The sequence below is a fragment of the Astatotilapia calliptera genome, chromosome 3 (assembly GCF_964374335.1).
Source record: "Astatotilapia calliptera chromosome 3, fAstCal68.1, whole genome shotgun sequence".
Lineage (NCBI taxonomy): Eukaryota > Metazoa > Chordata > Actinopteri > Cichliformes > Cichlidae > Astatotilapia > Astatotilapia calliptera.
In genome coordinates this window covers 76,283,221-76,355,309 of record NC_137424.1, presented here as the reverse complement: position 1 = coordinate 76,355,309, position 72,089 = coordinate 76,283,221, and the positions used below count along the sequence as shown (strand labels likewise).

At 41.9% G+C, this 72,089-nt stretch overlaps 1 protein-coding gene and 2 long non-coding RNA genes across 5 annotated transcripts; all 3 read left to right on the top strand.

The window, feature by feature from the left end:
* Window positions 1-16,733: 16,733 nt before the first annotated feature.
* On the top strand, window positions 16,734-25,799 carry LOC145422718 (uncharacterized). Its single transcript, XR_013904005.1, has 2 exons — window positions 16,734-16,901; window positions 24,983-25,799. It is a non-coding gene; the product is annotated as an uncharacterized LOC145422718 (long non-coding RNA).
* Window positions 25,800-35,256: 9,457 nt separating this feature from the next.
* On the top strand, window positions 35,257-37,330 carry LOC145422717 (uncharacterized). The gene is made up of 2 exons (XR_013904003.1): window positions 35,257-36,499; window positions 37,084-37,330. It is a non-coding gene; the product is annotated as an uncharacterized LOC145422717 (long non-coding RNA).
* A 3,695-nt stretch (window positions 37,331-41,025) lies between these two features.
* camta2 (calmodulin binding transcription activator 2) lies at window positions 41,026-68,008 on the top strand. Of its 3 annotated transcripts, none has more exons than XM_026163413.2 (26): window positions 41,026-41,079; window positions 42,066-42,157; window positions 45,003-45,106; window positions 46,036-46,103; window positions 46,196-46,331; window positions 46,641-46,712; window positions 47,847-47,994; window positions 48,092-48,220; window positions 48,307-48,517; window positions 48,927-49,959; window positions 50,082-50,753; window positions 52,635-52,761; window positions 52,851-52,985; window positions 57,170-57,336; window positions 60,247-60,428; window positions 60,502-60,580; window positions 61,015-61,282; window positions 61,365-61,580; window positions 61,658-61,860; window positions 61,963-62,144; window positions 62,229-62,433; window positions 62,893-62,964; window positions 63,068-63,088; window positions 63,871-64,064; window positions 65,416-65,490; window positions 65,567-68,008. In XM_026163413.2, exons 2-26 carry the CDS (start codon window positions 42,124-42,126, stop codon window positions 65,619-65,621), a joined length of 4,788 nt encoding a protein of 1,595 aa, XP_026019198.2. In that variant the 5' UTR covers window positions 41,026-41,079; window positions 42,066-42,123; the 3' UTR covers window positions 65,622-68,008. The 3 variants fall into 3 exon arrangements, with proteins under 3 accessions (XP_026019198.2, XP_080150518.1, XP_026019199.2); XM_026163414.2 differs by lacking the exon at window positions 41,026-41,079 and adding an exon at window positions 41,107-41,646; XM_080294392.1 differs by lacking the exon at window positions 63,068-63,088.
* The last annotated feature ends 4,081 nt before the right edge of the window (window positions 68,009-72,089 follow it).

Sequence of the window (72,089 nt, the reverse complement as noted above, 5' to 3'; positions counted from 1 at the left end):
TATTCCCATCACTGGTGTTAGGTGTCACAAAATAACAGATTACACAAAGTACATTACTTTTTTCAGTGTTGCTTTAATGTAACATGTGATTGTACTAAATTCAGTAGTTAGTTACAATTACGTCGTAACAAAGGTACAAAGGTTCTTGTTTTTATTCGACAAAAGGACAAGAGCACAACTCTGAAGTGTAAAATGCATAGAGGACAGGTGTTCTCCAGACAGAACATATGTTAGAATTTTATTTCTATTTTAGCAGAAACCCAAGACTTTCAATGGTCAGCTGGTGTTTAGAACAGAGTTGAATAAATAACCAAAATTAACCCCCCAGAAATCTGATCATTTCTGCAATAGTCATCAGGATCAATATGCTGGTCCAGATATGTCTGCTCCAAGTGAATACACACTTCAGTTTAGAAAAAGTGTTATAATACGTATATTACAATTTAACATCGAGAATAATGGTGGCTGAAAGAGTCTTTCTTACTGACAGCAGTGAGACGTCATAGTTAAATAAAACGGTCCAGTTATGAAGATTAACTTCAATCTCAGCCAAAAGGATTTACTCAGGAACAAGTAAAAGACTGAATGAAAGAAAAATAAAAACAAGTTAGAAATCATCTAGGTGAATTATGTCATGTTTCACTTCCACTGAGTGGTGAAGCCCAGAGGGGGTTTCTCACCTGGTCATGTCAAGCTCAGACATGTCCAAAAATGTCAGAGTACTTTTGTAAATACTGTCAATGTCTTACATAATTATGTTTTTATTGCAATTTAATAATTTCAATTTTAAGTGAATATTAATGTATTAATTACTTAACACTAGGAGTCCCAGGCTTCTACCTTTCTACCTATAAAACCCGCCACCAGCCAAATGGCTTTTAGCTAAGCTTTAGCTTCAGCCAAGTGGAAGCTAAATTGGCTAGTCATTCATATGTATATTAGGTTGTTAAAAAGGAATTCAGGAGGGAGGGGAGTGGGGGTGTGTGGATGAGGGGGTGCTGGAGCTGCTAAAAGCTGTGAACTTCCTTTTGTGTTTCATCTTGATGCATTCTCAATCATCCAGGGAAATAAATCTCCAAAAGTCACCAACTTGGAGTGTATTAGTTTGCCGTCTTAGGGAGAAATCAACACACATGGGTGTTTGTCCTTTGTTTGTTGCAAATGTACTTGGATTTTAGGTCGCAAGCCACCCAAAACATGATCCCAAACTTGTCAGGTTTACTTGCAATATACTGCAGGAAACAGCACCGAGTCTTTGATGGGAAAAGCTGTTCATCAACGGTGATATGTAGACCAGGGTTGTAGCACGTGATGCAGTTGGTGACCAATGATCCCCACACACTGGAAATTGCAGCGAACTTATCAGTCTTTGCTCGATTTGCTCCATTGTGGCATCAATCAGACCACTGGTATAATGTTGAAATGTACTCACTCACTTTTTATTATTATTTGTATATATGTGTACAAATGGTTGGTTTTTTGTACTGTTTTTATCAAAAAATCTCAGCAACAAAGGAAATACACCCATGTGTGTTGATTTCTCCCTAAGATGGCAAACTGAAACACTCCAAGTTGGTGACTTTTGGAGATTTATTTCCCTGGATGATTGAGAATGCATCAAGACGAACACAAAAGGAAGTTCACAGCTTTTAGCAGCTCCCCCACCCCCTCATCCACACACCCCCACTCCCCTCCCTCCTGAATTCCTTTTTAACAACCTAATCAGAATCAGAATCAGAATCAGAATACTTTATTGATCCCTGGGGGAAATTATTTTTTGTTACAGTGCTCCATTTTAAACCAACATTAAGACAAGACAGACAATACGCTAACTAAGAATAGTACAATATATACATATATATACATACATAAGTCACTTATAAATAAATATTTGGAAAAGAAACATGTGTAGTTGTAGCAGCAAACAGTGTGTTAAGTGGATGCGTTGTACAGGGAGATGGCCACAGGCAGGAATGATTTCCTGTGTCGTTCAGTGGTGCTTTTCGGTAATCTCAGTCTCTCACTGAACGAGCTCCTGTGACTGACCAACATGTCATGGAGTGGGTGGGAGGTGTTATCCAACATTGTCTTTATCTTGGACAGCATCCGCCTCTCCGACACCACCTTGAGGGAGTCCAGCTCCATCCCCACAACATTGCTGGCCTTACGGATCAGTTTATTAAGTCTGTTGGCATCTGCGACCCTCAGCCTGCTCCCCCAGCATGCAACAGCATAGAGGATCGCACTGGCCACCACAGACTAATATACATATGAATGACTAGCCAATTTAGCTTCCACTTGGCTGAAGCTAAAGCCTAGCTAAAAGCCATTTGGCTGCTCTCTGGGTTTTAAAGGTAGAAAAGCCAAATGGCTGCTCTCTGGGAGTAATAAATCATAAGAAAATAATAAGAGTATTATTATTATTGGTCCATGCAAAGCCTCACACTTTGAAGATCAAAGTTGATGGTGACAATAAATAAGATACTTAAGCTAGTGAACATGATGAAACACTACAGCTATGACAACTCTATAATTTTGAACATCTTTAACATTTTCTTCAAGCATGTTAACAATTTTGAAAAGTTGCTGCCATACTGCAGTTTACTGCCATCTTATGGCCACAGTACATTATTGATGTTGCTCTGCAGAGTGTGTACCCTGGACACCCCCTGCTTTTTAAAATAAGATAGCATTAACACTTTAAGTGTAGTTACAGTTAACAGTGAATATAAATGCTAAAACTGAATATATCCCCTCCACCATTTTCTTGTTTTCAGTAGCAAGCGATGCTTATGATTGTGCCAAAGCACATTTTGAACAACACCATGGGAATTTCGGATTTCACACAGGTTGTTACACTCTGGAAATGGAATGAAGGTGAGTGTTACTAACCCTCTGTGGTCCACGGACATGCTGCACTTCAAAATCACATGCCGAATTTAAGCTGACTTAGCAACAAGCTGCAGCCAGGCTGAGTGTCTATTTCAGCCCGTGTTGAAAGTTCGGACTTCAAAGAATACACCGATCTTTAACTTTTAATTACAGGCCAGTAGATCCAGAGTTATGATAAAAATCTAATTATATATAAGCCATGCTTTTTTCTAAATACTGTGGTCACAGTGTTTTTGTGTGTGTGTTTTTATAGCGTTTTCTAAAGACAGCGCAAAAACAGTAAAGAAAGAAAAAAAGCCACCTCTTTCCTGTCGGTGGAAAAATGTACCATGTCGACCAATTTTTTTAAAAAAAAGTCAACACGTGAGATTTGGTTGTTTTAAAAGAGCCAAAAGTTTTGGGGGTGACGGTAACGACTGCGAGATGAGAGTGAGAGAGAGAGAGTTTTTAGATGTGGGTGATTTGTGACGTTTAGCATGGAGAGTGTAGTTAGTCTGTTGTGTAGTCATTGTTTTGTGTGTCAGTGAGGGCACAAATGAATGTTGTCACCAGGTGGAAAACCAGCGGAGTGATACACCACCTGTTCTCAGGCCTGAAGGTGTATCCCTGTGTTGTTCTCCTCTGTCTGACTTTTTTTTTATTACTGGCACACATCATTTGTGGGGCGTCTTATTGTGACACCTGATTGTTCTCTCATTTTAGTTTTAGTAATATTTTTAAATGGTTGTAGAAAATGAAAAAAACGGCAGGTGTATTGGCTGCATTTTTAGATAAATAGATGTATATGTTTTAGGGCTGCCACGATTAGTCGACTAGTCACGATTACGTGATTTAATAGTCGACGCGTCGTTTGAAGCTTTGTAAGATCCCAAAAGACGCAGGAATAAGTAGCAGGATTTAAGAGTGTAATAACAAACAGAAGATGGCAGCACTGCATGTACAAGGATGCCAGCTGCCGAAGAAGAAGAAGCTCTGTCCCAGAATTCATAGCGCGGCCCAGCGCAGTTGCCAACAATGGCGGCAGCTGGTTGGTTTTAATATTACTCTTATTATTCTTTCTGGGTCACAAAATAAACGTTTAACATATTTTCAGGCGAGAATGTAGCTGTGTAAACCTCAAATATCTGCTCAGTTTATCAAGACACCGCATATTTTCAAAAGTGCTCCGACGTTTTCGGAGACGTCTGTTACCCACTAGCTCGATAGCTAGCCGGGGGCCATGACAGCACCGGACTCCCAGCTAATCGTTTTCAAACCCACCGCCGTCTTTCGCTACTCAGGTTAAATCTATATGAGTCACTTAGATAACTTAAAATGTTATTGTTTGGCTTTTTTTAGTATTTTATTTGTTCCTGAGTAAATCGGTTTGGCTGAGATTAAAGTTATGGTTTTTACACAGCTGAATAAACGTCAAGCAGAAAGTGTCATGGTCCTGCGGCCATGACTCAGTGACTTTGTGTTTGTGTTCCTTATTGTTATTATTCTTGGGATGGTTTGTGTTTTGGGATTTTAGATACTGGGTTTTGGGTTTGTGCTCTCTCTATTGGTCCCTGGTGTTAGTGTTCCCCTGTCTCGTCAGGTTAATCAGGTCCAGCTGTGTCTCCCACCTGTGTGTGATTTCCCAGTGTCTCTCTGTGTATTTATAGTGTGTGTTTGCCTCTGTTCCTCGTCGCGTCGTCTGTGTTCATACCTGGTGTAATCCCCTGCGTTCTCTCCCTGCTGTTCTCCCTTCATGTTCAGGTTTGCCACTCCTTTGTGTAGTTTCTCCCAGTTTAGTTCGTCCTAGTTCTGTTTTGCCATCTCCACTTTATGTTTGGTATTGTCAATAAATCACCCTCACGTTTGAATAAGTGCTGCGTTTGAGTCCTCCTTCCACTCTTCACACGGCCGCTGCCCCGGACCATGACAGAAAGCTGATTATCAGAAGTGTGAGATGCTCGAGAATATACTCCGGTGTCCTGTTATATTTTAGATAGCAAGGAGTTTATTAAACTTCACCGAAACAATCTGCAAATTTCATTAAAATTAATAAACTATCATCTTGTCTTTATTTTTTAGTTAGCACAGACCTTAAACACTTAAAGCTGTAAGCTAATGATAGTTATATAAGAGCAGATGCTGCTGGTGCAATGAGCTGTAGTTTTATGTCCAATGGATGATGATCTGATTAGTCGACTAATCGCAAAAATAATCGGTGACTAGTTGACTATCAAAATAATCGTTTGTGGCAGCCCTAATATGTTTACAAAATGTACAATTTATATTTGCATTTCAAGTTATAAAAATACTTTACTCAACATGTCTGTGGGGTTTTTTTACAGTAAAAAAAATACTACTACTAGGATTTTAAGGTTTTTGTGTGTGTCAATGAAAAAACAACTAAATTCAGACACGTGAGGTTGAGCTGAAAAAAAATGATACCAAACAAGGCAAGGGGAAAAAGTAAAATGAAACAATCTGAGGATGAAATACAAACGTTAACTCAAAAGGAGTCAAAAATGACCGGTTATATTTTGGAGGGTTAATCCAACAAATCACGAAAAATTAGGTTTAAATTTGTGTTCATGTCAGTGCAGATTTCTGACATTTCGTGTGATTTAAGCATGTAACAATTTTACTGTTTTTTTCTAACAAGAAACAGTGAAACTTAAGTTAGACTTGTGTTTGTAAATGAACCGCCCCATGTTGTGTACCTTTCTGGATTTTATATTTATTGGGCTACATATTTATTTATTATACAGTACATAAGATCAAAACTCACGTTTTATGTAACTAAAGTGTTTAATTATGTGGGCTACAGAAAATAATTAAGTTATAGACTATATTTATATGAAAAACATGTACGTACTGCATTTGATTCATTTTAACCATATGTAACCACCTGCATATGTGTTTGAAAAAAAGGCTTTGATTTGCCACCCCATTTGATTTTTTTGCCACCCTCATACCACCCTAAGAAAATTTCTCTAGATCCGCCCCTGCTTGAGGGCCTCGTCAAAGGTACATCAAACACATCCCTCCAAGATGGTCTTTGTTCACCTCCTAAATGATCAGTGCATGTTGATAGATTTATACACTCTCTCTCAAATGCATGCATGTATACCATCCAACACAACATAACACAGCACAATAAACACATAAAATTAACAATTTAATTATTGGTAAAAAAAAAAAGCAGACTGTTTTGATTACAGTATTATAAAGTCACATATGTCTATACATGTAATGTTTCATACTGATTATTTTTCCACATACAATTACAAAAAGAATCATGTTTTTCCTGTAATTCCTTTTTTTTTTTAGTAAAGTACAAGGACAAATGAACAGTGAATAATCAAAACTGATGTATATTTATAAGGTAAGATTGGGAAAATATCATGAAATCACTTCTTAAAATTACCTACACAACATTTTTTTCCCTTTTTTGGTAAAAAATACTCTAAAGTTGCTGACCACTTAAAAATACTAACTTATAATACAAATAGAGTAATTTGTTTGTTCATATCCATATAACCTCAAATTGAATATTTACATTTATAATAAAATGTCCCTTTTTTCCAAATGATAAAATAACAAATCGGAATAATTAATTACATATACATATACAAATACAATAAATTGTTCGGATTGGTTTTCTGTTCAAGCCAAATGTGTTACAAAGGGTTCAAAATGGGTCCACCAAACACTTTTATTATGTATCAACAAATTTGAAATTGAAAATTGAAATTTAATCCATATATGTATATATGTATGTATATATATATATATATATATATATATATATATATATATGTATGTATATATATATATATATATGTATATATATATATATATATATATATATATATATACCAGATATATAGTGTCATAAAATTCTTATTGTTTGTTACATATGCCTGCTATATATTTTTTTCAAATCATTTAATGTGGTAGGAGTTCCATTCGTTTACATTAACCAGTTTTAATTTGTTAGTCTGAGGTTTGTACTCACTGTCTGAGTTACAACACAAGCTGGTTTCTAACCATGTGCTGAGTTTTCACTTTCTAAATCATTCATAAATACATTCAAATCTGAACGTTCTTTTAGACTGGGTGTATTATTGCATTTTGTCAGTGAGAGTATAAGTACATGGGGAATTCACTGACAGGAAACAACGTTAGAAATACCATCATCCTCAGCTCATCTACTCTACTGACACTGACACTGTCAATGGCAACACTTTCACTTCTTCACGACTGCGAATGTATGGAAACATCTTCTCAGTAAAAGTGTTTCTGAAGGTGTGTATGTGTGTGTTAGTATCAGGATCAGAGAACGACAGCTTTCTTCTGTTCCAGTTCAGATTCACTCTGATCCTCTGGAGCTTCTTCTTTACTGAGAGAACAGTGAGAGGAGCTGATGGTGAACATGCTGAGTATTTACCTTCAAATAACTCTATTCTCCATAATCTACACCATAACTCTCCCTTCCTCTGCACAGACTCTGCCAACACACCCAGGTCCCAATATGTACTGTCTCCAACTTCAACATCCCAGCTGTGAGTCCCTGAGTTAAAGCCCTCAGAGCCCAGGACAGAGTAGAACCAATTAGTTCTCCCTGGATTATCAGGAAGTTGCTGCCTCTCTCCTCCTCTCACACTGGTCAGATCTTCAGACAGGATGAGGTTTGGATGAGCAGTGTTTGGGTCCAGAATGAGAGGAGTGTAGGAGACCATGTACTTCATGTTGTTCCAGATGTTGAAGGTCAGGTTGCCCAGGTGTTTGGCCTGGTCTATCAGAGCTCCTGAGGGCAGCTGTGGATCATCCAGCAGGGGGCAGCGCTGGACTCTTTCCACTGCAGCCTTGTAGTTGTGCAGGAATGAGACGTCTTCAGCTCTCAGCTCCTCCTCTGTGGCTCTGACTGTGTCTGAAAGAGCTGCTATCTCTCTGCTCAGAGCCTCCATCTTCTCCTTCATCATCCCACTCTTCTGCTCCTCTTCCTCCCTCAGTGCAGCCAGCCTGGCCTCCTCTTCCTCTGCTAGAAACTGCTGAAGCTTCTTAAACTGCTCCTTAATCTGCCTCTCTGTGTGTCGGGCCTGGACCTTAATGTGTTCTGCTGTTTGATCAAACTTCACTTGAACTTCTTCACAAACCTTTAACTTCTCCTTTAAGGGCTCCAGAGTTTCCTGAAGTTCCTTCTTGTGTTGTTGTGCAGCTTCATCGATGGGTCTGAATCTGTGATTGGTGTGTCTTTCTGAGACACAGCAGACGAGACACACTGGCTGCTGATGGTCCAGACAGAAGAGTTTGAGTTTCTCAGAGTGCAGACTGCAGAGAGCCTCTGAAGCTCTCTGATCTCTCTCCTGTAAGAACAAGGAACACATAGTAATATGAGTACATAATCTTTTTCCACTTTTTCTTTCTTTTTTTTGCTGAATTGCTTTATTCATATACATTGTAGGGTGTACCTTGAAAATGTTGAAATGTACTCACTCACTTTTTATTATTATTTGTAAATATGTGTACAAATGGTTGGTTTTTTGTACTGTTTTTATCAATAAATTTCAGCAACAAAGGACATACACCCATGTGTGTTGATTTCTCCCTAAGATGGCAAACTGAAACACTCCAAGTTGGTGACTTTTGGAGATTTATTTCCCTGGATGATTGAGAATGCATCAAGACGAACACAAAAGGAAGTTCACAGCTTTTAGCAGCTCCCCCACCCCCTCAATCACACACCCCCACTCCCCTCCCTCCAGAATTCCCAGGTAACAACCTAATTTACATATGAATGACTAGCCAATTTAGCTTCCACTTGGCTGAAGCTAAAGCTTAGCTAAAAGCCTACCAGCCATTTGGCTGGAAGGCGGGTTTTAACACTAGGAGTCCCAGGCTTCTACCTTTCTACCTTTAAAACCCGGAGAGCAGCCAAATGGCTGGTAGGCTTCATTATTCTTGGTTTAGTTAGGTTTTGTGTGTTTTACCCCTTTTTGTGGGCTGATCAGCCACTATTTAAGTTTCCTCTTTGTCTCATTAAGTTAGGTCAGTTTGTTTGAGTTATCAGTTGTGTTGTCAACTTTGAGTAGAGTTTTGTTATTTTGACCTCTTTTATGGGCCCAAGATTTTGACTCTTTTTGTATGAGTTAACCAATTATGTTTTTTGGGTTAAATAAAAAATCATTTTTTTGGACTTTAACCTGTGCCTAAGTTTCCTTCACTGCTCGGTCCATCACAAGTGGTGTCAGAAGTGGGATCAGCAGTTGAAGGCACAGGATTTTTTTTCTATTTTTTTCCCCTCTTCACTTATCAAGCCATGCACAGAATGGGAAGGAGTGGCAGAGGAGCAAAAGGAGATTGTCAAAACCAGCCAGTTGGAGTGGTAGAGCAAGTTGAAGGAGGAGAGGAAAATGGAGCCACTGGAGGGGTGGATATTACTGAGAGCCAAGGTAAGGAGCCGATAATGTCAGAACTGATTTCCATCCTTCATTCTCATATGGGTCAGCAGGAGGCCCAGGAAGCAAGAAGAAGGGAGGAGTTTACCCGCCAGGAACAGCTCTTTAGAGCACTACAACATCAGTTTCAGCTGTTGCAGGTAGAAGTGCAAGCTCGTACCTCCCCGGTCCCTGAGCCGCAAATGGAGGAACCTAAACAACCAGAGGTAGAGTCCTTTGAAGAGGAGGATCCTCCCTGTGCTGGCTCCAGTAATGAGCAAATACATCCTCAATCAGGTCAGTCTCGCTTTTATGAACCCAGGCTGGAAAAATTGACAGAGGAGGATGATATTGAACATTTTTTAACAACATTTGAACGCATGGCTGTAGTTTGCCAGTGGCAAAACATGGACTGGGTTTTTCATCTGATTCCTTTACTCACTGGCAAAGCAAGAGGTGCGTATGTCCATATGGATATGGATGACTCTGACTCTGACTATGACAAAGTTAAAGCAGCTATTCTTCAAAAATATGACATTAATCCTGAGACATATAGACTGAGATTCCATTCACTGGAGGTAAAACCTGATGAGAATCCAAAAGAACTATATGCAAGATTGAAAGAGTTATATGAGAAGTGGGTAAAGCCAAAAGGAAAAACGGTGCATGAGGTTAGTGAAATATTAATTTTAGAACAATACTTGAGAATGCTGTCTCCTGAGTTACAGATATGGATTAAAGAACACAATCCAAACTCTGCAGTGGCAGCTGCAGAGCTGGCTGATGTGTTTGTGGCGGCACGGAGAAAAGGACAGCCATGGAGCCACACAGCATGGAAAATGAGAGATAGTTCAAAATCTGTCCCTCACTACCAGAAAGCAGGGTAACAAGAGCTCAAGCTAAGAAGAAAGAGGAGTCCCTACACCCACTCCATGCCTTGCCCTTCTATGATGCGGACATAGAGACTGCACCCGGGAAGTCTCGTAAGTCACGTGGACAGAGAAGAAAGCTGCAGAGAGGAACCAAGGAACTAAGCAAGATTTGAACAGCAGGGGGGAGTTTCTGCTGAAAGATGGCATTCTGTATCGTCAGCAGGGTTCAGCATCATCATCATCATTTATTTATTTATATAGCACTTTAAAAACACACCTGGTAGACCAAAGTGCTGTACAATACTAATATGCACATAGTAATAAAACCAGACATAGCAATCAAGTTAAAAAACAATAAAAAATGTCAGTTACCCACTAAGTTAAAAGCCAGGGAATAAAAATAGGTTTTTAATAAAGACTTAAAAACGGGCACTGATGTAGCCTGTCTAATATGGAGAGGAAGGTTATTCCAAAGCATCGGCGCGGCAACAGAGAACGCTCGGTCTCCTCTAAGTTTCAACCGTGACTTTGGGACCGAAAGCAGCAACTGCTCAGCTGACCGAAGGGAACGAGTGGGGACGTGGGGCTTCAACAAGTCAGACAAATAAACAGGTGCCAGACCATTTAGAGATTTAAAAGCCAATAAAAGGACTTTAAAACGGATCCTGAATTCAATTGGAAGCCAGTGTAAAGAGGCCAAAATCGGAGTGATGTGATCAAATTTTCTTCTGCTAGTTAAAAATCGTGCCGCAGCATTTTGCACTAATTGCAAGCGTGACAAAGTGCCCTGCCCAACCCCTGTTAAAAGAGAATTACAATAATCTAAACGTGAGGTAATAAAGGCATGAATAACACTTTCCAAGTCACGCTTGGAAAGAAAGGGCTTAACTTTTGATAAACGTCTGAGGTGATAAAATGCTGATTTTACCACCCCGTTTATGTGGTCATCAAAGGTGAGTGCAGAATCAATTTTAACTCCGAGATTTGTGATCGAACTCTTTAGTTGGGAAGTCAAAGCTGCAAGATCAACATCCAGAGTATGAGAAGAACGAATCAGCATTGCAGTTGGTGGTTCCTAGAGCAGTCCAGAAGGTGGTGCTCTCCTTGGGACACTCCATTCCATGGGCTGGCCACTTGGGAAAGCACAAAACCATGGCCCGCATTAGAAAATATTTTCATTGGCCTGGAGTGCGCTCGGATGTGACACTGTTCTGTAAAAGCTGCCCTCAGTGCCAGAAGTCTTCTCTTAAAATCCCCTCCAGAGCTCCTCTCCAGTCTCTACCAATTATCAGCACTCCATTTGAACTGCTAGGAATGGACATTGTTGGTCCTCTAGAAAGAAGCAAGGCAGGCAACCGTTACATGCTGGTTGTGACAGATTACGCTACAAAGTATCCAGAGGTCTTTCCTTTGAGATCAATAAAAGCCAAAGCAGTCGCTCTCTGTCTCATACAGTTCTTCTCAAGGGTTGGTTTTCCTCGTGAGATTCTTACTGACCGTGGCACTAACTTTATATTCACTTTGTTGAAGCAGGTGTAACAGCTCCTTGGGATTAAGAGCCTGAGGACAACGCCATACCACCCTCAGACAGATGGCCTAACAGAGCGCTTCAATCAGACCCTGAAACAAATGTTACGCAAATTTGTCAATGAAACTGGTACAGACTGGGATCAGTGGCTGCCCTACCTACTCTTTGCATATAGAGAAGTACCCCAGGCTTCTACAGGTTTTTCACCTTTCGAACTATTGTATGGCCATGAGGTACGAGGCCCCTTGTCTCTTCTAAGGGAGACTTGGGAGGGTGACCAAGAAAGATCACAGGCTGTCAATGTTGTCTCTTATGTTGTCCAGATGCGGGAACGGTTGGGGAAGATGACGGAGCTGGTCCAAGCCCACAAAGCAGAAGCACAGCAGCACCAGAAGGCCTGGTACGACCAGTCAGCTCGGCAAAGATCCTTCAGTCCTGGTGAGAAGGTGCTAGTGCTTCTTCCAAGTGATGACAGTAAGCTGTTAGCAAAGTGGCAAGGGCCATATGAGATCCAAAAGAAACTTGGACAAAAAACCTATAAGGTCGCTATTCCAGATCAGCCCCGCTCCAGCAGAGTACTGCACATTAACCTGCTTAAGGAATGGGTGGAGAGGCCAAAGGCAGATGTCTTTCTGATCCGGGAGGTTTCGGAGGAGGAGGAAGTAGATGATCAGTATCTGCCAAAACCCACTCCTCGGATCTCAACCATCTTCCTGAGGAAAGACGGGCTCAGGTGGTCAGTGAAAATCCTGGTAGAACTGACATTGTGGAACATGACATTGTGTTGAAAGATGGAGCTTCTGTGAGGAGAATGAGTTACAGGATACCTCAGCGTCTACTGATCCTGTTGAAAGAGGAGATCGACCTGATGTTGTCACTAGGAATCATTGAAGCCTCGAAGAGCGAGTGGTGCCACCCGGTGGTCCTGGTGCCAAAGAAGGATGGCAGTATCCGTTTCTGCATAGACTTCAGGTACCTGAATGCAATATCACAATTTGATTCATATCCAACTCCCCGCATTGATGACATGGTTGAGCGCCTTGGGAAGGCCAGATACCTGACAACAATAGACCTCTGCAAGGGTTATTGGCAGGTACCACTGACTAAGCGCTCAAAAGAGCTGACTGCTTTCCGGACCCCGTGGGGCTTGTTCCAGTTTAAAGTCATGCCCTTTGGACTGCATGGTGCCCCAGCAACATTCCAGAGACTGATGGACCAGATGCTGTCTGACATGTCTGATTTTGCTGCAGCCTACCTTGATGACATAGTGATTTTCAGTTCTACCTGGGAAGAACACCTGAAACACCTGGAGAAGGTATTGGGGCGTCTTCAGTCTGCAGGGTTGACTGTTAATCCAGCTAAGTGTGCCATTGCCAAGGCTGAAACTGAGTACCTTGGGTTTGTGATTGGAAATGGAGTAATAAAACCTCAAGTCAATAAGGTCACCGCCATAGAATCCTATCCCTTGCCAGAGACCAGAAAACCGCTGAGATCATTTTTAGGTATGGCAGGATTCTATCATCGGTTTATTCCTCATTTCTCTGCCAGAGCAGCTCTTCTGATGGATCTGACTGGTGCCCGAAGTCCCAATAAGATCACCTGGACAGAGGAGGCTAAGATGGCTTTTCAGGACCTACGACAATCTCTGAGTAAGAGCCCAGTCTTGCACAGCCCTGATTTTGAGAGAAATTTCATTCTTCAGACTGATGCCTCAGAGAGAGGATTGGGAGCTGTTCTGTTACAGGGACCGCCTGGAGAGCGTCATCCAGTGGCCTTCATCAGCCGCAAGCTGTTTCCGAGGGAAGTGCGATACCCAACCATCGAGAAGGAGGGACTTGCCATCAAATGGGCCCTGGACTCCTTTAGTTATTATCTTCTCGGACGGGAGTTCATATTGGAAACAGACCACAAGGCTCTTCAATGGATAGAGAGAATGAAGGACACAAATGGAAGGATCACGCGATGGTATCTTGCAATCCAGCCATTCTGGTTCACTATCAACCACATCCCCGGCAAAGATAACTGTACTGCAGACTGTCTCTCTCGCTGTCCCAGGGAGAGCTCTGAAGAGGGGGAGTGTGTGATGGCTGCACTTACAGCCACACAGTGGTAATATCACCATGTTAGTGTAGAGGCTTATAAGTAACATTGCATTCACATTTCTTTCTTTAAATATAGGAATTTATTTACAGGACAATAAATAACTGGTTTTGGTTTAGAGTTAATTCACATATCCACATAACACTGCATTCTAAAATAAGTGCAGACATTTTAGTTTACACTGTTATGTATGATTAATTTTTTGTTTTCTGAGTTACCTTAGTTGCAGCTGTTCCAGTCCCTTGATTAAGGAGCCAAGAGGTGGAAAAGGGGCGGAGCGAGCTTTAAAGGAAGACTACAAATTGGTTCACGCCATAACTCAGGACCATGGGGGGAATTGGAGTTCATTATGTTTGGTTCAGTTAGGTTTTGTGTGTTTTACCCCTTTTTGTGGGCTGATCAGCCATTATTTAAGTTTCCCCTTTGTCTCATTAAGTTAGGTCAGTTTGTTTGAGTTATCAGTTGTGTTGTCAACTTTGAGTAGAGTTTTGTTATTTTGACCTCTTTTATGGGCCCAAGATTTTAATTCTTTTTGTATGAGTTAACCAATTATGTTTTTTGGGTTAAATAAAAAATCATTTTTTGGACCTTAACCTGTGCCTAAGTTTCCTTCACTGCTCGGTCCATCACAGTTAACATATGGCCAGTGTTGGGGAGTAACGGAATACATGTACCGCCGTTACGTATTTAAAATACAAAATATGAGTAACTGTATTCCGTTACAGTTACCGTTTAAAAAGGTGGTATTCAGAATACAGTTACTTTGTTGAAATAAATGGATTACACTGCGGTACTTTCCTGTTTCATTTTGTCGCGGGTCAGGACTGTTTGGGTTTTGTTTGACAGCTACGTTCTGTTGTTCCAGGCGGCAGTGTTACGGTTGCCATGGTTACAGGGCGAAGCTCTCTCTCTCTCTCTCTCTCTGCGACTGTGTAGTTCCCTGGGTGAGAGAGCGCCTTTTCATTGTTGTTGTTGTTGTGCTAAGCTAACAGGCAGAATGCTACAAGCATAGCTCTAAAGAATGTAGCATCATAGGTAGTGTAGTCTGTGTTGCAGGGAGAATGGACTGCCATACACGTTATGGGTCTGTGAGCGCGAGGAGGAAGAAAAAGGGGAGTGGAAAGGTACGAGTTGTCATCGAGCAAAAAGGGGAGCTGGAACCATGTAAATATAATAATAACCACTTCAGCCAAGAAGAGTGCCTGACGAGCCCAGCTGTAAGTAAGCTATTAAGACTCGACTGTACACCGTGTTCGTGTTTTACTCCGAAAACAATAAGTTCCGTTGGAGCAGCCTTTCAATGCCTCTCTCTGTCTTTCGCAAGAAAAGTTGACCCACACAACAAAGTAAAGCTATTTTTCGGCTACGAGCCGACAGGGACCCCGCCGTATTAGTCAGAGGTCCCTTTACTACAGTTCGGAGTCGCGGACCTTCAGTAATAGTAATAAATCACACAGCAATAGTACATTCACGTTGTTGTAAAAAGCATGATAATATATTAAGTAATCCAAAGTATTCAGAATACGTTACTGTCATTGAGTAATGTAACGGAATACGTTACAGAATACATTTTGGGGCATGTATTCTGTAATCTGTAATGGAATACATTTTAAAAGTAACCTTCCCAACACTGCATATGGCATAGAAACTGAACATTTAACAGTATTTCCTGAAACCCCTCTTGTGTCTGATCATTTCCTGATAACATTTACTTTTACAATAATTGATTACACAGCAGTGGAGAGTAGACTTTATCAAAGTACATGTCTTTCTGAAAGTGCTGTAACTAAGTTTAAGAATATAATCCAAGCGCTGTTATCATCTTCAATCCCCTGTACCAACAATGAGCAGAGCAGCTACCTGAACTCTACTCCAACAGAGGTCGATTCTTTTGTTAATGGTTTTACCTCCTCACTATGTACAACACTGGATACTGTAGCTCCTGTGAAAATAGAGACTCAAATAAGAAGTACCTGACTCCGTGGTATAATTCTCAAACACGTACCCTAAAGCAGATAACTTGTAAGCTGGAGAGGGAATGGCGTGTCACAAATTTAGAGGATCATCATTTAGCCTGGAGAAATAGTTTGCTAATTTATAAGGAAGCCCTCCGCAAAGCCAAAACATCTTACTACTCATCACTGATTGAAGAAAATAAGTGCAAGCCTAGTGTCTTTGAAGATTTTAAGTCATCCAGGTCATCGTAGTCTAAGGAGCTTAAAGAGAAAAGCGTCACCTCTTACAGTGGGGCAAAAAAGTATTTAGTCAGCCACCGATTGTGCAAGTTCCCCCACTTAAAATGATGACAGAGGTCAGTAATTTGCACCAGAGGTACACTTCAACTGTGAGAGACAGAATGTGAAAAAAAAATCCATGAATTCACATGGTAGGATTTGTAAAGAATTTATTCGTAAATTAGGGTGATAAAGAGAGATAAAGAGAATAGGATGCAACTTTTGATGCGAGTGAGCTTTATTTTGTAAGATGGGTGGAAACAAACAGAAACAGCAAGGCCAGGATAAAACTTGAACTGGAAAAAACTAACAAAACAAACCTGAAACCAAGAACAGAAATGCAGGGAGACACGGAGAGAAAACACAGAATTGACCAGCAACCATGGAACACAGAAACAGAAACCAAAAGACTAGAAAAAATAAACAATGACAAAATCAAAGTTCAATAATGATACAAAAACTCAAAACACTGGGTCACTGACCCAGGACTATGACAGTGAATACTGAAGACCCCGTGACTTACCTGACAGCAGAGATCCTCCTCTGATCTGGAAGCCATTGAGTCTGTGAGTGAAACTGAAAACAGCAGACAGGAAGTACAGTCAGTCCTGGCTCCCCTCCCTCCTCTACCACCTTCACTGAAACTTCCTTTGAGTCGTGTTTTTGCTCAAACTCACATTCAGTGTGTGGAGCGTCAGCAGCTTGAAGCAGCAGTGTTGGAGTTTTCCACTTTTCTCTCCTGTAGCTGGACTCACTCAGAGGAAGCTGCTAGTTTGGTCTGAGCTCAGTCTGATCGTCTGTGCGTCTCTCTGTACTGAGGATGAAGAACTTCCTGTTTCCTGCTTTGGCGCAGTTGGGTGATGTAAGAGTCAGAGCTTTATTCACCTTCCTCTTGTAAATCCTGTAGCTTTGCCCACAGCATAGGTCTGTTTCATTCTAAGGTTCAGACTTCTGAACTCTGCCTGCAGCTCAGAAAATATTAAGATGGAATTGAGATGGAATGTTACCTCTCTGATGTGGAAGGAGCCTGAGCTATTTCATGAGGTGTCCAATTCTAAGCATGGCTTGGGCTCTGGAACCAGTCTCCTAGAGAGGAACTGGATTGTTTCAGTCTGGAGCTGCACTCAGTAAGAGGCAGTGGTCAGGCATGGGTAATCTTGTATGCCCACGGCCTGGCGCCAGTTCGTTGGGGTTTTATCAGCATCGCTTTGAGATAGAATATTTCTCATCTTAGAGATTGCGTAAATGCAAGAAAAGCAGTCTTGCACATTATTGAATATGCATATTAAAGTCATATTCTGAGATCTTTTGGGGGTTTTTTTGTTTTTTAACACTAATGTCCTTTTTTCATTGGTACTTACTTGGCTTGACTCACAGCTCGTCTCTACTTGACTGGGTTTTGGTCATTTTCCAGTACAGTCAATTACATATGGAACGCCAGGACTGCCATAAGGAATTAATTAAATACACCATTAAATAATTAATTAAATGTGGCAATAATTAATTAAAATTGGAATTAATTAATTAAATAAATAGTTATGACACATGTAATTAATTAATTATTGACACATTTAATTAATTATTTATGTATTTCACATTTTAATTAATTATTGACACATTTAATTAATTAATTATTGACACATTTAATTAATTATTTATGTATTTCACATTTTAATTAATTATTGACACATTTCATTAATTATTGACACATTTAATTAATTATTTAATGATATATTTATTTATTTCATTTTGGCAGTCCTGGCGCCTGGCTCTCATCATGAAATAATTTTATCTGTCAGCCTCACCCATCAAACTCAGGGGGCGGGGTTAACGCTGATCGAGTCAAAACCATTGCTTTGGCCTGGTGGCCATTGTTTCTTGCACACAACAACCGGCATGTGGAAGCTAACAGAACTGAGCTTTGAAAAACCCTGTTTGTGTGTTACCAAATACCGTTTTAATATTTTTTTAGCCGAGAATGTAGTGGTTTAATCTTCATGTGTCTGGTCGGTTTGTCAAGATACAGCCTCTTTGCAAAAGTGTTTCGATGATTTCGGAGATGTCTGCCCAGTCTCACGGCAAAGCGTGGGATAGACCCGCTCGCCTCGCAAGCAATCCCACCGACAAAGCGCAGGCCCCGGTACACAGCTGTAGTAACCCCCGCTGACTTCTTTTACTGAGGTTATATTTATCGATGTTTTATTTCCTGATGTTCTTATGTGTCCTACGTGTTTCAGTCGCCAATTCTGAATTATAACTAACATTAAAAACATGTTTAAGGAGGAGAGAGAGCAAATAAATCTGTTTAACATCTGATCTTTGGGTTTTTGTTCAAACACATAAAAGAGATAACGTTGGTGTTTCCGTCATGTAGTAACTGCTGGCTTTAACTGTACAAAGGTTGTTCGACACTATGAAACACATACAGACTTCATGATGTTCGGCTAATATTTTTATTGTGAATATTAATCATGCTGACCTCGCTCTGTACACCACGCAGCGAGGTCAGCATGTCCACGATATCCTCAGCTCCATGAGTTAACACAAAGTTTCCCAGCTGACTATCTAACTGCCAACTATTCCAGAGACGTGAAAATATACAGCATAAAGAAAAGTGTAAGAGACTCAGCAGCAGATTAGAATAACAGTTATACATTTAATAAATCACCAAATGAATCCAAGAAACGAGCAAACCTGTTCCGACAATTTGAATTTGTATTCCCTCAGCTGCAGACTCGCTGCTGTTTAAATGTTTGAAAAGGAAGATTAGATATAAACAAACGTCAAACATAGACTCAGTCTGCCTTCACATTTGATATGAGGCCAGCACGTATAGTGGCCTCAGCAGGCTATTACTGAAATACACGTGCTATATCATAAACTATGATATAAACAGGGAGGTCCTATTAACATGTTTAGTTTTAAAGGACACCTTCCTGCCTTTAGTCTCCTTCATGAGCAGTATTAGTTTTCTTCTAACATCCAGAAGTCTGCACAATGTGTTTCATAGTTTGTAACAAGCCTTTGACAAGTAAACATAACATGACCGAAAAAGAAAAAAAAAAAGAAAAAAAAAAGAGAGAGAGTGTTGACATAAGAAGAGAAAATGCTCTCAATTATGGAGACAGACAAATGGTTCATTTATGTTTGATGTGTGTTTATTCCTCCCTAAATATCGTCGGTGAAGTTTGCCATGCACGTCAGATTTTCCTGCGCATTTTTATACCTCTGCCAACAGAGAGAGAAAAAAAATCACATTCTAACAGACAGCTGGTGCTTAGAATACAGTTGAATAACTATTAAAACACAGATGATATTTAGATGATAGTTCAGTCTAACACATGTGCCAGTGAACCATTAAACGTCTGTGAAACTATGCAGTTATGAAACGTAACTTTAACCTCAGCCAAACCGATTTGCTCAGTTGTAAATAAAACAGCGAAGTAAACGTGACCCGACAGACAGAACCTGAGTGAATGAAGTCCAGCGTTTAACCACTGAGAGCTAAAACTCAGCTGAGGTTTGAAAGCTGTGTGCCGGTGATTGGACATCAGCCGCTGATAAAGCTGTTCGCCTATAAAGTGCTCTGTAAGGAAACGAGCTCCAGCAGCTCTGCGCTCGGGGAAAACACTATATTTACTTATCTTGTGCAGAAAAATGCGCTGACATTGCGTTATATCGAGCACCAGCTGCCCAGTTAAACTGTGACTATCACCAGGTAACGTAGGCGTGTTTCTTGAATTAGCAGCAGGTGTTAAACAGCTGACAGATGAGGAGGAGGATGCATGCAGGTAAACTGAGGGTCTGTTGAGCTGATCGCTGGTTTCGTGAGAAAAATGTCAGCTCGTTCTTTATGTTACAGAAGCACAGAGACACAAGACCAGGCGGAAAGAGACGATCGTTCGGTGAAAATGAGAATCTGCGAATGCAACATGTGGAACACGGAGAGTGGAATATCTAAACAAACCGGTTAACGTAACCCCCTCGGTGCACTCTGCATGCTAACTGTTAGCAGAGCTAGTGAAATCTCTGAAAACATCTGAGCACTTTTGCAAACATGTTCTATGTTGACAACCTGACCAGACATACGTCGCGACATTCGCGGCTAAAACACTGTTAAAAGTGTAGCTGGTGACAGAAAAACGGGGTATTTTAAAACTACACCACCACCATTGCTGCCTGTGATTTGATCTGCATTCTGGGATAACTGGCTGCCCCAAGTCTACACAAGCAATCGATTTTCTAGGATCGACCTGTTTTGACTTACTTTGCACGGCAACCAATCAAATGTTAGAGAAGCTGCATGGGCAGCGTTAACCCCGCCCCCTGAGTTTGATGGGTGAGGCTGACAGATAAAATTATTTCATGACGAGAGCCAGGCGTCAGGACTGCCAAAATGAAATAAATAAATATATCATTAAATAATTAATTAAATGTGTCAATAATTAATGAAATGTGTCAATAATTAATTAAAATGTGAAATACATAAATAATTAATTAAATGTGTCAATAATTAATTAATTAAATGTGTCAATAATTAATTAAAATGTGAAATACATAAATAATTAATTAAATGTGTCAATAATTAATTAATTACATGTGTCATAACTATTTATTTAATTAATTAATTCCAATTTTAATTAATTATTGCCACATTTAATTAATTATTTAATGGTGTATTTAATTAATTCCTTATGGCAGTCCTGGCGTTCCATAATTACAAACCTAATGTTTGTGTGGTCGTTAAAGCAACATGGCCAAGGGTCCTGTATGTGACACTGATTCTATTTATATTATACAAAACCCATTTCCAGAAAACTTGGCACTATTTCTAAAACTGCAATAAACACTAAAATCTATGATTTGGTACGGCATTTAAACATTTAGTTAGCGGGCAAAGGGGTAAACAAAATATTTCAAGAAACACATTTAAACATTGATGCCTGCAACACATTCCAAAAAAAGTTGGGACATGCAAGTTTACCATTGGGTCACATCCCCTGTTTTTTTTACAGACTTTATGTCTGTGAAGCCAGCCTGTTGTAATTTATGCAGAATGAGGCCTGTTGAAATACACATGGAGTTGCTAGGAAAAGAGCATATGTCGCTCCAAAGTTCCTGTGTAAGCCTTCGCATCAATAGTGCCTTCACAAATCCCCCATTACATGGACACTGATGCACGCCCATTTATCACAAAGGTTTGTTTTTGCACCTTTCTTTGGTAACAATCTGGAGCAGGGGTTTTTTCTCGTCTTTGCAATGTATATGAGGTCCAGTTATCCCCCAAAACAAGCTGAAATGTGCACTCGTCTTACCACAGAACTCATTTCCATAGTCATGCGTTCCATGTCAGATGATCTTAAGCTGAAAAAACTTGTTCGCATTTCTGCACGAAATTGATATTTGCTTCCTCTTTCCTCTCTGCTGGCAAAGACTGAACCTTTAGTGGATGCTTCCTTTATACCAAAGCTTGACATGCACACGAGTTATCTCTTAACCTGCTAATTGAGACGATTAGTAGATGCAAAATTGGGAATAAGTACAATTACTTTGTTACTGTTCTTAAGTAGAATTGTCAGATATCTGTACTTTACTTGAGTATTTATATTTTTGCTCCCTACATTTTTAAACAAATATCTATACAATCTGTACAATCTGCACTTTCAAAAAGACTCCTTACTTTAGGTTCAGTGGTATCATCTGTAGCATTTATACTTGGGGGTGTTAAAGTGGGATGGAGGGAGTGCAGGTGTCCTGTTGTGTTTGTGGTACTTCAGAAATATAAGAAAGAAAGGGCAGAAGAGGAAAAAGAGAGCTTAGATTTAAAGGGAAGGACTGCTCAGTAACACTTGATAAACTGCAAATTTAAAGCTTACACGTGACGTCATCATTTTACTCACATATTGGATTTGTATATGATGTGATTTGATAAATTATGTATTTTGATTTATACCAAATAAACTGAGTAGACTGACTTTGTGTAGTTTTGTGAAGGATAAACAGGTTAGTCTGCATTAATGTGGTGAATTCAGAGTGTCTGTGGTGCTCATGGTCAGATTAAGGTTTACATCAAGTATAACAGAGATTAATTTGCATTTAAGATAATGATGTTTGGATTAATTAACTGAATTTTTCATATATACTGGTATAAAGACAAGTATATAGTATATTGTTTCAGTGTAGGGGATAGATAGCAGCCATGATAGCTTGTGAAACTGCTGATGTCTTGTTGAATTCAGTTGTGTAATTCCACAAGGAGCAGCAGGTCAGCTGATCACAGTCTAAACAGAAAATCTACTGAAGCTCACATTATAAATTATTGTGAGCTGTGATTCATTTCCCTGTCCTGAGACTCTACACAGATCTTAGGGTTCCCCCACTTGCTGAATCTCACTTTAAACCCTGAATGTTCTCATTTTACTGTTTAGGTCAGGGCTCCGGAGCCGCATGTTGCTCTTTAGTCCTTATAGTGCAGCTCCGCGTGGTTTGGGAAAATAAATTAGAAGTATTTAGCTGAAGTGTATTTTATTTATGTTAGTTTTTTTTTAACTTGTAGTTCTAAATTGGAAGATTATTGTGATATTGAAATATAAAAATAAAATTATATTCTATTATTTTTTCATCGCTCAAAATAAGCGTCACACTCGCGGAAGCCGGTATACCCGCCAAAACGCCGTGCATTTATCGAGACTTTCAACCCCAGATAGGCCAATTATGGATCTTCGGATCCACATTATGTCAGCAGCTGTTCTCCACTGTGAACTATAAACAATGAAAGATGTTGGCAGATGTGTAAAAATAACTCAGTTGTTTGGTGGTGGCTTTGGCGGAGCTGCCACAAGAGGCCAGGTGGATGAGGGAAGGGGAGGCAGGAGGAGGAGAGACCCGAGGCGGCCACCGGTCCGAGTGTCAGGTGAACTGAACTTCAGGTAAGAAGTTATGACCTGCAGTCTATCTGGGTCAGATATAAACCAAGTTTAGGTGGAGTTTATTTTCGTTATGCTGAGTTTTTACAGTCAGTTACAATAGCTTGTACTGCGTGCTAGCTAGCATGACGGAGTTTCTATACAGCTGGGTGGGTGCTAGGATGTTACTGATGTTAAACTTTATTTAATTCATAAGGTTAGTTAGTAGAGTTGTCAACCGTCCCGTAAAAAACGCAATCGTCCCGCATTCAGAGAAAATATTACACGTTTGGTGCTGAAAAGGAACTGAACGGAAAAGGAACGCAGTTTGTCCCGGACTTCAGCTAGGATGAAAAAAGACACAAAGCTGGAGTTATTCTGTGTCTTTACCCTGTCAGCTGCCTCTTCTTCTTTCATTCAATCATGAAACTGATCAATGATCAGCTGATCGGTATTTCTGGCGCAAGCCCCGTCTCTTGTTTGTTTATCGCCCACTTTGCACCAGAAAGAAGAAACCAGCAGATGTCGCACTAAACAACAGCTGCGCGTTTAAGCTTGATCAGCTGTTGTTAGAATTTATTTAATATTAATTTCTAGTATCAGCTGATGTTTGCTGGAACCACAGCTGTAAACCTGCTGGTCATGATATCGGTTTGGTTATCTGGTGAGAGGGAAACATGAGGATGAAACCAGGAGATGTCCTTACTGAATCATCAGAGCTGAACAGGTGATGGAGAAACAGGTTTACCTTTCAGGTGACATGAATGAGTTGAAGGGAAGTTATGAACTGTTTCTGAGAGACAAATAACACCAGCATCCTTTTCTAAGCAGCTGACAGCTGGTAACTGTTCAGGTGCGGGTCTAGCAAAGTTTTGCCAGGGGGGCCAGGTAGGGCATTAACAGGGAAAGGGGGGCACAAAGAAATACTTTCTTATTCTCATTTATAATGTCTAGCTTTTAACAAATACTCTCCAAACCTTACAACCAAAGTTTTTATCTGACGTAAAATGTATAGAAATCATACATATACCAACAAGACTGTACATCACTGTCACAACAGCGTTTCTTTTCATTCAAAGGCTTTATGGATTTTCCTGTAATACCTGGTGGGCCGGTCTCTAGTCAAAATGCCCGGACCGATTTTTTTTCCCAGTTCAGCCCTGGGCACGACACGGAGAGAATTAATCTGAGAGGGTGCATTAAAAAATAAATGGCCAGAGGTACACATCGCAAATTAGCTCACATAGACTCATTAGTTGCACCTCTTCTTAATGACGGTATCTCAGCTAACAACCCCAACTACCAGATTCAACTTGTAATTGGCTAAAAATCACTTAACCTACTGGTGAGAGGGACGTTGCTATCTGTCAGTTTTTTCAAGCAATGTTGAAATTTCCACGTTCTGACACTTCAAATGCTTCAGTAATATAGAGCGTTATTAAATTTATTGCTAATGCAATTATATGGCACAATGACTTCTGAGGAAATTTTAGATGGCACTCGTCATCAAAAAGGTTGCCTACACCCGATAGGCAACAGGAAATAGTACTTTAACTGCAGATTCATACATAACAGATTCAAAGTAAGACATTGGAATTAGAATTTAAAGTTAAGGATTTTGTTATTATCATGTACTAATATTACATTATTTTTATCATTATTATCCTGTTAATATAGCACAAGGTTCTGTTTCCTTGTTAGTAGAATTATTCTTCAAAGAGCTACTTTTTCACTTTTTCACTTTGAGTATCAGAGCAGGTACCTTTTTAATTTTACTTGAGTAAAAAAGTTGCTTCAGTACTTTCACTGGAGTATTTTTAAACAAAGTTATCTGTACTTCTACTTAAGTAAAGAAAATCAGCACTTTTACTACCTCTGGTTATTTGTTGCTACATTTACAGGCTTATCTGCCTCTGTCTCATTTTTTATTTTTAGAGTGTGTTGCTGTCGTCAATGTTTAAATGTATTTATGTTTAGGAAATGAAATTAAGTTTGTTGGAGAAAATATTCTAACCTCTTCATTGTTCTTTTGCTTTAGTGTCAGCGTCTTTCTGTTACGGCGGGGTGCGCCGATGTGAATGGAAACAGGACCCAAAAGCAGATGCTGAAAGGCGGAGTTGCTGGCTGAACAGAAGACGATCCTTTATTTGGATGTTGGCACACGAAAAAGCATGAAGCTATGAAAACTAAGAAAACTGTGAACACTCAGAAAACTAAAGGACTAAGAAACTCAGTGAAAATGCGATGACAAACTATGAACACTGAGTAAACTATGACGAAACACTATGGGGATGCAAACAGACGACCTGACAATGACATGCAAAAAACAGAAGGCTTAAATACACACATGAGGTGATCAGGGGAAGTGGAGACACACATGGGAACACAGCTGACACACATGAACTTAACGACAGGACAGAAGGAGTGAAACTGAATACACTGACCGTGAATACAGACTTTCAAAATAAAACAGGAAACATGGAGATTAAACAAGACACATGAACCGGGGAGACGTAGTACAGGGGAGATGACATAACTGACAGCATGGACTTGACAATATAAGACACGCAGACATAAACACACGAAGGGCAAGGGAGACTTAATACACGGGTAATATGTACAAATGGCTGGACTGCCTTAGTGACCCTAAACAAAGAATAAACATCAAAATAGGCTAAAACACAAAACACTGGGTCGCACGACCCAGGACCATGACACTTTCCCTGCTTGTTATTGCGTCATCCCTCATTCTTCACTGTGTGTTCTGTTCGCCAACTTGCCTGCCTGTTAGTTTTGCTTTCCCAGTTTTCTGTTCTGTCTGCAATCCCACAATAAAGCCGTATGTTTTGAGTTCACTTTGCCTCTGTGCTTCCAGCTCTTGGGTCCACCATTCCTGCCTACCTTCACACAGCCATGACATGAGGTTTGCACATGCTTCCCTTTGGGAGTATCAGTAGAAGGCACAGCATATATTTTCAATGCTGTACAGATAATACCCAACGTTATCTATCCATGGTCTGTGATCCTGAACTGCTGGAATATCTTAAACATATAAAGACCCGGATGACCTTCCTGATTCAACATCCTGATTAAAACATAGGTCATTGTACCCAGATCTTAAAATGTGCTCTAAAAATTATTTTGTTAGTGTACTACTTGCTCCTGTATTTTAAATTGCTATTAGTAGAATGTTGGTAATTAATAAAATGAACTAGATGTGTCTGTTTTTAATAAATGTATAATTATTTCACATTTATAATAATGGCTTACACAGCAATTGGGAATACATTTCATTATAGTAGATGTATATCTGAAAGTTAATAATTTTACCAAAACTGTGACTTTAGCCGTGAGAATAGAGGTAAAAGTTAATGAGCAAAAGTATGGCTCCATGTCAACAAAGAGTACAACAGATGTGTAATTGTACTGGGTCTTGGACCCAGGACCCCTGTAATACAGTTTTGTAGTTTCTGAGTTCCCTGAATTCAATTAGTCCACCATGGGTTTTTTTTCCAGCTTTCCCCTGTGTTCTCCTGTGTCAAGTTTCTCTGTTCATTACTTCCTCTTTTAATTGATTAGTTTTTGTCTCTTTAGTTTAGTTCCTGTCTGTGATTGTATTCATTCATTTCACCGGTCTTGTTTCCTAGCTGTGTCTCATTCCCCTGATTAGCCCTCAGCGTCTGGGCGAGTATTTAAAGCGCATATGTTCTCTGTGCGAGCGTCGCAGACGAGGAGAGGAGTAATGGATGAAAAAGCCCAAAGAGATGGAAGTACTGAAGAGAAGAGGAATTAGAATCAGTGGAAGCAAGAACAATTACATATATTTGAATGAGAGGGAGATAGAAGGTGGATCAGCTTAAAAACCTGGGGTTGTGATGATTTAGATATTGTTAGTTTACAGCAACTTTGCCTCAAGACGCTTTATATTTGCTACTTTTAAAAATTTTTTTATATAAGTTTAAGTAAATGTAAGTGTAACTACTCTCAGGCATGTTCTGAGAGTAGTCTTTGGTTATAGTTCAATAGTTTTAGTGCCAGTGGTGGGACAAAACTTTGTTTATTCAACACAAATGAACCCTGTTGTATACCTTAGAACTGGCTCAGTTTTTTGCATTCTCAAGCAAGCGGTCTCAGAACACAATTGTATGCACAGCACTGTGGGCCTGAAGCTGACAACGGCCGAGCTATTAACAAGCTGGCATGAATTCAGAAGGTATAGTATGTGAAAGTTGTCCAAGGACTGCATCACGGATCTCCGGACACATAAGATCTGTTTATCATTAACATTTACAGCTTTTGGCAGTTCGTCGTCTGAACTTTGGAATAAAACATATCCTGAGTAAAAGGAAAAAACACCATTTACCAGACTGACTGACAGCAAGGGAAGCAGAAAATCTGTCTTTTTGTCAAGAAGCTGTTTAGGTCCATTCACACCTGCCACTGAATTAGGACTAATGTTGCAAGTGCGCGGTTTGACAATTTAAACAGAATGAGAGTAACAGGAAGTTAATGGCTCCAAAGTCATGATAACAGCAAATACCTAGATTACCTGTGCTGTTGCCCTTTACCCATCTGTAATGTGTTTTATTGGTGGATATACACTGATGCTTGGTGAATGTTGAGTGGTATAAAAGAAGAAAAAAAGTGGAACAAGATTTGGTACTTTTTCTACAGTTAATAATAATAATAATAATAATAATAATTTCTAAAAGTTGATTCTGTTCATCTGGACGTTTTCAGTGGGAGAAACGTTTCGTCACTCATCCAGGTGACTACTTCAGCCTCAGCTGACTGCAGGTTTCCCCAGTCTTATAAACAGTGTATTTGCACTAAAACTAGCAGCACTGAATGAACAATGGGCTGGGAGGTCAGCTCCTTCATCATAATTCAAGGTTCAAGGTTCAAGGTTCATAGTTATACAAGTATAACACACAGTGAAATGTAGCCTGACACACTCCTCGACATGTGCAAAAATTGGGGGGGGGGGGGGGGTGTAGAGGAAGAACATTATATATATATATATATATATATATATATATATATATATATATATATATATATATATATTAGGAGTGCAACGATACACAAAATTCACGGTTCGGTTCGGTTCGATACTTTGGTGTCACGGTTCGATATTTTTTCGATACAAAAAAATGTTCATGCATTTTTAATTTGTCATTTATTAAAATTATAAATATATATTTTAACTCAAAAGTACAGTTTTTAAATTTAACCCTAACCCTTGTGCGTGTTTTTTATTTTGACAGCGAATGCGCACCTGCGGACCACTTATGTGCAGCCCTGGTTATTTAGCTCGTCATATTGCAGCCACAGAAATTCTTTTGTCCATGAAACCATAAAGCTGCACTTTCTTTTTGCCTTATAGTCTGATTTGTCATAACTTCTCCGTTTTGTGGTAAGCTTTTCTTTGGCTGTCACTTCTTCACCCTGACCTGTCTTATTTGGCTCAGCAGAACTGAAATGCTTTTACACACGGACTCACATAAGCTCAGCGATTCTCTGCGCGATCAACCTCTCACATGTTTAAGCTTGCTGCGGGAGATTTCACTTGTCATGTTTGCATAGTAAGCTAACGATTAATAAGACGATGTCAGAGGAATTGGTGCACAAATTATCATCACTCACAGATCAGTGCTGTCGCTCTCTATACACAGTTCGCACGATTGCAAAGTGAAAGCAAAAAAACAAGCGCAAATTCAAACGCGATTTCAATATGTCACATATTGACAGTGGCTCACCGATGCCAATGACATAATTACCCAGCTACATTTCCGAAAGAATGCAAAAGCATTGACATATATTTTTCCTACAATAGCCCGACGGGCAGGGAAGAGATAGATTTTGGTAGCCCGACTGAAAAAATCGCTAGCTCCGGGACGTCGGGCTAGCGATATTGCAAGCCCTGTATCTGATTGAGGAATCACTCATCTTTGGAAAAGAGAGTTTATTACAGAGAAAAGTCTCTTTCCAAAATAAAAGCTATACTATCCGCTTCTTCTGGGCTATATTCTCAGCAGCATAAGGAGAATCATGTGCTAACAGCTGTCTAAATGACTCGGCTAAAGTTAGTAGCATGCTTGCTTTTTTTTGTCTGCTTCCACTTGTCTTTGCACTAGGATGATGTCGGCGTAAATGTGCAGTCATATTCGTTGTGTTCCCACTAGTGCTTTCAGGTTAATCTCGTTGAAATGACCTTAACGCCACAACACGGCAAATCTCCGTTAACGAGCTACCGCCGATCGCTCCGTGCATGGGGCTAGACGGCCAACACGTTAACGAGCTAACTGCGCTAACACACTAGTTCACACCAATGTAATTGAGCATTGCATGGCACATCCAACATACTGTTTTACTTTAGTCCATGACTCGCTTACCTTCAGGGTCATACGTCACATGAAAACCAAAATAATTCCAAACGCCAGATCTGAATGAGGGTCAATTTGCCTGTTGCAAGGAGAGCTTAACTTCTGTCTCGCTAGCTTGCCCTGCACTCTTCCTTCTGACTATGCTGTCTGTGTTGAGCGCTCAGTGGATCTGCGCTCGACAGTGCAGCCTAGGCGGAGTAGTCGAACACAGATTCACTGAGCGCTCAACACAGACAGCATCGTCAGAAGGAAAATTGATAAAATAAATTACAAATGTTGTATTGTTCGATACATATGCGTACCGAACCGAAAGCACTGTATCGAACGGTTCAATATCGATACGAATATCGTTGCACCCCTAATATATATATATATGTATATATATATATATATATACATATATAGTATATACACTGGGTGAATGTGCAGTAGTAGCAGCAAGCAGGTGAATTCTGTACATTAATATGAATAGACATCTGACTATTTTACAGGATAGACAATATAAACATATTTAAAATTAAAGGAGTTTGAAATGTACATTGTGCCTTGGTTTAGTGTCTGGAAGAGTCCTGACTCAGTCAATTATAGATGATGTAAGAGGGTGGGTGTGTGTGTTTAGGGCACGGATGGCTTGGGGATAGAAGCCAGGAGGATTGCCAGGTGAGCTGTGACGTCCAGAAGAACAGAATCAACTTTTGGAGATTTACTTACCTGGATGATTGAGCAAACATCAAGACAAAATAATAATAATGTAATGCTTTTATCATTTTCTGCTATTAGCTACACAAAATATTACAATTTTTATTTTTTTTTGCCTGTCCCATTTGGTTCTTTAGCCATCAGAATTGTTGTCTGAAGACCAACAAGGATACCCAATGGATTTACTTTGCCAAATGGATCATCGTGGCATTGCCGTATTGGTCCATTTGATCGACCTTTGTTTTTATTATTTATTATATTTTATTTTCAGATGTTACAGATGGGACAGACATAAGTGAGGGAAAGGAAAGGGAGAGAGAAAGAGGAAGGAAAAGAAAAACAGAAGGGGAGAGGGACAGTGAGAAAGGGGGGGAGAAAAAAAATAAAAATCTCCTGGATCACCTGTTGAGAGAAGAATAGAAAACAAAAAATATTACAATATTAAGAGCAACCTGTTGAAGAGTAATACCAGATAAATAATAAAGTCAAATTCAACTTCATAGTGTTTTTCTTTTCTTTCTTTCTTTTTTCGCTCCTTCTAATTAAAACCTTTAAATAGAATTTCTTTGTTGAACATTTAAGAATACATAATAGATATTTATACAGTAATACATTGTACGTATATTTATATTTCCCGAATCACAAAGAGATAGTTGAAATCGAATAAAGGCGTTTGATTGGTCATTATGTAAAATAAATAAATAAATAAAATATGTAACTTAAATACATAAAATCATTGTAGGATTAGGGCCACCGGGAGATAAAAAGTGGGCACATCTTTTTCTCTTCTTTTACAGAATTCAGAGATATAAGTAAGAATTCTTAGATTAAGGTCACAATTTTCTTTCGTTTTTCTCAGAATTCTGACTTTAATCTAAGAATTCTGAAAACGCCGCACACGCTTCCTCGCTATGATCCGCTCTCCTCTGGGAGTTCAGAAAGCAGGGATGGATCTCTGTTAAAGGTGCGGCTGGCACGTCTCCATTTGAAGGCTGAAGAGAAGGCCCAGAACAGGCGACTGAGCTAGAGCTCGAAACCAGAAGGCTGGAGATAGAGGCAGACAAAGCTGTAAGGCTGTGAAAGCTTGAGCTGGAGTCTCAGCCACAAGCCTCATCTGCCTCTGCTGAAAATCTCAGTTCCACCTCATCGTCTGCTTCTGCTTTCGATAACAATAATTGCATTTCTTTAGTGCCTGCTTTTAGTGAAGCTGAAGCTGAAACATACTTTGCAGCATGTGAACGTATTGCTGGAAAAAGGGGACTCTCTTTGATAAGTGGTGCATTGCCTTAAAAGCAAGGACTATGATGCCCTGCGTGAGTCTGTAATGTGTTTTGTTGGTGTACATACACTGATACATACTTGGTGAATGTTGAGAGCTATAAAAGCAGAAAAAAGAGGAACCAGATTTGGTACTTTTGCAACAGTTAATAAAAAAATAATAATACTAATATTAATAATAATCTTATGCTTTTGTCATTTTATGCATAAGCTACACAAAAATATTACACATTATAACATTATGGACACAAAGTAAGAACAACCTGTTGAAGAGTAATACCAGATAAATAATAAAATCAAATAATAAAATCAAATTCATCTTCATACTGTTTTTCTTTTCCTTCTTTTTTTTTTTTTTTTCAGCTCTTTCTAATTATAGGGACCAAAATTTTTAAATAGAATTTGTTTGTTGAGCATTTAAGAATATATAATAGATATTTATACAGTGTTGAGAGGAAATTATTTGAAGTGCCTCAGTTCTATGCTTTATATTAACTAAAATGCCATATAACCATATAGTGTAGTATTAAGTGGACACGGCCCTGAAAAATAAAGGTATTAGACTACGTGTCCTTGGGGGGCAGAATGCTGTAGGCTCTTGCCCACGCTTGCCCGGGAAAAAGTAGATAACAGGGGAGCATCTTCGAGTAGAAAGTTACTGAGACACTGTTGTTTAGACTGGAGAGAGCTTCTGTAATAAAACTGTTGGGGGTCCACCACCATTTTGAGATGCACTGCAACGGGTCATGCAGGACGCATCTCCCTCCTAGAAGTAATTGTGTAAGAGAATAAAGTGTGAAATGGTCCACTGAGCAGTGTTTTGTCTTCTATCAGATTGAGGAATCAAAAGAACTCGGTGAAGTGTTGATATTTAACAACAATAATACATTGTACGTATATATATGTTTCCAGAACCACAAAGTGATAGAAGAAATCAAATAAAGAAGTTTTATTGGTCGTTATGTAAAAAATAAATAAATAAAATGTAAAAGTGAATATAATAAAATAAAGAACTCGTTAAGTAAAGATTTTCAAGAATATAATAAAATATGTAACTAATAAAATAATTAACAAAAAGTAAAATAATATTAAGAATACATGCTATTTATGAACAGTTAAGACCTTGAAAAACTTCAACTTGAATACATAAAATTATATACTTGTACTCCTTCCTCCCATACGGAAGGGGATTAGGGCCACCGTAAAAAAAAAGAAAAGAAAAGTGGACACGTCTGTTTTCTTCTTTTCCAGAATTCTGACTTTTTTTCTCAAAATTCTGAAAACGCCGCACACGCTTCCTCGCTACGATCCGCTCTCCTCTGGGAGTTCAGAAAGCAGGGATGGATCTCTGTTAAAGGTGCGGCTGGCACGTCTCCATTTGAAGGCTGAAGAGAAGGCCCAGAACAGGCGGCTGAGCTAGAGCTCGAAACCAGAAGGCTGGAGATAGAGGCAGACAAAGCTGTAAGGCTGTGAAAGCTTGAGCTGGAGTCTCAGCCACAAGCCTCATCTGCCTCTGCTGAAAATCTCAGTTCCACCTCATCGTCTGCTTCTGCTTTCGATAACAATAATTGCATTTCTTTAGTGCCTGCTTTTAGTGAAGCTGAAGTTGATACATACTTTGCAGCATGTGAACATATTGCTTGCGTATTGCAGTGACCTAGCGAGTCTAAATATGCGTACTTGTGCGTAGTTGCGTTCTCGTGTACTCCTCATACGTCATCAGTCGGAGACCAACTACTGTTTCAATTCAAAGTACGCATCAAGACAAGAACGCAAAACATTCCTGGACGTGTTTTATCGAGCATGCATCGGTGGTGACTTGTGTGGACTTGGTACAGCTAAATATCCCAGAATGCCTTTCTTCCACAACTCAAACGCGGCAATACAGTAGCGGAGAAGCGCAGCTAAAAAATGACTCTTTCTGGGTCACAAAATAAACGTTTACTTTTTTTCAGGCGAGAATGTAGCTGTGTAAACTTCAAATGTCTGCTCAATTTAACAAGACATCACATATTTCTAAAAATGCTCCCATGTTTTCGGAGGCCTCTGTTACCCACCAGCTTGATAGCTAGCCAGGGTTTCAACGCTCACTAGAGCCGGCGAGAACAGCAAACTCCCAGCACACTGTTTTCAACCCCCCCACAATCTTTCGCTACTGAGGTTAAACACGATATATAAGTCACTTAGATCACTTCCAAATGTTAATTTTTGGTTTATTTTAGTGTTTTATGTGTTCCTGAGTAAATTGGTTTGGGCCAGATTAAAGTTAAGCTTCATAACATAATAATCACAGTTAAATTAAGAGGGGATGGCAGTAAAAACTCTGGTGTTTCCAGAACCACAAAGAGATAGAAGAAATCAAATAAAGGCGTTTTTTTGGTCGTTATGTGAAAAATAAATAAATAAAATGTAAAAAGTGAATACAATAAAATAAAGAACTCATCAAGTAAAGTTTTTCAAGAATATAATAAAATATGTAACTGATAAAATAGTTAATAAAAAGTAACGTTATATAACAAATACATGCTATTAATGAACAGTTAAGACCTTGAAAAACTTAAATACATAAAATGATATACTTGTACTCCTCGAAACCAGAAGGCTGGAGATAGAGGCAGACAAAGCTTGAGCTGGAGTCGCAGCCTTATCTGCCTCTGCTGAAAATCCCGGTTCCACCTCATCGTCTGCTTCTGCTTTCACTATCACTAATTACCTGCTTTTAGAGAAGCTGAGGTTGATACATACTTTGCAGCATTTGAATGTATTGCTGGAAAATGTCAGATTCTCAGCAAGCCAAAGGGGTTGGTTTTGTAAAAGCTGAAGCCCGTAATGAGGTCCATGGTTGTGGTGGTAAGGTGCCAGACCCCTGTTTATATATATAACTTTTTCTGCTCTGATTTTATGTTTTTTGTCTCATTTTAGATCAATTGTGTTTATACAGTATGTCAAAATGAAAACATAACTGTAACTTCAGACACGTGAGGTTGTGCTGAAAAGGATGACACCGAACAAGGCAAAATAAATATTTTTTAAAGGTAAAATGTGGAGGGAAAATCAAAAGTAGTTAAAATGGCCAATTATACCCTGGACCCCAGAGGGTTAAACGTTTTTTAAAGTAACGCAATAGTTGCTTTTCGAGTAATTAATTACTTTTAGAATATTGTAACTCAGTTACTAACTCAGTTACTTTTTTTGAAGAAGTAACTAGTAACTATAATTAATTACTTTTTCAAAGTAACTTGCCCAATACTGGCGCTTACCCATGCACAAGCAAATAAAGGTGCTGACATTACCCTCTCTGATTCTTTGTTGATATCTTAGTATGAAGTGTGATGTTTCACAATTTTGTCGTAGTCGTCATGTGTGCCAGATTGCGGGTAAGCCTAACCAGATCATACCCCATGCCGCCTTGTGTCCCATTCCTGTAGTGGATCACCCATTTGACTGTGTCATAGTAGACTGTGTGGGTCCACTATCAAGAACAAAATCAGGAAAGCAATGTCATCTCACAATCATGTGTGCAGCTACCCGTTTCCCTGAGGCTGTCCCATTACATAAGAAAATCACTTGCCCAAGGTCATATAGACTGACCAGGGTTCAAACTTTCAGTCTATGTTATCTAAACAAGTTGCTAGCACTTGTGGAGATCAGGGAAATTATTTTGCTGCTATTGTCCAGATTAATAATATAATCTACAGCATTGATATTGCATTCAGATGTTTAAACAGTGTGTGTCTTTCAGAAAGACTAAGTTGCAGGCTGACAGGAAATTGCAGGTTTGCAGAGTGTGCCCTTTGCAGAAGTGAAACCTAGGTGTTAAACATGTTGTGTCCTCTGCTTATCATCCTGAATTGCAAGGTCCAATAGAGCGGCGGCATCAGACTTTAAAGATGCTACGTAAGTACTGCCTAAAAGTTGAAAGAAGTTGGGATAAGGGAGTCCCATTTGTGTTATTTGCTGCCCGTGATGTTGTTCAGGAATCACTGGGGTTTAGTCCTTCTGAAACAGTATTTGGCCATACGCCACGCCGTGGTACGTGAGTACTGCCTAAAAGCTGAGAGAAGTTGGGATGAGGGACCACGCCGACCCCTCAAAGTTCTGAATGAGACACTTTTGATTCAGGAGGGGAGTTCCAAAACAAAAGTAAGGAGGTATGTGAAAAACTTCCTTGAGCATTTGAGTTAAGCCAAAGCTCTGGCTAAGCAGCACCTTGCTGTTTCCCAGGAAAAAATGAAATGCCAGTATGATAAGGCTTTTGTTAAAAGAACCTTTCAGGTGGCATGTGGATAGGTTGACGCGACCCTTCAAACATGAAGTTGATGCCGGTGCTGTCGGGGTTGGGGCAGTGCTGTTGCAAGACTTGCAGGGTTTAGACCGCCCCGTTTGTTATTATTCCTGCAAGTTTAATAAAAAACAGGTAAACTACTCCACAAAAAGGAGACCCTGCCTTTGTTCTTGGGGTGCAGCATGTCACTTGTTCTGTACACTCATCACAACCCACTCATATTCCTTGCTCGCATGTTTAATCACAACCAGCATCTCGTGCGCTGGGCTGTGTTATTGCAGGAATACAATTTAAGTATTCATCATAAAAATGGTTCTGAAAATGTTTTAGCTGATAGTCTGTCCCGATTGTAAACTTGTTTTGAGCTGTTTTTTTGTTACACTCTGTGGGGTCTGCTTCCATGATCTAATCTCTGTAATAAAATATTATGATTAACAAAAAGTCTAAAGTCATCATTGGTGGAGTGGACCTCAATGTTTCCTCTGCCATGTTTCACTGTGGAGCTGGTCCATTGTGGTATCTGCGGTTGTTGAATTTATCCTTCTATTATCTACACTGATGATACACAGCAAATTCAACAGTGTTAAATGTTTTGGTGTTAATAGTCTTCTTGCAAAAGTAGAGTTAATTTTACTCTAAGCAGAGTCACATTCTTTTAATGTAACTCTGAGGTGTAAAATGATAGTAGTTAAAATCGAGTGTTAAAAATGAGTGTTTCTCTGTCAAATCTGGAGGTGTTACAATGGAAACATTAACTCTTGACCTCTTAACTCTGAACTCCTACAGGGGCTATGACACCAACAGAGTAAATTCACAGACTCCGCCCCCAGCACGGCTCCAATCGAAGCTGAAGTGAAGCCGTTTCAGAACATTTTGCTCTACATATTTGAGTTGTTTGCCATGCTTGGTAAGTCATTTTTTCAAAGATTGTTTCAATTATTATTATGAGCTTTTACTTCTGTGGCTCTTTGGAGTTGAGACAAAGCTGTGTGAAAGGCATTAGCCATGTTGCTCGGTGATAGCATAATATTCTGTTTTAGCTAGCTGAAAGGTATTGTTTGCGGGCAAATACCACAGCCTTGAAAAAAGCTTGCATGTGAATTTTCAGTCAAACTTTTGGTCAAATACACCTAAAACAATGTCTAGAATGTGAAATGTTGGTATAATGGTGCTGCTTGAAGCCTGAAAACGATCGCCCATAAAAAAAAACGAGCAAACAGCAGTAGCAGGCGTCCTGACTGGGTTCTACGTTAGCATAGATCCCTCCAGAGTTTTGTGCACACGGTTTAGGTAAAAATGAAAAAGGTTGAGGTTTTACATTTAGTTCAGTATTACCTGTTGCCTGTGTCCTTGTCTTTTGGGAAAATACTTTACACAAGTAATGGCTCAAAGAGGATTCCTTTTTTTTTTTTTTTACTGTGCTGCAATTGTTTACTGGATTATTTGTGCCATTAATTAGTGTCAACTAATTTTTATTCAATCTCCGCACAGGATATGCTTGTGAAGATGGAATATGGGGGAGAGCAGAAGTGCGTTGAAGTTCCACAAAGGGATGAATGAAGGACATGCATATTGTATTGAAGAAATAAGTGATGAATGCTGTTATTTGCATTTACCATGTCAGACCTTTTGATAAACAAAATTCTAATGAAAGTGAGAACATGTATACTGTTACATCTTTCAGAAAATGTTTTGAAATTGTGGTGCACAGTTCAGAATAAATGTTTTTCAAAAACCATTGCATCTTTTTAGTAAATGTTTATTTCCAAAATAAATTTCTAGAAGTTCAGAACAGGAAAATTCCTGCTTTTTAGAATGAATTAGAAGATAACTCTTACGTAGTTAAACTAAAATACTCTTTGAGAGTTAATATATAAACTCTTAACACCAAGTGTTAAATTATCAACTCCAGACAGATTTGGTGTTTAACACTAAATCAGAGTTAACGTACCAACTCTCCAAAAAGAGTTAAATTAACACTCTCTGGTGTGGACCCATATAGACACTTTAATAGTGTTGAAATCAAATCCGACAGTGTTAATTTGGACATGCTGGATTTGCTGTGTACTGATCAATAAACAATGTCATCAGAAAATGCTTTAGTTTTTTTTTTCTCCAGTTTTTAGTGGTTTGGGTTTGTTTGGGGTTTTTTTTTAGGTTTTTCATAACAGTTAAGATTTCAATTCAATTTTATTCATATAGTGCCAAATCACAACAACAGTTGCCCCAAGGCACTTTATGTTGTAAAGTAGATCCTAATACAGAGAGAAACCCAACCATCATAGGATTCCCTGTGAGCAAGTACTTTGGCGACAGTGGGAAGGAAAAACTCCCTTTTAACAGGAAGAAACCTCCAGCAGAACCAGGCTCAGGGAGGGGCAGGGCCATTTGCTGCGACCGGTGTGGGAAATAGTTGTAAATGAAAGAGACAGAATCATTCAATCATTTCAGCTTCATTAGAATGAACAGAAATTTAGCAAATACAGAATATCATAGATTAAATAAAACATTTGATATATGTACATAAACATGAACCACATTTAATGACTGAAGGCATTATAAATATAATTATCCTAAATGGCACTGCTAAGACAATACTGACACCTTCACTAGTAGTACCTTCACTTTATTCATAGTGCTAATGTATGGAAACATCCTGTGAGTGAAAGTGTGTGTGAAGGTGTGTATGTGTGTGTTAGTATCAGGATCAGAGAACGACAGCTTTCCTCTGTTCCAGTCCAGATTCACTCTGATCCTCTGGAGATTCTTCTTTATTAGGAGAGCGTCTGGAGCTGATGATAAACATGCTGAGTATTTACCAAAACTTAAAGCCCTCAGAGCCCAGGACAGAGCAGGAACACTCAATCCTCTCTGGATTATCAGGAAGCTGCTGCTTCTCTCCTCCTCTCACACTGGTCAGATCTTCAGACAGGATGAGGTTTGGATCAGCAGTGTTTGGGTCCAGGATGAGAGGAGTGTAGGAGACCATGTCCTTCATGTTGTTCCAGATGTTGAAGGTCAGGTTGCCCAGGTGTTTGGCCTGGTCTATCAGAGCTCCTGAGGGCAGCTGTGGATCATCCAGCAGGGGGCAGCGCTGGACTCTTTCCACTGCAGCCTTGTAGTTGTGCAGGAATGAGACGTCTTCAGCTCTCAGCTCCTCCTCTGTGGCTCTGACTGTGTCTGAAAGAGCTGCTATCTCTCTGCTCAGAGCCTCCATCTTCTCCTTCATCATCCCACTCTTCTGCTCCTCTTCCTCCCTCAGTGCAGCCAGCCTGGCCTCCTCTTCCTCTGCTAGAAACTGATGAAGCTTCTTAAACTGCTCCTTAATCTGCCTCTTTGTGTGTCGGGCCTGGACCTTAATGTGTTCTGCTGTTTGATCAAACTTCACTTGAACTTCTTCACAAACCTTTAACTTCTTCTTTAAGGGCTCCAGAGTTTCCTGAAGTTCCTTCTTGTGTTGTTGTGCAGCTTCATTGATGGGTCTGAATCTGTGATTGGTGTGTTTTTCTGAGCCACAGCAGACGACACACACTGGCTGCTGATGGTCCAGGAAGCTGATGGTCTACTACCACTTAAGGTGGTAGAGTTTGTATGCCCCTGTTGTCTGGGAGCTGGACTAAGCAGAGCAATTGACCCTTGTAATATCACCCAGCATATTGGTTTCAGAACCAATCTCCTGGGTCTGGTCTGGATTGTGTCTTTATCCAGAATGCCCATGGTGAGAGGTTCAGAGTGAGGGATACTAGAGTTATCCTGAAAGAGAAAGGTAAAGCCTTTTTATCTTTGCTTTTCCACAAAAAATCAATCCTGAAATCAAGACTTTTTTGGGGGTGGGGGGCGCTTTGCACCCAAACAGACAGACAGACATCACGTTCGTAATAGTAAGTTTTAATTTCCCATCACAATCAAGACGAACAGGATGATTTGAAAGATTCACCCACTTAGGGTGGTGGAGTTTATATGCCCCTGATGATCAGGGTCTCATAATTCTATGCCTGCTTTGTACTGAAGTCTATAATCAGCCTCCTTAGTCTTGCTGATGTTTAGGAGGAGGTTGTTTTTCTGGCACCATTTCTCCAGGTTTCTAATCTCTTCTGATGTTGTTAGAGATCAGGCCACAATAACAGTGTCGTCAGCAAACTTGACAATGGAGGTGGTATCTGATTGGTTACACAGTCATAAGTGTACAGTGAGTGCAGCAGGGGGCTTTAAACACAGCCCTGAGGCACTCCAGTGCTGAGTGAGATGTAAGGAGACATGTTTTTTTTTCACCCTCCCTGACTGGAGTCTGTCTGTGAGGAAGTTGAGGATCCACTGACACAGTGAATGAGTCAATGAGACCTAAAACCTTCAACCTGGTGAAAAGCTTTGAGGGAATTATTGTGTTAAATGCTGAACTGTAGTCCATGGACAGCATCCAAGCATAATTCCCTCTGCCAGTGTCCAGGTGACTCAGGGATGTGTGGAGCATCGTCTGAGAAACGATCAGTCAGCTGTATGTTGCTGAAGGAAAAAATACTGGTCTAGACCTAATATCTATTATTTTCAAGATGTCTAAAGACACACTCCCACCTCTGTCACACTGCAGGGAAACAAAACAACCTTTTTGAATTAAGAACTTTATGGTCAAAGTTCTCAAATGGCTTTTAGCTTGATTCACATCCGGTGACTGAGGAGTAGTAGGTCTAAGTGCATTAAGATGAAGTCAGTGGCTTTCAGGTCACGATAACAGCTCATGCAGAAGACTGTGCTGTTGGTCTTTACCCACCTGTCACAAGTTTTATCAGTGCACATACTCTCAAATATTCTGGGTGGATGTTGGATGCTATAAAAGGAGGAAGAAAATTGAGTTTCTGGATTAAAATGTTTTCATATTATTTACAAAGTGACAGTGACAGTCACAAGGAGAGAGAAAAAAAGTCCATAAGAAGAAATCATCAGACTTGCACAGACTACACCAAAAACAAGATTTAACAAGAACTGCACCAATACAACTGTGGATTGTTTCCCCCATATTTTTTTCTTGAAGAAAATTTCTTTAATCCAGATTTAGTACTTTTTGTCACACTTACAACAACAACAACAATAATATTGTTACACTACTATATAACACTATTGCTTCTATTATTTGCTCCTTTATTTAAACAATGAGATCAAGTTCTCTTAGTCAAAAGAGACCTGTGCACAAAAAATACAAAAATTGAGAAAAAGAGCCAGATAACAAAATGACACATTATAACACACACAAACTCTGGAATATTCCTTCCAGATAAATAAAACCTTTAAAGTGTAATCAGAGGATGCAACTGCATATTCCTTTACGTTTTTCATAAGTACAATTAAATTAACACAAGAAAGAATTTAGTATTGTATTTTTACAATGTGCTAGTAATAAACAGAAAAAAACTAGTCCAAGTCCTCCCGCCAGACGTTTCTGCGCAGTGACGTCATAGCCAGAGAAGATGGCGGCTGTGCTGAAGGCGGAAGGTAAAGGAGCTTTAAACAGATTGTTTTACCTCCGAACTCTGTGCTGCTCTCGACTAGCTCGCTCTGTTTTATACGGTATATCTGGAAAGGAGCCACCGCTGGCTGGCTCGGTGTAGCGTGCTGTGACCGGCAGGTGAAGCCCTGCAGCTGGGCTCCGGGACTGCTTTAATCACCGCGGAGGCGAGCCTGTTACCAGCAGCTAGCCGAGCTCCGCCGGTGGAGTTAGACGGCTAGCAGAGCAGCTAACACCCAAACATCCGCACTCGCATCTGAGTTCCCCTCCGAGTGTAGATCATGAGGGCTTGAATAAATGCAGCGCTGCGTTAAAACCTGTTGTTGTCTGGGTAACTGTGCTAATTGTTAACGCAAAGGCGTGAAACGTTAGCTTTGACCAGCCAGCTGCAGCTGAGCTCCCGCGGGCGGGGTGCTGTGCTCTGCGAGGCGGCCATAGCACCCATGAGAATCCGGGGTCTGAGCCCGGCCTGTGGAGACCGAGCCTGTGTGGGAGGAGGATGGATCCTCTACACAAGAGGCTCAGCGTCATCTGTTATCTGTGAACCTGCCTCAGTGAGCGTCTTGATGATTAGAGCTAAATCAGATATCGATCAAGTGACAGCTGGCATGTTTTCTGTGTGTGTGTGTGTGTGTGTGTGTGTGTGTGACAGCAGGTGATGTTTGGGTTTTATTCACGAATTAATCAAAGAAGTCATTCTGTGGGTTAATCATCACACACTCACACCGTGAAGCTGTTGTTATGTAACTAAACACACACAAACACACTCCTATCCCAACACACACCCACTTTACACGCTCTCCATGTAAAGTGGGTGCAAATTCAGCTGTTGCTAGGCAACAGGGAGCTATTGAAGAAGTGCGTGGCTGTCTGTGTGTTTGTGTGGAGCTAGCCAGTTCAGATATCAGATGTGTGTGTTTGCAGCTCTTGTTTGTCATTGATCACACTGATGACCTGTTCTGTGTGTGTGTAGCGGGGCAGTGCAGGCCGCCTTGCCTTGTGTGAGACTCATCCTGCATGGACTCGTCACCATGAGCAACAAGGAGATGGTTTCCCCGGAGACAGGTCAGTCCCATCCACCTGCACACAGACAGTGACTGCATGGTGTCGCGTTTGTGTGTCCATCAGATCAATGAGTTCTTCTTTAACGGATTTCTGATTTCCTGCCAGGCCTCACGAGCTGCTGTGTTTGGTGCTGTGTGTCTTACTGTCGGTGTAGCTGGTTGTGTCTTTCATTGTGAGTCAGAGGATCAATATGTCACTTCTTCTTGCAGTTGAAGTGTTTTAGCTCTTTCTGTCTTCTCGTGTATTTGTTTGTGACTGTTTGTCCAGCTGGACCGCCTCTTAAACTTCGCTGTCCTTCTTTTATTATTTATGCTCTTTCTTTGTTATTGTGTCTGTTTTCGCTTTGATATTTGTTGTTATTTATCTTTTTTTTATATATAAAACTATTAAATAAATGTAAGATAACGTGTGTTTATTCTTATTTATTTAACCGGTTTGGTATTATTAGGGTTTTTGGTTCTATCTCGGGTATATTATTACTGAACTGTATATTTTAATATTACTGGACCTAGTTTTATTTCAAATAAACGAATTTTATTTTATTACTGATATTTTATTACTATTATTGTTAGTAGTAGTTATAAATTATGCTATATTACTTTTACTTCTACCCCTTTCCTTCAAATCTGTTCTAAAAAGGTTTATTTTTATTGAAGTGAAAAAATGAAAAAATAATTATAAAAAACAAATATTTCAAGTTTAACATTTTTTATTTATTATTATTAATATAAGTTGGATACTTTTTTAAGCTTGTTGTCCACATTAGCTCTTTAGATATTGTTTAAATTTCATTTTCGTGTTGTATTACTTTCATTTTGTTTTTATATATTTACTGTTTAGTTTACTTGATCATTTTAACTTTATGTAAAAAAAATTGTTAAAAAAATTAAATCATGATTAAACAAAATCATTTCATAGCGTTTATTCATGTTTTAATTCATTTAGATATTATACAATTTGTAATAATTATTATTATATGTAAATTAATATGTAGTTTTTTTTAATAATAATAACAAACATCTAGCCGTTCTCTTCAGAGCAACGGCTAGATGTTTGTTTTGGGTTTTTTCAACTAGCTGAAAGAAAAAACGTCATTAGTCGGTTAAAAGATTTATTTTTGTTTAATTAATGTTAGTGTTGCTAGTGTTAGCAACACTAACACTAGCAGTGTTAGTGTTGCTATGACGATGTAATGGCGCCCCCTGTGACCTTTGCTCTCTGATGGAAAGCTGTAAATAAGGGAGGTGGACAGTAAGAAGCCGTTTTGTTGGTGTTCTGTGGTTTTTCTGCTCTGTTCGCGTATGAAATGACTCAGTGAAAGGCTGATCGCAGGTCCTGTACTACAGGACGGTATGAAAACAAGAGTGCAGACATATTAATCTGATGAAATCAAAGGATGAACCTGCTGGAGGGCAGATGTTAGGAAGCTCCTCTGAGGGAAAATTAGAGACGCTTTGGTTGCCGAGGCGTCTGCAGCTGTTTAATTTTACCTGTTTTAAGTCTTTACCAAAGTTTGACTGCAGCTCACAGCGGTACGTCGTGTAGGATTTCATCGTGTGTAATCTGTTTCAGCTACCAGTGACATGGAGATGCTTCAGTCAGATAACGCCCTGCAGACTCACTGTGGTCTGATGATGCTTGCTGCTGTAGAGCTCTGTTGTGTCAGCTGTGTCTCAGTAAACCAAACAGAAGAAGTCAGTGCTGCTCTGACTCAGCGACCTCATCTACTAAACTCTGTTTCAGTGTTTCTGAATGCTTTCCTACTTTTAGACTCAGTGACAGTCTGACTTTTTCCTCTCGATGAAATGAATGAGCTCCTGGGTGCTTCGGTAACATATATCGGAACAAGTGTCCCAGTTTCCTGCAGTACATCAGAGATATAGTGGGTCCCCGTGTATCTTTACTGGTGGAGGAGGGGTGGGGTTTGTGAGATCTTCAAGCTCGGCTCCTCTGTTAGACCTGAGAGTTTGAGGGTCAAGATTAGCAAAATAATAAAGTACAAAAGAAAAAGAAAGAAAGATGGAGGCAGGCTGGAAAAACGGTTAAGTCTCTAATTGAACTTGTTTATATTGTAAAGCCAGTGATGGTGCATGAAGCCCCTGACAGGACATTTTCATACCTTTAACTCGTTGAACTTTGGCACGCAGTCATCCACACGGACCCCCGCGCCCAGCTACACCTGAGTTCGGCAGCTTTTTGCTGCTCGCTGTGGTCAAACTGAGGTTGCACACATTGCCAACTCAGACGCGTCTATTTTTAGTCTCAGTTGTGAGTGAAACGCTGGCTCTGCCCAGCTGCGATTGGTGGAACGTGTCCACTGTCTGACACTTTGTTTGTCTGTTCATCAGTCCTGGGTCATTTTGTCCTTCATGTCATATCCTGTAAAAACCTCTAAAAAAGTGTTTGTTTGTTTTTACCTAAAATGTGACTGTTTTCCGCCGTCTTTGCTGAGATCCTGAGATATTCAGAGATTAATGTTCAGGATTCGGGCCTTTGATCGGTGCTTCTTCCACATCGCATCATCTACCTCCACCTCTTCCTATCCCAGCATGCTCCTCTGTTACACCAACGCTCTTCATGTCCTCCTTCATCCTTGAACCTCCTCTGAGCTCTTCCTCTGTTCCTCCTGCCTGGCAGCTCCACCTTCATCCTCCACTCTCCTCTGCACATGCTCAGACCTTCTCAGCCTCTCTGACTGAGCTGTCCCTGTGATGGACTCATTTCTAATCGTGTCCTCTCTCACTGAGGGTGATGATGATGAGAATTTGAGGTGTTTGTCCGCATCAGAACCAGCAGAACCACTAACTGTGTGTGTGTGTGTGTGTGTGTGTGTGTGTGTGTGCAGAGAACAAAGGACAGAGGAAGGTGTTTCTTCCCAACAAGCTGCTCGAGTGTCTCCCTCGCTCGTCCAGCCTGCCTAATGAGCGGCTCAGGTGGAACACTAACGAGGTGAGTTCTCGTGTGATTCTCGTTTCCTGTTTGACGCAACCGGTGGAGGCAGGAAGTGACATCACACGGAGGATATTATCATTATCACTGTTTAGAACAACAGACCGAGGTAGGATCAGAGAAGCAGGTTAAGAATGAAAGCAGAGTTTCAAACGTTAAAGGTAAGCTGTTCTATTACCCACGTTCGTGTCCTCCATCACTGCTGTTATCATCACTTTTAAGTGAGGACTTTCGGGGCAGGCTCAGAGGTGCGATCCCTTTAAAACTGGTGTTTACTTGCGACTTTCCCCGCAACCCTCCCTGCCCCAGAAAGACAGTCAGAGAGCCCTTGGGCCTCCACCCACTGTGAGCGTAGGTGACTGCATCAGGTCGGACATGCACGTCAATACAATGGTAACAATAGCAGAGGGGCCGTTCTTTAAATGTGAGGCAGAAACCGTCAGTTTGAGGAACTAAAACCTGCACAGGCCTCGCTGCTCTGAGTGTTTCTGCTCTGATAAATATGAAACAGAAACTCAAGAAGTCCCGTTATTTATTCAGTCTGCACACGCCACACTGTCTAAACCTGATGAGCCCGTTACAGTTGACAGTTCCCGCCGTCACCATCTGTGGGGTTTTCTGAGTTTGAAAGGAAGATTTGGCGTCAGCGTCACAGATGTGGCTGATTGTTTTATTTTACATAACTATAACTCGGATATTCTGGTCATTCTAACTAACAACTAACTGCTGCTCAGTCCGATGTTTTACTGGGACATTGAAAGCCTCCTGAAGTTTTCGGGGTCACTAAACGATATGACAGAAAACGTTTTCTTGAGCGTCAGCAGAAAACGTTTCATCCTGTATGTCGACTGTAACGCTGTTTTTACGAGCAGTTCACTCTGAGCTCTACATGTGATTTGAAATCATGTAAATCGTCTTTGTTTCTGCAGGAAATCGCTTCCTACCTGATATCCTTCGACAGACATGACGAGTGGCTCTCCTGCACCCTCAAAACCAGGTACAGACCCAGAGCACACCTGTCATACACAAACAGCTGAGGGCCTCTCTCCTGTTGGATTTTATTGATTGATTGATCGGTTTGTGTGTCAGGCCGAAGAACGGCAGCATCATCCTGTACAACAGGAAGAAGGTGAAGTACAGAAAGGACGGATACTGCTGGAAGAAAAGGAAGGATGGAAAGACGACGAGAGAAGACCACATGAAGCTGAAGGTCCAGGGCATGGAGGTCTGCAGCACGTGCACACACACACCTGAGCACAGCTGCTCCCCCTGCAGGACGCACAGTGTCACAGCACAGCAGAAGGAATACTGTTTGTGAGATTATTGTGGGAGGAAATAAGATGCATTTGCTGCCCTGAACATTATCTCTATGAATAAAGACGAAGCTCGTGTCCACATCCTGTTTTAGATCAGTCAGTTAGTCCAGGCTGCAGCAGCGACACAGCGTCTGCTCTTATTTTGAAAGGATCGTGCTGTTCTATTAGCGAGTGTTGAGGCTGACCCCTGCTAAACTGTGCTGGTCTCTGGGTTTCAGTGCCTGTATGGTTGCTACGTCCATTCCTCCATCGTGCCAACATTCCACAGACGATGCTACTGGCTGCTGCAGGTCAGAATAAACACCCCGTCACACACACATTAACACACACCACGCTGCCACTGGTTTGCAGCCAGTTTTCCTAGTGGTGTTGATTCAGCGCTTACAAGGAACCATATAGAAAGAAGTTGTCCTCAGCTTGTTTACGGGTTCCTTTTATTTACTGCAGTGTGTGAGCGACTGCAGGCTTAAACATCATTAAGATTAAGCAACACTGAGATTAAATGTTGGTGTTTCCACTGACAAAGTTCAGAGCTTGACTTTACTCCTGAAGTATGAAGTTGAGTTCCCTAGTTTATTGATAGATGCAGTTTATTCTTTGAGTTTAGTTCCCAAATTTATTTACTGTTTTTAATTTAAAAGTAAAGTTTAGGATTTAGTCTCAGACTGGTTCACCAGTTATGGTACTGAGTTTAGCTCAGAGTTTAGTTCCATGTTTTTCCATCGTTTTCAAATTTTAGTCTCTCCTGGGGTTTAGTTCCTTACTCAGAGTTTAGTTCCCAATCTGTAATTTAGTTACAAAGTTTAATCTAGTATTAGTTCCAACCTGTTACCAAACTTGTTTCGTTCCAAATTTAGTTGTAAAATTTAGTTCCCAGTGATTTAGTTCTTACCTTAAGACCATGGTTTGTAGTTCCCAAACTGAACTTTTGGTTCCCAAGTGGTTACAGCTTGTTTTCCAGTTAGTTAGAAAGTTTAGTTCCCAAACTACACCTTTAGTTCCAGCGTTTAGTCCCAGACTTATTTCCATGTTTCATGTCTAAGTTTAGTTACCTGGGATTTGGCTCCTGACTTCAGATCAGAGTTTAGTTCCCAAGTTTAGTTGCTGTATTTAGTTCCTGGTGTTAGTTTCCAAGTTTATTTACCAGTGTTTGATCCTAGATTTATTATTTGTTTTATTATTTATTACTTGAATTCCTGAGTTTAGTCGCCAGTTTAGTTACGAGGCTGCAGGTAAGCACGAGCAGAGTGAGAGGGTCCCTAAAACTGCGTATCAGAACTAAGACATCAACTGCAGGCGTGTACGCACTTGCAGCCTCAGTTAGCAGTACTTTCCCATGCAGACACATGCACATACATGCAGACACAAAATAATAGAAAATATAGACCTAAAATAGTATTAATCAGTGTGTTTCTGTGCGACAGAACCCAGACATCGTGCTGGTCCACTACCTGAACGTGCCATCCCTGGAGGATTCTGGGAAATGCAGTCCACTGCTTTGCGCGGTGGCCGACCGCCATGACAGCGTGCGCTGGAGCCGAGACGACCTGCTGAGCCAGCTGAGGCCCATGTGTATGCACGAACACCTAACTGCATGTGTTTGCCACATTGTGTGGATGCAGAGTGTGTATGTTTTGTAGTACTAATGTGTAGTTTTACTGCGTTTCAGTCCACAGTATGAAGTGTTCAGTTGGTGCGGGAGATTTCAGTATTGAGGAGTTGGTTCAGCAAATCCTGGACCGACAAAGAACCAAACCACAGCCGCGCACACACACCTGCCTGTGTAACACTGCCCAGGGTGAGCCCTGAACACCTTCACTGTGACATCGCTATGACATCACAGAGTGAAACTAACCGCCCAGCCCTGTTTATCTCTGAGCACAGTGTCATCCGGAGTGAACATTCCCCACCGATGTAACAGCACCAAGCATCGCATCATCTCCCCGAAACTCCCGCCCTCTTCCTGTAGGCCATCCGCCTCGCCAGTGTCCTCTGAGCTGGGGGAGGTGGGGAGAGGAGGAGCGGGAGGAGAAGCCAAACTGCCTCACCTTCAGGCTCAGACCAGCCCGGTCTCATCTCCCTGCCCCTCGTCCACGTAAGTCATCCGCACAGGAAAAAGGGAAGTTATCGGTCGAACTGTGAACGTTCCTGCTCGAGTCCTTTTGGTTTGGTGGTTCGTTTTAAGCGAGATAGCCCAAAAACTACTAAACTGAATTTCACGAGCAAAGAAAAAGCCATAAAGCACTTCAATTAAAATAGTTAAAAAATTGGCTTTGTTGGAGGATCTGTAATTCTCGTTATTGTCCTTTTGAACTGTTTGATCCCGAGAGAAAAGCGTTTTATTTTAAAGCAGCTCTGCCTCAGATTCACACTGACTCTGCAGAGAACACATATGGACTCACTGATTGTGAAATTCATGAACAATTTGTGCCAGAAAGTTGTCAGAGGGTATTGATCATGAGCTCGTTTCCTGATTGATCGATTAGTCCTGTTTGTTCCCACAGCTCCTCCTCCTCCCCGCCTCAATCCCACCGAGCTGCTGTCACCATGAGTAACAACGGTAACGGTTTCTATGGAGACCGCCATGGCAACCTGACGACGGTGGCACTGCCACAGAACGCAGTCATTGTCATGGCGACTGCTGCCATAACAGGAGAGGGAGGAGGGGGCGGCGTGGCGAGAGCGGAGGAGGCGGGTTTGCGGAGGAGCCTGTCATTCACCGGCTCTGGGCAGTTGCTGCTTTCCCCGGCCCTCCCTCCCCCAGGCATCAAGCCCACCTCCCCTTCCCCTCCAACTTCCTCCTCCTCACCTGCCCCCCCTTCCCTCCCCCCGCCTCCTGTGCAGGCACCAGGCGTGACCACCCTCTCACTCACTCTTCTGCCCTCCCCGGTTATTGGAGGCCTTCTCTTAACCCCGTCTTCCTCCAACACATCCACCTCCCTCTGCTCCCCACCACCTCCTGCTGCCGCTGTCTCCCCACCCTCTCCCCCCTCCTCCCCCTCACCCCCGCCGCCGCCTCCCCCATCCCTTCCCCCTGCCTTTGATCCTGACTCGTTCCTCAACTCCCCCAAACAAGGCCAGACGTACGGCGGCCCTGTTCCTCCTCCCTCCTCCTCGTCCACCCCCACCTCTGTCATGTGCACCACCTCCTCCCCCTTCTCTCCCCCCTCCCTCGCTCTCTCCCTGTCCCCCACCTCCACCCCTCCATCCTCTGTTTCCCCTCCTTCCTCACTGTCCTCCCTCTCATCTTCCTGTGAAGTGGACAGGAGAGACTCAGTCCTCCCTCTTTCTGCCTCTCCTTCCTCCTCCTCCTCCTCTTCTCCCCAAGTTCAGTCTACAATGCCCCCCTCCCTCTCCCTATCACTGTCTCCCACGTCCACTGTGGCCCCGCCCCTGCTGCCGCTCTGCTTGGAGCTCGGAGCTCTGGGGGAGTCTGAGGCAGTGAGGGAGGATGCAGAAGAAGAGGTGAAGGACAGGAGGGGGGAAGATGATGATGATGAAGGAAGTGCTCCTCCCTCTAAACTCGCTCTCCTGCAGGTGAGGATGTGCTCGATCTATTTCTTTTTAAAAAGTGTCTTTTAGTGGGGGACTATTTCCTGTAGCAGAAGCTTGTGACCCTCCTCCTACATCAACACCCTTTTTATTTCTCTGCCTTCCAGACAAACCATGCCTCCTCCAGCTTGGCACCACGGCAACAGACCATTAGCAGTTCTGCCTCCCTGCTCCTGGTGTGTCAGAGTTCGGCGACCCAGGCCTGCCAGCCGGCCAATCAGACTTACCGACAGGCTGGCGAGCATCAGCATCCGTTAAACCCCGGGCAACACTCCAATCACCTGTGTATACCTGAGGCCCCAACGCCCGCTCAGACATCCCGTCAGCCCTTGTTGCTGCAGCAGCAGTCTTCAATATTTGCCAACAGTGACGCTAACATGGACTCCACACCTGCTGCTGTTGCCATGGATACTGCTATCCAGGTGAAAGAGGAGAGCAGGCGGGGTTCCGACTCTGAGGACACCTGCATGAACACTCAGCTGGAGGAGGAGGCGGAGCCCTGCGAGCGGGGAGGGGAGGAGCTTGACATCTCCTTTGACAGTCAGTTTCCTGACCTCATCTCTGACCTCATGACGGAGGAGGCCAATCCTGTTGCGGCTCATTGCGCTGCCGTCTCCGCCGTGCCAAGCCCTGCCGTGTTTCCGGCAGGAGTCCGCTACGTCGTTCCTCCCCAGCCCTCCCCTTCCTCCTCCTTTCTCCCTTTTCCTCACCCGCTGCCCGCCTCCTCCACACGCCTCGCTTCCATCACAGACTTCTCCCCGGAGTGGTCGTACCCCGAGGTAATCAGTCGCCAATAAATCCGCTTCACAGTCGAGCAATCAGTCAATAGAAAATCAGTCAGAAAGTTTACAGTGAAGGAAGTGGAGTCCAGTGATCGGGACATTGATCAGACGAGTCAGTGATTGATGCTCTGAGCTTCTTTCACAGACAGGGTGGAGTTCAGCTGCTCGTCCACAAGAGGGCAGCAGAGTCCAGCAGCTGATTCAGATCAGTCTCTATCTTCACTGTCGTCATTGTTATTATTTATCGTCAGTGAGGTTTTATTGATTTAACTGGGTAAAAGTCAGAAGATTGAACCTGACGTCCATAAAACGACATGATGCATCGATGCAGCCGACTGGGATTGGCCTGTTCACTATGGTCAGACCCTCCTGCTGCTTCTTGTGGTGTTGGACATTTGTACAGGCCACGTCGTACATTTATCACAGAAGTACAAATCGCACATCATAAGCCGCCCCCAGAGAGCGAGCTCAGGAATTCAAGGCTCCCTCGTGGCATGATGATTTCTTTGTGTTCTTACTCGTCTCTCAATTGAAAAATGTTTTTTGTTTCGTTCTTTCTAACTGAGGGAAAGCTGGCACAACATGACCAATTTAAGACGACACAGCTACAAGATGCAGTGACCCAGAGTCTCCATTTCAAATTGGGTAGAAAGGGAGGACTTCAAACTATAGATTTTAAATTGTGTCGATAGGCCGCGTAAAACCAGTTACGATTAAAAAATGGCGACGGAAAGTGGGCGAGTGGAAGAAAGAGAGAGAGTGAGTTTTCATATTCGAGACATTAGTGACGTTTAGTGTTTGGAGGCTGTAGTTAGTGTGTTGTGTTTTGTGTGTCAGTTATACTGCTGAATGTCACATTTGCTCCACAAAAGCCACCAAAGGCAGATTCCAGTGGAAGCGCTTCTACTCGGATTTAACATTTTTTTGTCTGAATTTAGATCAATTGTGATACTATAGTGTGTAAAAATGAAAAAATAACTCCAATTTCAGATATTTGAGGTTGTGCTGAAAATAGTGATACCAGACAAGGCAAGATAAATAGTTTTTAAAGGTGAAATATAGAGGTAAAATCAAAAGTAGTCAAAAACGGCCAGTTATACCCTGGACCCAGAGGCTTAATTAAATATTTCTAAGAGGGAGACTCAAGAGAAATGTGATGAATTGAAGGGGGACAGTACGGTGGGTTTGGTGGTGCGAGGAGCTCAGATGATTATGTCCCGACAGGTGTATTTTGCTCATAGTGAAAGGTAAGGTCTCTCAGAAAAATTATGCGTAGATAATTGTAATAAAATATTAATTTTTAATATTTTTTTCATCGATGTTGTGTGTGTGTTTTTTTTTTCTAAATGCAAACTCTATGGGTTGCAAAAAACCCTGTATGTGATGGAGGGAACACAACTTTCAATTTATCCAAGATTCGACGCGACAAAAAAGATGGAAATTTTTGCAGGATGTAATCAAACAGATTGTCGTCGCCCTGCTGAGTTGGTGATGTGGGCACCCAAGTTTGTGAACGCGATAATTCAACAACGAAGTGATGTAGGATTTTGAAATCGTACCACGGGTGCTTCTACTAACAGGGGTAGCAAACTTTTAACATCCTCATCTTTAATAACGAACTTCTTCTTGTGTACTTTGATCAGTAAACGCGTCGATTGTTCTGTCTTTGGAGACGAAGTGTTGCGCAGAGTCAAATGTCAGGCAAGAGGTTGAAAAACTTATTGTCAGAATTACAGATGTGTCATCCTCACGTCACACAGTATAAAAGGATAAACTAACTGTGTGTTATTAAATGCATAATAAATATTTTGTATTTAAATACATGTATGTAAAGGTGTTAAAGTGATGACTCATCAGTCATCGTTGTGTCCTCTGCAGGGCGGAGTAAAGGTGCTGATAACAGGGCCGTGGAGCGAGCCGTCGGGTCGGTATTCATGTGTGTTCGATCAGAGCACCGTCCCCGCCTCGCTGATCCAGCCAGGGGTGCTGCGCTGCTACTGTCCTGGTACACACAGATTTTCCTCTTCCAGCCTGACTATGCTGATTGAAATGGCGCGTGTGACCTGACAGACTCTCCCATCTCCTGTCTTTCAGCCCATGAGGCCGGCCTGGTCTGTCTGCAGGTCCTGGAGTCTGGAGGTTCGGTTTCGTCTTCGGTCCTGTTCGAGTACAGAGCGAGGAACGCCAGCTCTCTGCCCAGCTCTCAGCTCGACTGGCTCTCACTAGACGGTCAGATTTCCCTCTCTATGTCGCCACCTACACATGGCAAATAATTAACGTGGAAGTGGGCTGAAAGAGAATTTAGAGATCCTGATATTTCAGATTTTGTACTGCCAAAAAACAAAAAACAGATGATGCTTGATATGTTTGAATCTCAGGCATTACATGACAACCCCAACACAAGGCAGTCTGTATCAGTGAAATCAGCCAATCAAAACCAAGCCTACAAAACATCGAAAAGTCAGTTCAGTCAAGTAAACTCTGCCACACAAGCGGTTCAGAGGTCAGATACACTTCTTCAAAGCTCACTCCAACCTCAGAACCAAACTTTCACTCAGTTTAGGATGTTCCAAAATCCCAGTTTGTTCTTATGATCGTGAAGAACAGCCACAAACCCACAGAAACCAACACAGAAGGACAAAAAGCAAACAGAAGTCAAGTATCTGGAAGTATTCTGGAAGATTATCCACCAGGCGAAGTGTCCCATCAGAGGTTCACCTCCTTAATCTTACTTATGAGGCGAAACCAGCCAAAGTGTTAAAGATGTGAGGACCAACCAGTCTGTGGGCTACAGTATTTTTGTTGTTGGTGGTCCTTATACTGCAATGGAAACTGTTCCAATATATAAAGAGCAATCACATCCTCCCTGCACACATGGTGTCATCACCATTACACTCCCTCCAGTTGGTTCTTTGGAGGACTGTATGGAAGTCTGTCTGAATATGTAGTTTGTTCTTGGATGGAAAATGATGTAGTAGAAAAAAACTAGTAGTAGTAGAAGTTTTAAATAAATTGTATCAGCATTTTGGGTTCGGTGCCTGTGTACTGTAGTGGTTTACACATTCGTCTAACGTGTTCCTGAGTTCATGTTTGACTCATGCGGTCAGGAACAAATTGCCTGTTAATCAGAATGTTGATGGTTTGAAAGCATTTAAAGGCCAAAGTGCTGTATGAATGTGAAGTGTAGTTAGAAGGTTTACAGTGGAGCAACTACTGTTCAGTGATCGGGATATTGATCAGACGAGTAGGTGATACTCTGAGCTGCTCTGCTAGAGTCAGTGTGGGCTTCAGCTGCTCGTCCACAAGAGGGCAGCAGAGTCCAACAGCTGATTCAGACCAGTCTCTACCTTCACTTTAGTCATTGTCATTATTTATCATCATACAGTGAACTTTTATTTTAACTTGGTCTTTTTTTCTGTAACTTTGCGTATGGCAAAGATTTTGTTTTATCCGGGTCGCAGAGGCAGCAGCCTAAGCAGAGAAGCCCAGACCTCCCTCTCCCCAGCCACCTCCTCTAGCTTATCCGGGGGAACACCCAGGCGTTCCCAGGCCAGCCGAGAGATATAATCTCACCAGCGTGTCCTGAGTCTGCCCTGGGCCTCCTCCCAGATATTCTAATATTTATTCCTAAATTCATTTACAGTCCTCACATCTGTCTGCTGCTGAAACCTTGTGGCAGTATAGGGATACTTCCTATTAGGAAGTCTTTCATCAGTGACAGTTGCTTATTATAATGATAATAATGGATTGGATTTATATAGCGCTTTTCAAGGCACCCAAAGCGCTTTACAACATCACTATTCATTCACTCTCACATTCATACACTGGTGGAGGCAAGCTACAGTTGTAGCCACAGCTGCCCTGGGGCAGACTGACAGAAGCGAGGCTGCCTTATCGCGCCATCGGCCCCTCTGGCCATCACCAGTAGGCAGTAGGTGAAGTGTCTTGCCCAAGGACACAACGACCAGGACAGAGAGCCCAGGGATTGAACCGGCGACCTTCCGGTTACAGATGCGATTCCCAACCCCCTGAGCCACAGTCGTTTTTGTTTGTATTAATTAACGCTGCACTCACCGCTGTACGCTGGCGTCCACCTCCTAAAGGTATAACTGCATGTTACGTTGATGCAGCTGACTGCAATAGTCTAATTTTTATTGAGCCAGAAGTGACCAGGATGTCAGCTAATACTAGTTGCCTTAAAATCAGATCCATCCTAAATCAGCACTGAGTAACATTTAAATAAAGTCTTTGAATTGCACTCATTGAAATTAGAGCTTAGAATTCTTGGGCAGTACATTTAACCACACAGCAGTCATATTATTTGTCAGATTATTGGATTTAAAAAAAAAAAGGATCCCACAGCACAAGTTCTAGAGGCCCAGTACAGGTTTCCAATTAGCTGATGCGAGGCCTAGCAGACAGCTAGCAGCTACAGCAACCTGTCAGAGATCACGCCCCTAATAATGAATTATCATAACTTTAACACGTGGCATATTTAAAAAAAAAACACCCTCTGTACATTTGTAGAAGCAAACAAACAAGATGATATAATCTGAATAATAAGCAGAGGATCAGTAATAGAGCCTTGTGGAACTCCATTCTGAGTTTTGTTTTTCTCTGTGATCTGTCGGTTCCTGCATCCAGGAAAACTCAGATTTTTGTTTAAAATACTTCAGGTCAGACATTTAAAGGCTGTTAAATGTGTACTCCTGTTTTTCTGACACAGAGACATGCTGATTTCTGCTGTGAAGTTGGACTTTTTAACACTTACACACTTGGGGGGCCTCTGGTGGACATTAGTGGAACTGCAGCATCTTGTCTTCAGCTCGGTTGGTTGTTGTGGTCAGAGTGAGAGGGCAGCTGTCTGGCCTCAGCTGTCTGTCTGTCGAGGGTTTCCGTCTCACATTCAGGAATGTCACACAGTCAGTGGAGACACTCTATCAGCCTCCCCTCCCCGCCCCTCCCCTTCCCTCTTTGTGGGTTTCCCAGCATGCCTTTCTGCAGTGTTTGGACGTCCTGCCTGCTCTCTCTCTCTCTCTGATCCTCGTACCGCCGCTCAGTCTGCCTCCTCATGGCATGCGTGTCTTTGTGCGTTGCTGCACACATAAGGATCCCGTGTAGACTTGTCCTGTGACATCACAGCGTACCCAGCATGCTCCTCACCTGAAATCAGACGCCCACAGACAGACGATGGACACTCGGCAGCAGGATGGTGCCGGTAGGACCAACCTAAGAGAGTGTGTGTGGGTTTGTTTTTTTTTTTAAATGTGATGGTTGTCATGGTTACATGGTTGCCACATAACCACGGCAACCACCCACAGTCATCAGAGAGGTAATTTTCTTTCTGTAAACTTGTATTGATTACGTGTTTAATAACAGGAACAAACATGAGAGCTGCAGGTGGAAGTAACTGTTAAAAGTTTTAAAACTGAAGCCACATCTCTCACGTTGTGCGACGCGTAACGTGTAATTATTTTTGACCTTAAACCTAGAAAATGTTAACTTTAATGTGCTGTCTGTCATTCTCTGAGGAGAGAATCTGAATCATTGCTTCTTCCTTAAGCATTGATCATCTCATCATTTCTGTTTGGATTTTAAACTCGGCACTGTTTTTTTAGACTTTCAAAGCCGTCACCACGTTCAGGTCCCCGTGGCCGCCGCCCCGGCTGAAGGAGTCCGAATCAGACGTCGTTTTCTTTGAGTTTGTGTCTCTTTGTAGGTGTTTTTGTTCGTTAGCAGACGAAGGTCGATCCAGAGAAACGGGTAAAATAATCACAGCAGCTGTTAGAAAGCAGGGAGTCCCCTGTGTGTAAGAGTGTGTGTGTTTGGGGGGGGTCCAGGTCACAGGCTATATTAGGGACTCTGCTTTTATTTCCTTCACACACACTCGGTGTGCCAGGCGGCTGAGCGATTGAAGTCAGTCAGATAGTTTCCATGTGAGACACTGTGTGTGTGTGTGTGTGTGTGTCTGTGTGTGTGTGTGCACGCGTGTGTGTGAGTGATAAAGAGGTGCTCTTTAAAAAGTTATTTAGGAGCAGCCTCATGGTTAGAGCTGTCAACACACACACAGTTTTCTGAGCTTCAGGACTCCGATGATTGACGGTTTGTCCTTCTGCTGTTGAATCTGCAGCAGTTTACCAGAGATAACCCTCGATACCGGTGCATCATGGGAAGTGTAGGACCCAGGGAGTTTTCTCACTCAGCAGCCCTGTTAGTAGCAACCCTGTGCAGTTTACGCTTCAGGAATAAGTGACGTCTGTTAGTGGAGACGACCTTCCAGAAATAAACCTATAAATATTGTAAAGTTTTGTTTCGCCATGCTAACGCCCTACAAAAAATCCCCCCGCAGCGCTGCGTCAGTAACTATAGACGATGGATGACAGGGTTTCACCCTCCGTGTTCTCTTCCTGCAGATAATCAGTTCAGGATGTCCATTCTCGAGCGGCTGGAGCAGATGGAGCGCAGGATGGTGGAGATGGCCCGCGACAACAACCAACAGCAGCAACAACGGCAAAATCAACAGCAGCACGGCAGCCAGCTGGCCACGCCCCCTCCTCCTCCACCAGAGGACCACGAACAGGTGAGACTGCTGTTCTCCATCTGAACACCATTTGAAGTCACTTCATACCAAACTTTCCTGAAAGCGCTGCTTACCTACAATAAGTCACGATTGTGTTGGATTTCTGTCTCCGTGTGTTCACTCCTCTCAAAGCATGTCAACAAATACTCTTTTAAGAAGAGATTAAAAAGTCAGTAAAGAGGTTTTGATCTCAGTGGGTGGACTGAGCTCTGAATGTAAACGCCTGCTGATCTTTGTTTACTCACATTCACCGAGAGTTAAGAGGTTCTTAATGAACTTCAGAGCAAAGCCATCCAATGCTTTACAGTTATTAATAATATCGGTGAAGGGAGCTCTGATGGTGGCGTAGAGAGGAGCACGATAATCATGGCGGGAAAAATTAAATGCACTTGTGACGTTGTGCAAAGCATTAGCAGATGACAATGATCCAATTCTGAGCACATTTTAAACAAAGAGAACCAAGATGAACACTTTAACACAGCTTCTTATGTTTGTTCCATGAACTGAGCTGACTGTAGGTCAGAGCGGACGCCGTGTTTATCATCGCTGAGCTCTTAGAAAGTGTTTAGCACCCAGCGTCTGCTATCACTGACGCAGGTGAGCAAACTGTCGAGGCTGACAGGGGGACATAGAGCTGCAGTGGGCGGTATCACAGCTAAGAGTGGTCTGGCTGGGAGAAATCATATAAGTGGGCCAAGGACAGAGCCCTGAGGAAGCCATGATTAAAATTAACAGCAGAGGAAATGGAGTGCATGTTAATGGATAACTAACAGCGACAATTTTTATTTATCTAGCACCAAATGACAACAACAGCCACCTTTATAGTGTAAGGTATGGATGATGTCTTTGTAAGAAAGCTGTAAAACTGAACTGTAGGTAACAATTCAGTCTTGTGACGCCGTCTGTTCTTCAAAAAAAATACAATGAAAAGTCGTTATTTTCACATCTTTCATTTGGTGCCCACACTCAGGTCATTCAAAGTAGCAACCTGGAGCCTGGAGCTAAACAACAACAATCAAAACCACCATGAAGTAACTGAAAAGTTACTACACAGAGTAAAAGATGACAAATGAAGCTCGATTCTGAGAGCAGTAACAGTTCAGCTGAACTTTTAATTTGAAATTCACTAAGACTGAAACTTGGATGGATCCTCCTCTAAACTCATCAAACTGCAGCAGAGGCCTCGCGGCGAGCGCGTACAGCTGGATCCTGTGAAGAACAAACGGTGTGACCTCTGCTGAACCTCCCTCCGCCCCCTCGCCCTCCCTCTGATGTCATGGGAATTTGGCAGACGCCGCGGTCGAGTTAAAATAGCCTCGCTGTGACAGAGAGACACTTGACCTTAACTGAAACAATCTGCTGTTGTCTTGAGAAAGAAGAGCTGCTCAGGGAGGCCCCGTTAACTCTCTCGTGCCCGGGCTGTTACGCAGCTGTGCACATCTGTCAGTCAGCTGTGCACACACAGATGTTTGTGTGTGTCAACCCTCAGGCGTCAGCATGGTGCCACTTGGATTGAACTCTGCCTGCTTTTTCCACTGATCGAGAAAATTAAAAATCACATTGTCTGAGCAGCTGGACACAGCAACTAATCTACACTGAACTGTGCTAAAGGAGATTCACCAGCAACCTAAACTCCTAACGAGCAACATAAAGCGCAGCTTTAAGCCTTTAACAGGAGCTTTAATGCCTAAAGAGTAACTTGAAGAGCAACTTTCATCCAAAGGGTAACTTTGAAACATTAACAAAACCCTTAATCCTTTAAGCTTTAACAGCAACTTTATCGCTTAATGATCAGGTTTTATTCCTAACAGTCACTTTTTTTGTTTAAAAAGCAACTTTATTCCATGAGGAACAAATGAAAGAGCAGCTTTAAACCTTTAACAACAACTCAGCTCAAACAGCTGCTTTGAAACTAACTTCAGTCCTTAAAGAGCAAATTAAAGTTAACAGGCTTAAAGTGGATTAAACTGGAACTGGATTAAAGTCATCCTTTAACACTAATCCTTTATTGCTTAAAGAGCACCGTCAGTACTTTCTCGGACTACAGAAACTAAGGGTGGCTTGTGAAGAACAACACTCAACTTCAGCGGCAACTTGAATCCTTCAAAAACAAAATATATTACGCAAATAATATCTGCATAAAGTTAAAGAGCGATGCCTTAAAGATGAAATTCAAGGGCAGCTTCCATACCAAAAGAACAACTTTAAAAGCAACTCTAGCAACTTAAAGGCATTTATTTTTCCTTAAACCTTTCATAGAATGAGTCAGAGTAACTTATCCTCCAGGAGCGTCAGAAAGAGACCCAGTGTTTTAGCTCGATCGCGGCACTTTTGCAGACCTAGAGTCTTTGATTGCTGACCTGAGCGAACGTAATCAATCAGCCTGGAAACGTCACTTTGAATTAAAATAAAAATGTTGCGCGTAAACTGGAGACCGCAGAGTTTATTTACTGCGCGGGTTAGCGTGCGGTTAGCGCGGTGTTAGCATGGTGTTGGTGCTGCAGCTGTCCGAGAGCCTGATGGATGACTGACAGCTGGGTGGATCACAGAGACTCTCTCTCTCTCTCTCTCCCTTTCTGCCTTCAGTCATTTTTAGCCGCGCTTGTCCTCACAGAGAGGGGAGGGGGAGGTGTGCATGCCTGGGTGAGTCGCAGGGAAAACTGGAGGGGAGGGAGGAGGGTATGAATGTAATGTTTCCTACCAGCTGGAGGAGAAGGAGGTGATTTATAAACTATCAGTTATCAAGCTAAAGGAGCTCCCCTGTGATTGGTCTAAAGTGTCACATGACCCTGTGAAGTCAGGTAGCAGGTGAGGTCAGAGCAGGTTAAAAAGGGCAAAGCTGACATTAAGCTGTCTGATCTGTGTGTGTGTGTGTGTGTGTGTGTGTGTGTGTGTGTGTGTGTGTGTCAGTCCTCTCAGTGGTTCGAAAGGAGGATTGTGGGAGTGTGCGAGCGGATGATGAGGGGCGGTCGGTGGTCAGGGGGAGGAGGAGAGAGGCTTCATCACTCCGTTCGTCACCGTGGCATGACGCTGCTCCACCTGGCTGCTGCACAGGGATACACACACCTGATCCACACACTCATACACTGGAGGTAAACACACACACATATTTTCCTGTTACTGCTGTTGTTTTTGCTTTGTTGACATTGTTGTTGCTGTTCACAGGAATGTAAACAGCGACAGTCTGGACCTGGAACAGGAAGTCGATCCTCTGAATGTCGACCACTTCTCCTGCACGCCGCTGGTAAATATACACACACAAACATCAGTGGCCAACGGGGTCAAAGTTGATTGTTCAATATTTCAAATTTGTACCAAGAAGAGGAACTTCTGCCTTAAAACACCAAGTTTGATCCCTAAAGAGCAGCTTGCATCCTGTTGTGTTACTTGCTGTCGTATTGCTAACTGAGTTGCAACTAAAGGTCAACTTTCATTGTCCAGCAGTAACGCAGTGAGCGCCATATGAGGAATGTAAAAGACAACTTCAACACTAAAAGAGTGACTTTAGTTTTCAACAAATGTTGAAGAGCAATCCTTAATCAATACAGAGTGAATTAAAGCAAATCTATTCACTTTTTGGATAGAGACCATCTTCCATCCTCATAAATGGAAGTGTCAGAGTTGTCATGCCAACATCTGGTTGCTGCTTCCCTCACCTCTGTGTCACGTGTATTCCAGATGTGGGCATGTGCGCTGGGCCATCAGAGGGCGGCAGAGCTCCTCTACAGCTGGAACAGTCTGGCTCTGGGCATCCCTGATTCTCTGGGACGCTTGCCTCTTGCCGTTGCTCGCTCCCGAGGACACACTCGCCTCGCCACGGCGCTGGAGGAGCTGCACATGCAGCGCACGCTCGCTAACGTGGTGTCCAGAGACGTGCACACGCCTCCAGCAGATACGCACACACCACAGCCACCACTGTCCCCTCTCTCCACCAGCCCAGATACAGGTACTGCTTACACCTGTTGCCCATCATGTGGCCTGAATCCATCTCTGTGATTGGCTGTAACAGTATGCACTCTTCCCAACAGGTCTGAGCTCCTCCAGCAGTCTCCCCTCCCCCAGTGACCCCTCCTCACCCTCCCCCAGCTCTGCTTACTCCAGTGGCCCCGCCCCCATGGAGACATCGCCCTCTTCCCCTTCGTCTCCTTCCTCCTCTTCCTCACTATCTGTCTCCCCTCCCTCCCCCTCCTCCCTCCCTCTGGAGTCCATGTGGGGGGAGGAGACAAACACCACTTTCAGCACAGGTAGCATTAGCGTTCATTTATTTGTAATTCGCTGATGTACCTGATGAGGTCACTGATCGTCAATTTCGATCTTGCAGGTTTGAACCCTGGTGGTTCCAGAGACTCCCCCCTTCACCTCATGGACTATGAGAGCGTCTCTGCCAGTCACGCTCAGTCTTACATGCACACGGCGAGCAGGCGGCGGTCGCACGCCACACTGGAAGAGCAGCTGCTGAGCTACAGTGAGAATGCCGAGAACGAAGGCGAGGAAGAGGCGTATCTGGAGGAGGAGGTGCTGCAGGTACCAAAATATAGTCCCTTAGTTTAGACCACACTCATTTTTTTAAATGTATTTAATGAAAAAAAATTCACTGTTGCTATGGTTACCATCCCCACACAACAGGTTGACATGGCAACGCTAGCAGAGCAAATCATCGAGGCAACCCCAGAGCGAATCAAACAGGAGGATTTCCCCAGGGGGGCGGAGTCACCGCTCCGAGAAAGGTGGGACAACCCGGCCATACAGGACACCTGGCTGGCTACATACCTGGAAACGGTCGATACCCACACACACTCCCCGCCCAGGTAAGTCCCGCCCCAAAAGATGCCAGAAAAGTGTAACCTTTAGAACCAAACGTTGTCATGAGAAGTGTGCACATGTGCTTGCAGGCGCGTGTGCCCCCCCTCACCACTCAGCGCTTTAGCCCTCCAGAGGCTCCGCCCTCCCTCTTCTGCAGCATGGGCAGAATTCCTCAACGCCTCAGCCAATGGGAAGATGGAGCGAGATTTCGCCTTGCTGACGCTGACAGACGGCGAGCAGAGGGAGCTTTACGAGGCCGCTAGAATCATCCAGAACGCCTTCAGGAGATACAAGGTGCACATGGCGTTATGGGAAGTGAGGGAGCGAGCAATATTAGGGATAAAGGTTTCCTTCTAGTGCAGGGCGAGCCGTAATCCACCTCTAAGTTTAGTCTGTGTGTCCAAGAACACAGTTCAGTCCCGTAATCTAGTCCGATAGTTCACTTCCTTCTCCCCCAGCTGAATTTGGTCATCCTAGTCTAATTCTCCAAAGGTTTTTTAACAAGGGCTGAACTGTTAACAAAGCATTTGCACCCATTCAGCACCAAAAATGTCTTTCTGTATTCTCCTCTGCTCTTTATCAAATTTGTGTCTGCTAACAAAGAAAGAAATGCCCTCAGTATCTCAAACATCCACATCATATATGCAGGATGTCTGCAGTCAGATAAGCATACCAGAGGTATGGTCTTAAACCATCTAGGTTTGGTTTGGCAGTTTATTCCCAGGAATCTTAGTGTTTTTTCTTTATTTTCAGGGTCGGAGGTTAAAGGAGCAGCAGGACATGGCTGCGGCCGTCATCCAGAGATGCTACCGGAAGTACAAACAGGTGTGTGTGTGCTGAGCTGTTTGAGTTTGTCTCGAGCTTCACTAACACTAAACTAACCTGCCATGTCTCTTTACCATCTCTCTCTCTCTCTTTCTCTGGCTAGCTAACATGGATAGCTCTGAAGGTAATATGGCTGACAGTAGACGTAGTGATGTGTAGTCAGTACATCGCCCTGTGTGTGTGTTGGTGTGTGGCTCACTGTTTAACGACCGCAGTAATGTATCCGTACTACCTCGAGCTCATGATGTCACTTTATTTTAGATCCAGTTTTCATTCGAGCTGGAACAGAGAGGCCCAAACCTGGGAAATTACATAAAATTGTTAAAGTAGGGCTTCACTGTGCAGCAATAAAATACTCAAAGATAACAACTTTATTGTCAAGTGACAAAGAAAAATAAAAATTATCACCTTTGACAGCGTAAAACAGCAAATATGTTCCCTTCTCTTTTAGTGGCAAAAGCAATGTAAGATAGTCCCAGCAAGTTATGTTCATCGAGATATTGAGTTCATAGCAGGATAAACTTTTACTATTACTGTGAAAGTAAAACTGAGATTAAGTTTATGCCCAACATGAACATCTTAAAAAACATTGTTAAACTCTGCTCAGAGGTTAAATGGGCGAAATGGAAAACCAAACGAGTGCTGTCAGCGTTAATCGCGTTAAAATGATGTTAACGCCATAACCGCATTAATGCGGCAAATCTCCGTTAGCGAGCTGATGCTGACAGCACTGAGTAAAACAAAAAGAAAGTCAGATTTATAAAGAGTCCTGAACTGAGGTACGGTATTTGAGGTTCACCGGAGTGACGACATCAAACAGAAAACAGATGATGGATCATCTCCCCGTCAGTTTCTCTAAACACTGTTTCTTCTGTACGAACTCTAACACTCCGTTTGCCCCCTCAGTACGCTCTCTATAAGAAGATGACCCAGGCAGCCATCTTGATCCAGTCCAAGTTCAGGTCGTACTACGAGCAGAAGCGTTTCCAGCAGAGCCGGCGGGCCGCCGTCCTCATCCAGCAGTACTACCGCAGCTACAAGGAGTATGAGCGGCTCAAACAGGCACCAAGAGGCAGCGCCACCCACAACTCCAAGATCAAGTAAGACCTTATCACTCCTGAAACAAGCTAATAAACCTGGTCTGATCGCATGGAAACAAGATTCATTTCTGCCCACAAAAATAATGTAGTAATGACAGGTTAAGACGGTGTCTTCTTCCATACTCTTAAGTATAATAGTTTCCTAAAAGGAAAAACAGTTTCATTCTGATTACAAATTGTTCCCTCAATAAAACAAAGAAATTTTTATCTTTTCCCACAAGATAAAAATTTGTTCTCTCAACACAATGAACGAGTTTCTCCTTGTTCCTTCTGAATATGAATTTGTTCCTTCAAGAAGTACAACTTAGCCCTTAAATAAACAATTCTTTAAAACAGGTTAATAACTTGTTCAGTCAAGAAAACTTTTTCCTCCAAAAAGGTAATTTGTTCCCTCAGGATAAAAACTTGAGGGAACAAGCTGCTGTCTTCTTTCTGTCGTCTGCAGATAAAAATTTGTTTTCCCACAACAAGATCATTTGTCCCATCATGATAATAACTTGCTCCTTTGGGATATTCACCAACGTGTTGAACATCTGGACATATGTTGTTAACTTGTTTCACACAAGAAAATAACTTTCAAAATCTTCTCTAAATATAATCACTTGTTCCCTCAAGTTTTTCTCGAGAAGATCAGTTGCTGTGCTGCCTTCATGTCAACAATGAAGCTTAATGTAAAAGTTCTCTTTAAATAAGCCTCTGCATCGAAACACAGATTTAGTTCCTCATTTTTAAGTAAGTCCCATTTATTAATGTAGCACTTTTTAAGAAGAGAATGTGCTACAAAGTGCTTTACAGGGAACTTAAGTTGTGTTTTTTTTGTGTGATGCATTTTTAAGGCCATAAATTAAGAGTGAGGATTTTAAACTGATATCTGTAGCTAACCACAAGCCATTGCAACTAACAGTGGAGTGATATGTGAGACTTTGAGTGTGAGTTGAAAGCCTTGCAGTAACCCGTATCCGCTGCCATCAGAAGGTCATTTGTGACTTTAAGGAGAGCTGTTCCTGCGGAGTGTAACTTCCTGAAACCTGACTGAAAGTTATCAAGAATATTATGCGTCTCAAGTGCCTTACTTACTTGTGACCAAACAGCTTTTTCTAATATTTCTGTAATGATGGGAAGTTTCAAAATGGGTCTGTAGCTTGTCTGTGGTGTGCAGTTCTTAGCAGAGGTTGAATATCTGCTGTTCAGAGCACCTGGGTAAAGAGCCAGAGAATAATTGATCAAAGTGACCACAGAGGGCCCAATTTAAACTTTAAGATAAGGGTTTCGTTTGAGTTAGATCTCTTAAGTTGTGAGGTTTAGAAACACACACTGATGACAGATATTTTCTTTTCTCGTTGTCATTAAGGGGGTCGTTTCTGACAAAGAAACAGGACCAGGCAGCCCGCAAGATCATGAGGTTTCTGCGGCGCTGCAGACACAGGTAACAGGAGGAATTTTAAAATTATAATGATATTTTTTCTGTCAGCCCGAATTGAGTTTTAAATATATTTTTACAGGATCAAAGAGCTGAAACAGACGAGGGAGCTGGAGAGGAGAGGACTGACCACCTAAACCATTTCAACCTTTTCTCCTCTCCTCCAGCGGGGAGAGGGATGACGGCGGGAACGAGAAAGCTCAGCAGGTTTAGTTTGATGTATACAAAGAGAAAAACCAAACGAGGAAACGACAGATGGAGAGAAGGACAGTGACGGAGAGATGCCTTACCCCACGCCAACTCTATCTATCTACTGATCTATCTATCAATCTATCTATCGATCTATGTCTTCTCTCCTGTTGAATGTAGCTGTCTGTCTGCAGCTTGAAGCGCTCCGTTCGTAAGCAGCTCAGCCTCCGTGGGCTCGCTTCTTTGCCCTGAGCAGTGTCTTGTAGTGAGATCCTGGCGGTCTTTTCTTACTCCTCATCTGACCGGACAATCATTGAGCTTTCAGTCTATATTTACAAACTGACGATGATATCAGGAATTGATCTGATCAGTGTGTTCACTGACAGAACAAAATGAACTGTTTTTGTAATAAAATAAATCAAGCTTTTTTTAGTAAAAACAGAAAAAAACAATCCTCAGATTAATTGCTGAGGATCCCTGTTAATATTGACCGCACTGCATTTGTTTACCTTTATATTTATTTATTGATTATTTTCAGTAAAGTGCGGTGAATAAAAACCTTCCTCACACTGCCAGATTGAAATCCTCTATCGGGCGCTTCTTCCAACAGGTCTGCAGTTTGATTTTTCCTTTCCATAACAATCAACAGCAGATGAGTCAGAGACAGGAAGTTAAGGAAGAGCGCTTTGTTTTCACAAGGAAGCACACTGAGAAAGCTGCCTCCTGGGAGGCACAGCTCAGGGCACAGTGAGCCCACATCCAAGTGTTGTTCTTTTGTTTTTTGTCCCATAATTCACTGCTGTTTGTCATTTTGGGGGTTTTTTTATATGAGGGATCGAAGGGACGTGTGAATGTTTAATTTCAGCTGCAGCACTTTTGAATGGAGCTCTGCTTCTTTTGAAATGTACATGATTCTATCAAAGCTACTTATAAATATATTTAAACACAGCCACATATAGAAACATATATACATATATATATTCTAACGTTGGACTTTATAGATGCTCTGGATGTTTTTATTTATTACAGCATGAACTGTTCCTGTGAGTGTGAGTGAATGTGTGAGTGTGAGTTCTGCACAGACTGTGAGGTCGAGTCTTAATAATCCCACCCCCCAGGCGACGGAAACTTTCCCCGAACCCTGACCTCTGACCTCAGTCAGATGCTGATTTTTCTGTTTTAGTGAGAAGATCTGATCAGAAATCAGAGAATTAAACAGCTTGTTTATTGTTTACCTTAAGTACCTTAGAGATCTGGTTGTTGCTGCCTGATCTAAACCAGAAGCTCCATTTTTTCTTCACATGTGCAAAAAGGGCTTCTTCCTGTTCCTGCCTTTCACAATAAAGGCTCTTAGTGTATCCACTTGCAGAAGATGGACATTGATAAAATGTAAAGCAGATTGTAGAAACAAAATCAAATTTTATTTTCAGGTTTATTAGATCCTAAACATGTTAATATATATGTTAATCAGTATTCATGTTGGATTTATTTGGCAGATTTTAAGGAACCAAATCTCAGAGAGAAGTCTGCTCCAGGTTTAGGGAATAAAAAGTAGTAGATTTGTGGAACACAGAGTCCGATGTGGGGAAGTAGAACTTGCAATAAGTACTGCCACCAAGGGAGTGGAGGGATCCAGATCACTTTATGAAAAAACTCCACAATTTCTCTGCTTCCTGTTTCGATGTCTTCTACTGTACAACACCTGTCAATTAAAACAATGCAACGAGTGCTTCACTCATCAAGCACCTGGATAAGACTTAAAGGGCCCTCCATCCTTTATCTTCCATCTATCTGAATTCAGGCTGTGGTGGCAGGAGGCTCAGCAGGTATTCTGGATGTCCTTCCAGATGCTCAACAGTCTAGTTCCCCCCAGGATTCTCCTCCCAGTTGAGCGATAAACCTTTAAGTAAGATAGCAACACAGATGCAGGTAGTAAGATGTGTTTTTTTTAAATGATTATTATTAATGGTACTTTGAACTTTTAAGCACAGCTGCTTCCATTTGATCAAATCTCACGTTATTCTTCCTCTGATGAGGTCAGAGGTCAGATGGAGCTCCTTTCTCTTCCATATTTTAATCTGTGCAGCATTTTATTTCAGGGCAACATTGAGGACAAAGTACTCTCCAAGTCCTGCTGTGTTTTTTAACGATGTGCTTTTGTTAGGCGGAAGCGCCCGAGCATGAGCTTTCATTACGAGTTGTTTGCTCTCAGTTTTTCTTCTTCAGCCATTGCAGTGAAGCTTTGCATGAGTTTGTATCGACTTGTTCTGCATTTTAAACCTTTAAGATGAAATCATTGTTGTATGACTCAGATGATTAAATCAACTGTTTGCTACTCGTCTCTGTTGTTTGGTTCCTTATTTTAATAACTGAACCAAAGTAATATATTTGTGATTTTCTTCACCCTTTTGTGTATTTCTGTATTAATGTGTAAATTAGATCCTAAAAGCTTTTAAAGCAAAGTTTAACCTTTGTTAACTTGTCATTCCTAAGGGGAGTCAATCCCTGTAAACTCCAGTGTTAAGACTTTGCAGTCCAACTTCACAGCAGACATAAACATGTTTACAGCCTGATACATAAAACTGCTCCTCTCTCTCCACACTTGTGAACAAGAGGCCGAAATACTTACACTCCTACACTTGGGACAGTAACTTGTCCCTGACCTGAAGTGGGCTCTGCCATTTTCCATCTGAGGACCATGGCCTGACGGTGCTGATGGCCGCGAACCACTCCAGTGTGAGCTGGTGGCCAGCACCTGAAGAAGCCACCAGAACAACATCATCTGTGAAAAGGAGGGGTGGCTCCAGGGTGTGGCATCATGTGCAGCTGATCCACACAGCTGTTCTACATCAGCTAATCATGCTTCTATATATTTTCCCACAATCGCGTTTCACCTGTAAAATGACAAAGGTCTGTTCTATTGTATATGAGCAGGATGTCGGGTTACGAAGAGAGCTGGAGGACAGGACAGAACTGAAGGGTGCAGCTGGAAAGCTGCTAAGAAGAAACTGTTTAAAAATGAACTGTAGATAAACATTAATTTACCTTGTAACACTGTGTGCACCGGGTTATTTTTCATGAGTGATGCCAAAACCCAGTCATAAGATGATTGGCAAGAATGGTGGCAGAGCTAACCGCTGGATCAGGAGCAGGCGGTGGAGCGCCACAGACAGCTCAACTGACTCCAGGACCAGGCCAAACACCGGACAAAACCACTGGAGGTTCGGTGTCTCTTGCCAACACTGCTTCCCCTGGCCCCGGCAGTGTCACTCCACCGGATGGACAAGGCATATGACCCCCAGCCTCCATGGAGGTCTTCCAAGCAACAGTAAAGGCGTACCAGTGGCCCGCACTGGAGTGGTCACTGCAGCTGCTGCATTTGCTGTCCGGAGAGTTGAAAGTGGCAGTGGTGACCCTTCCTGCAACAGCAAGGGCCAACTTTTCAGATGTCCTCCAGGTAATACTGGAACAACTGGGGCTTGAACCAGAGGACCACTGCTGCCACTTCCGGAGAGATAGAACGGTGGCAAAGGAATGCCCATTCATCTATGCCATGTCGCCAGCCAGTAGCGGTTTTAGATACGGGCGACACGGGCGGTTGCCCGGGGCGGCTTCGTGGTGGGGGGGCAGCATCACGGGCATCAGCAAAAAAAAAAAAATTGCTCGTACTCATGCTGCCCCGACGTCAGCCAGCGCATAGTGGGAATGTCGTAGATACCGATCGGTTTTCTATCGCCCATTTGCTGGGAGTAAGGGCGCCCTCCGTTTGCGAGGTGCGCCTGCTGCTTGCGGAAAAGGGAGGAGAGGGCGGGGCGGCGGGGAGCAGCATCTAATAACCAACTCGCAAAATAAAAACAAACCAACAAACATGAAAACACCAGACATTATGATGCAGACTTATAATTTGCACTGATGTTTTTCCTCGGTGCGCCTGCTCGCTGCTGAAGTCAAAGTAAACTTTATTGTCATCTCCGCTACAGACAGTCCAGCATATAGAGACGAGACAACGAGGCTCCAGTTACAGCAGTGCAAGTAAACAAACAATAAATATAAGAAGAGTAAGAAAATAAATATACACTTTAGGACTCGGGGTAAAGGATCAATAACAATTTAAAATTTATATTTATTTGATGATTTAAAGCAGGGGTGATTCTAGGATCAGAGCTTTGGGGGTGCTGAGCACCCAGAGAGCTGCCCAGCCACCCAAGATACACTTTACTCGTCACAATGAGACTTCTTCCCTGTCTCTGTCGGTCCCTGCATCCTCCCTGTCATCGTCTGTTGTCTTCGTCTCCTTTATCAGTCATCATAATTTTACCCTCTCTGTGCAAGTCTGCAAATTTCTTTATTAAATCATAAGATTCTTAAATTCATCAAATCTCTGTGCTTGGGTCCTCGTCACAAAACATGACATCACTGTTTTGTGCATTTTAACACAATTTAATCCGTGAAAGAAAAACAAAACACTCTTTTGAAAAGTCTGTAACAAAACCATCAAATCAGATAAAGGTTATTTTAATGCTGCAAAAGAAGAATGGATTGGAATAAAATAAATACATATCCTAACCTTAATTACTGGGAGAATAATGAATGATGCTCACAGTGAGTAAAAAGTAAACTGAGTGCATTTTTTGGACAGAGATTCACTTTTAATGTGTATAATGTATAATACAGACACATAAAAACACTCCCGAAACAGAATAAATTATTACAAATAAATTATTACAAAATATGAATAAAACTATAAAAATGGAGGACACTTTGCCTGTGGTAGAATGTATACAATGTATGAAAAAATCTTTACTGCAGATACTAATTTTGTGTTGTAAGATTTATGAGTTTCATGCTTTCATAGTGGTGCTTAGGAGAGCTTGACATTTTATCACATGGTACACACTGTACAAAGTGTGAGAAACACTGATAAGTGTGTGTGTGCTTCTGGAAAACATTTAAAGCTGCTGTACAGAATCTTTGAAACAAGCTTAAAAATTTTTTGAATATAAACAGAGCATCTGCTTCTCTTTACAGCTCCTCACTGCACCAGGGCTGTTTGGCTCTGATAGTGTGCAAATGTGATGCACGTACTGCGGCAGTCATACAGACAACTGGACAGTCCAAAAGTTGGCCTACCTATTACTGGCTGAGGTTTTAGTAGAGTTGTGGCTGAACTACATTAAAATATATCATTAATTTTAATCTCCCCGATCAATGATAATGTTATGTTGGAATGTTGTTAAAGAGGATAAAAATGTTTCAACCCAGTTTGTTTAGCAGATTCTGTACAGCAGCTTTAATATAGGGAGGACACAACTTCCAGATTGTGAGTAAAATCAGGTTTGTTCTCTTTGTCAGTTTAACAGTTTCTGTTGTGCCTGTCACTGCTCCCTGTCTGTTTGCTTACCTGGTTCTTCCTGACCTTGTACTTTCTCCTCACGTTCCCTCTTTCCTCTCCCCCTCTTTGGACTGACAATCATACACAAATAGATTCAATTAGGTGATAAATTACATTAATATGTAAAAAACAATACTATTAAGATCACTAATAAAAAGTCGTCTCTCAAAAGGCAAATAACCAAACCACATGAACATCTAATAAAAGATAAATATTGAAACACTGATCCAACATTATTCTATTCTTGATTGACGGATCATTTGATTTTACACTTTTACCTGAATGTGGCTCCTTTTTTTGAAAAAAAAAATGTATAATAATCCTTATATCCATTATGAACCTGGCTGTCTCTCTGCACACACACACACACACACACACACACACACACACACACACACACACACACACACACACACACACACACACACACACACACACACAACAGGAGTTATAAGTTTAATGGGCATTCAGTCAGTTAGCTAGTTAGTATCCATTTCAAACAGGACAGTGGTAACAACAATGGTAACAACAGCAGGCTGTGGAGAATTATAAGTTTTGGATTTTAAATAGGCTGTATACATTTCAACGTTAGCAACAGGACGGTCAAATGTGGCTGATTTTACTACAGGAGGACGGATTGTAGGGTAGCAAACACTGTCAGAAAAGCAGCTAACATGTCCTGTTTTAAGCCAGACACTTACACCTCCGCTCTGCTGCGTCTCAGCCACCATCACTCTGGCAGCAGGAGCTGGAGCCACAGCAGGGGAGAGCCGAGCTGGAACAATAGGGAGTGTTCGCCCAGGGCACCAAACAGGCTAGGACCGCCATTGTCGCCAGCCCTCAACACCCTCCCTCGCTCTGAAAGGGATTCCGTCCTCGTCCACCATCCAGCTGCCCTGGTGAGCCTACAGGAGGAACACATATCATATGTTTTGCAAATGTAAAGTGTCCAAAACTGTAAAACGAAAAACAAACACACGAAAAAACGTTTGAGCTGGCTGAAGGAGTGACAGATTGCCAAATT

Excerpts from the sequence above, each read along its gene's own strand:
- camta2 (XM_026163413.2), top strand. The coding sequence starts at position 42,124 with ATGAGCAACAAGGAGATGGTTTCCCCGGAGACAG. Across the intron at positions 45,107-46,035 it reads TCAGGTGGAACACTAACGAG|GAAATCGCTTCCTACCTGAT; the intron begins GTGAGTTCTCGT and ends TTGTTTCTGCAG. Across the intron at positions 62,434-62,892 it reads ACGCCTTCAGGAGATACAAG|GGTCGGAGGTTAAAGGAGCA; the intron begins GTGCACATGGCG and ends CTTTATTTTCAG.